The sequence below is a fragment of the Sphaeramia orbicularis genome, chromosome 21, assembly GCF_902148855.1.
Source record: "Sphaeramia orbicularis chromosome 21, fSphaOr1.1, whole genome shotgun sequence".
Taxonomy (NCBI): Eukaryota; Metazoa; Chordata; class Actinopteri; order Kurtiformes; family Apogonidae; genus Sphaeramia; species Sphaeramia orbicularis.
In genome coordinates this window covers 24,247,255-24,319,343 of record NC_043977.1, presented here as the reverse complement: position 1 = coordinate 24,319,343, position 72,089 = coordinate 24,247,255, and the positions used below count along the sequence as shown (strand labels likewise).

The window sequence follows — 72,089 nt, the reverse complement described above, 5'->3', positions numbered from 1 at the left end:
GATACACACAGGAGTTAATATTTGATTGCATAACCATTGCTTTTGATGACTTTTGATGGTCTAATAATTTTTTCCGCGACTGTATACTCTGTTATAACCATTGTAGCTTATTTTACTTTTACAATTATTCTCACAAGATTTTGATGAATGACGGGTACATTTATGATTATGACAACATCTAATAGCAAATACCTAGTGCATAGTCATAGCCATGCAGGAATAACTCTGTAGTGAATGCCTGCCACATTCACTCAGCGGTGTTAATCATTTTTACGCAGGGCAGCAGTATAAAATTGCTAAGGCAGAATTGCTTCAGCCTGGTCAGTGCAGGGAGCAGTTTGTCTAATCAGAGTGCAAATAAGGTTTGATCACTGTCCAGCGTAATCTGGCCCACAAGCAGCATTTACAGCACTAAATCAAGCGTTGTGGAAGCTGCAGGTGCTGCCTCACAGACAGGTCTCCCCCTGGGGGCCCTGTGCTGGGGAATAAACAGCAAATAAATGGCAGTGCTGGGAGAGCGATGAGCTGATTAACTCACTGCAGGGCAGTTTCTCATTATCCCCTTAACCCAGACGGAGACCTGCCCAATCTTGCACCCTGTCTCACTTACAGTAGGGCGCTGTCCTGCACCAGCCTGGCTGACATTGTCTGGGTTATACTAGCAGTGAGATAGAGCCTGTATAGATGATGTATAAAAGTGAGAATGTGGGTGTGTTGGTTTTTGTGTGTGTGTGTGCGTGTGTGTGTGTTCTGTGGTCCATCTCTAGGGAGACTGCTAATGTGTCAGCTCCATGGCTCATTTCTTTCAATTACAGTGGCTGGACTAGTCGAGCCCACCAGCAGTCCACTGACAGCTCCATATGGGTCCCATCACCGCTTATCACAGGCCACTCGTGGATAATTCATTTACCCTTCACTGAATATGACATATTAGCACCAACAAGCAGTAATATATTACACAATTCACACATTGTTAATAAGAGCAGGGTATCACAACAGTCATTTTAGATGTGACATATGCTCTTCAAAAAAAGATTCTTTATCTATATCAGAAAACAGCCTCCTATTATTTAGCACCGTAAAAAAAAAAAAGACTTAATAACAAAAGAATATCCAGAATTAAAAAAGTTAAATCTTAAAAAATAAAAGAAACTTTATTTAATTAAATTTATTTTTTAATTCACTTTTCATCAGTCTCTGAGGCTTTAGAGAAAAATGTGGATATTCTATTGTAAAATGTTGATTTAGCATGTCACCTGAAAATAAAGCATCCTCTGACATACTTTGAAATGAGCTGCACTGTTTTCTATTGTGCTTTCCCCCGTGGTTTCAAAGCGAATTAATTAACATGATACAGAAATAGGTAGAATGCAAATGTTGGAGCCCTCACTTTATGCCTGGGTATCCTTTTGTTCCCCTTTATTGTACCAAATTATTTAATTGGGTCTCTCTGATTGTGCACAGACACAGGAAGGAACACAGGCCTTTGTTAGTTTCCATACAAGCCACAATACGGTATCAAATTCAATTCCCATCAAAACGACAGGCTGCTGTAGAGCCCACAGCGGCCCCGGAGATTAATGAAGATCTGCATCAAGGCAAAGCGCTGGTCTGAGATGGGAGATTTCTCCCAAATAAAAGACCCCTTCACCAAGAACAAAGGGGGCCCTGAAAAGCAACGGGATGTTCTGAGAGGATGAAATAAATCGAAACAAAGACAAGAGTTTGGGATGGGGGGGCGGGATGCTCTGAAAAAAAAAAAACATTTTCTTTTCAATTGCGTTTACTTAATTCAGTCAACAAGTTGAAATGCTAAACTCAATGTGTGTGATGCAAGATAAAACAAGTGCTGACATTTAATTTTAATTAATTTACAATATGCATTAACAAATTTTTGTAATTCACTTAAAGTGTAAAGAGCGACAAATTAATATTTCAATGCTCAATCATTCCTGTAAAGTCAGAGCTTGTGTGTAAATGACTTTGAGCAGGTTTGAATACACGGTAGAAAAAAAGACACAGCCTTCAAGAATCAGACAAGTCATGGTTTACCTTCATTACCGTGTGTTCATCAAAGCATGAGGGACTAGTATTTGCAATCTGCCATGAAAGCGGTGACTGACAGGGTCTGAAGTGAATTAATACGCAGCCTTTCACTGTTTTGTTTTTTCACATAACAGTCATCTGTGGAGAGACACACTTCGACTGCATTCACAGTGTGTGAATGGATTTCTTCTCTTGACTTGCTTTGTATGACTGCAACAACTGGATGACTTGTTCTCGGAATTTAGCGTGTCGACAGGTGGGCTCTTTCAACTCAGTTTAGCACAACACTTGTTTTGTTTTTGCCTCATAGAATCCAGCCTGCAATTTGGACTCTCATTATCTTTTGAGTCAACCACCAACTCTGAAGCAACAGGCAACATCAAAACAGAATGAAGCGGGGGGTTTTTTGTGGTTTTTTTTTTACTCTAACGTAAATTAAGTTTGGATTTACAAACTTGATTTACCATTTTAGTATTTTGGCAAACAGGGGGACTTCGCTTGATTTAATTTATATTTATGAATGGTAATTGTAATAATAACATATATATTGACAATTTAGCATCACTTTTCCACATGACTCTAAAAACAGTCACGAGAAAAATACTATTCCAAGTTTTTGGTCAATGCCACCTAAACAGCGCACTCCACTCTTTCTCATTCTGCACATGGTGTGTCCCAGCCTGCCATATTTACTTCATTTCCCCCGATTCATAGATGCTGCTCGCTGGACCAGAACATTCCAGCTGCCACCTCAACATCTCATTATTTTTTTTGAAATATCAAGCTTGTATCTTCTTGATAAATAATTCGCAATAGTATAATGTATCAGACTAAAACATATTTTCAGGGGGGCATGGAGGTTAAAGTGCCAATCTCACCTTTTTAATTTTTTTTCGCCCTGAAGACAGAGATTTCCATATATAGAGTGACCATGGTTTGTGTTCAACATGAGCAATCGGGATGAAGCGCACAGCGACACATATTGCTGTCAGAGATTGGAAATGAGGCCTGCTAACCTGTAGGCAGCCTCCCCAGACCAATCAGCTTTACACATTGCCAATGCATTTGCCGCATCTAAAAAGAATTGTAGCTGTGAAGTTTTTATCGGAGTAGTTGACAAACATTACACTTTAATGCAGTTTTGTAGAAATGCATTCTTATCCCTCTTGGAAGGCATTTATCTACTTGAAACCTGCAAAATGGTTGCCACAGGGAAGGATTTCTTTTAATAGACTACAATAGGCTCAGTATGGGACACATTCTGATTTTTGTGATAGATAGGAGGCCCAGCCTTATATTCATGGGAAATTGTTTATCTTCAAGCAAGAGAAGTGAAAGGCCATTTTACAATAGCATTTCAACTTTCATCTGAAATGATTCTTTTCAGTCATACGAATTGTTATGTAGAATTTCAGACAGGTGCTTTTCATAAAAAATATCAATCTGCAAAAAAGATGTTACAAAGCATGAATACAAATGACGCTGAGAGGAAGAGAAAGGTATGTATATTTATATATTTTTATACAAGTGTGTGCGTGTGTATGTACAGTTTTATTGGAAATGCGGAAAACAAAAGGGAAAAAAAGCCCACTGTGGGAGGCAAATGTCCCACGGCGTCTGCTATTCAGACACAGATACATTGTGCTGTGGTGGTGTCTCTCAGGCCTTGGTGCAGCTAAGGGCTTTTTTCTTGTGGGGTCCTTGTGATGCTTGGGCAGGGCCTTTCCCTGGCCTGTCTCTGTAACAGAAGCCGGCAACCGGGCAACACAATGTAAGAGCAGGGCCTGAAGACGGGAGGGGTTGGGGGCCTTGTGCACTCTTAACGCCACTCTCAGGAAGCGGGCACAATAAATCAATAGACTGTCCCTCTCCAGTAGGGGCCAAATGTAAACAAATTGAAAGGGACGGAGAACAAAACAGATTGGTGACTGAAACAGACATACTCAATAGGGGTACTGCTACAGCTGAAATGCCTTTGTGACCATTTCCTTCCAGCTTTCACTATGATGTGTGCCACTCTCTGCAACATGACATGATGGTGAATTTAAGACTTATACTTAAAAAAAAACAAGTGCATTTAAAAAAAAAAAAAAAAAAAAAAGAACAACAAATCACTCACATTCCTCGCATTTAGCTTATATCAGTACGAGTTTCTGCTTCAAAATGATCACCGCAGATGTTTAATTTGTCGGTAAATGTCTTCTCCGCAACCTATACCGATGAGCCATAGAAACATCTTACACCGTATAACGTACAGTGCTCAAGGGCACGAGCAAAGAAGTCTGTGTATGTCAGAGCGGCATGCCACAAGTTAAATTAATGAATCTTTAAAAGGTTTAGGTTTTTTTAATGAGAGAATCTGTTGTAGCTTTTTATCAAACCTCTTCATATTTCACTGAGGTGGAATGGTGCACCACATTTGCAAGGCAGAACTAATGCTATATAAATCTCAAGTAATAAGCAGGCCCTGGGGACATCATCTAAATGAAGATTTTACACCAATTTAAACCTGCCTGCAATTTGATTCCTGCCTTAAGTGCATTTGTTTAACAGGTGCTGGAGATACAAGCGTTTCCCTCCAAAGTGTCGCTATGTCTTCTTTATTAATTTCTGGATTGCAAGTGGGCGGGGGAGTATGAGGAGAAAGGGGAGTTGACAAACACTAATCAAAGGTTCAGAGTGGGCTGATTTTACCATAGAACCAGTGTACTTTTGCTTCATTTGCAAACTAATGATTTTAAACCCCCACAATCTGTTTGAGGTCAGCTCCTGTGTATTTTGGATACGCTTGGCTATTAGCATCACTGAAAGCTTCAGATGTGTCAAGCCTGCTCCCCCTCCAGTGATAGTCACCTACTTTAATTTCCCTGCAGGCCTCAGAGGGGGATGAATTCAACTAAAATCACAAGCTGTTTTGTTGGCAATCCTTTGTGGCCTATAATGAATCTAATGAATATAAAGAGAGGAGAGGGGAGGGAGGGGGGGAAAGGGATGGAGGCGAATACATTTCAACCACGCTGTGTTGCTTTTACTTGACGATTTGTGACCCTCAACAATGGGACAATGGCGAGTGTTTTTGTACCCTTAATTTGCCTTTGTGTTTCAGCTTCATCTCTTTCACCGCCAAGCATTGAAAGTCGTCAGTTGGAGAATAACTGCTGACTCCACGGTCTGTCAGACAAAGGGGAGGTTTTAAGATGAATCCCTAACTATCAGGCAGCCAGAGGAGCAGAAAGGGAAAGGGACTCAAAGACAACAACAGGCGAGTCAAAGGTAGAATTAGCCAGGGCTCTCAAACAGGCCTGAGGCACTTCCTCTTTCGTCTAACACAACGCAAATAGCACTTCCACTCCTTAAAAGCTACTAAACATTTGTTTTTGCCCCCTGAGAGGTGTTTGGCACATAAATTAAAGCGACTCATCTGATAAGAGTAGAAGCGAGTGAAGGTAGAAACCCAGTGGAGCTGGGATGTTCTGATTTTAAGATGGTTTTATTGTCAACTCCGATACACTTTGAGGTAAACAACCAAGAGTGACTTTAACCAGTGTTTCAGTAACACTTTACATTAAGGTTCAAATATTCACCATTAACATTAGAGCAGCATATGACTTTCATCACAAGTTTCTTTTCAAATTTGTAAAACCCCAGTGATAGCCTACTATTGACTAATCCATTAGTCTTTCTGTGCGAACACAACTTCGAAGATGACTCCATCATAAACACAGTCCACTTGTGTACATAACAAACCTAAAAGTCACTCAGGCCTTTTCGTAAATTTTATCGCAAAGTGCATGTGGGAATGACGACAACCCAAAGTGGTTTCTCAAAGATTTGGCAAGAAAACAAGCCAGATCACTACAACATAAAATTATACAGTCCACCAGGGTTGTTTTTAAAGAATGAGTACAGTCAGTGGATGGAGGTAAAGGCGACATTTGGGTTCAGCACTCACCAAGAGACAGCGAAATTGCTGCTGCATGGAATTCCCATTCCCACAATGCACTTCACTACAAAATTTCCGAAAAGGCCTGAGTGACGTTTCAAATTTGTTATGTAAACAAGCAGACTGTGTTTATGATGGAGTCATCACTTGGGTTTTACAAATTGGAAAAAAAATTGTGATGAAAGTCATATGCTGCTTTAACATTACTTGATACATAGCATTTATTACTGTACACATAGCTTTAATATGCATATTTATGTTATTTTTGTACATACTTGTTTTATTTATACCCGCTGCCCTTTGAGCCATTGCACTGAAATCATTGCAATCAATGTACACTAAATCTGAATGACAGTCAGTCTATGTCTCTATAGTCACTTTTCCATTGGACATCTGCGCAAAACTTTACCGATATTTACTAAATGTTGAAAAAATAGAAGTGCATAATGTCGGTTTTTCCATTAAATCACAAATGCAATGATTTGTTTATTATTGCGAGATGACATGAGAAGTCAGTCTATAAACATGGCAACGAACATAAATATGGTGTTGATTTACAGATATATTCATTTTTATTTTTATATATTACCCCTCTATCTCGTACTAAATTAAAAAAATGATTGGGTTTCCTGGTGTGTCCACACATACCGTGACATGTTTCTTCTTCTACTTCACTTGTAACATATGTCAACATCCGTTTTTTTAATTCACCTAACTCTAGTTGCGAAAAAGGTCTTTCCATTGCAGTTTTGCATGATATACCATTTGCTCTATGCTCGAAAAACTACATCTTGTCAGCGCAAAAAACTTTTAATCGAAAAATTAGACTTTTGGCAAAATTGTCGTTTTTCCATTAGGTAAATTTTTATGCGCAAGTTATATTTGCTCAATTTGAGGGTCAATGGAAAAGCGACTTATGTCTATATCTAATAAGCTCATTAACATACATATTACTAGCATTATGGCTCTTTACTAGTAATTATAAATTGCTATTATGGCCTTATTTTACTTGATGAAATTCTAGTTTTACTGCTTAAAGAAGTCATTTTACACAAATTCATATGTTTTATTTAATACGAGCCGTACATATATGTTGATGGTGACTATGTGTATTATCAGTGTTATGTTATGTTAGCATATGAAACACACTCACAAATTAATTGACCACAACGGCACTGTGCCAAACCACACATTTATTTGTATGAACTTTTGCGTACTGTAGTGTTTTCTTGGTAGACGATAAAAAAAAAAGTTCTGTGTCACTGGTCCATGCCGGTATGCTCCCCAGTCCCCGTAATGATTTCTATTCATAAACATGCAGTGTGCTATCCTCCACCTGGCAGCTGCCTCTGTGCATATGAGATTACCATTATGCATCTTCCAGTCCCAAGGATAAACATCTCTCCACTTTTGAAGTTTGCAAGCATGAGGCATATTTTAGTGCCATACGACTTAAGCATCCCTTCAGGTATCACTTGCAATCTTTTCTCATTCTATATACATTGTTCAACTTTAATGGGTATCTAATTTGTGTTATCAGCTTACAGGGCAGTAAGTAATAATTTGCATGGCTGCCCTAAGCAAATATGCTTCCATAAGCATCCCATAGTATAGACACTAGAATGGATTAACCTCCATATTGGCTATGCCCCAGTGGTCAATGTTTTTTTTTTTTTTTTTTTTTTAAACATAAGAACAGATAGTTTCATTTAGTGGCAATCATGCTGTGTCCAGATTTAGGACAAAACCCCTCTAATTATGTTATATAAAAGGTATTGCATCTTGTGGTGACATCTGTGAACCCATATCTAACCATTTTAATTTTCATTCAGGCGCTTTACAAAAACATATTCACTCATTCTTGCGTCAGTACATTTTCTGCAGAAAATACAGTACATACTGCAATAAGTGGACTCTTATCATCTTAGTAATCCAGTTGGCCCCTACCCACACGCTTTACAATGCAACAGACTGAAAGGCAGACTAGAGAGGCAGTTTTTCTACAGTGAGCTTTACCAGTAACGGTGAATGTGCTGGTGTATAGAAGCGTTATTTTATTCCTGTCATATTCTTGCCTGATAACAAGCGGGGTGAAGGTCAGTATGATCTTACTTGTCAGCTGCTCACAGTAGAAGTTATCTGTGCTGATAATTTCAACAGGTTCAATGTTATACTTATTGAATTTGCTTGAGAGCACTTTCCACTTGAAAAGTCTCACCAGTCTCTCACTTAGATTATAACTTCCAGTATATCTGGTAGATTTTAAATGCGAGTCGCACTTCAACTTAAAATCTTAAATCAACGCCGTGTGAGAGTAAAGCGCCTCAGTCCAGGCCTGGAAGTTAATCAACATCTAAAATGAATTAACTGCTACATGTGAGCCGTGTTTACACTGGTACTACAGGGTATACGGGGATACATCTAGGGTAGCTTGATATTCTACTGGCTTGCATCAGGCATGTGTGTTACGCTTTTTAGCTTAGTAGACAGTTAATTGCCATGGTGGGTGGTTAGAGTGCTAGGAGCCTGATCTTAGGAATATGTCATATTTGTTAATCGGACATGCAGATGCAAATAACGTATGACAGACTGTGACCAACACTACCGGAACATAAATACTGTTAACTTCAGAAATGTTCTTGGCTCAGAAATAGTACTGCATAAAGGCTATAAAGACAACCCACTGTTTATCTATTTATTTATTTTGTTTAGCTATTTCTGTTCATGGGCCAATATGACAAAAGAAGTACGATAAAAAAAATCCTACTGGAATAGAAGCGTGCCAGATTATGCTTTGTTGTGGGTTGTGTGTACTACAATCCCACGCTAGTTGGGAATTGTTGGCCTGATTACATTAGCCGGTACTAAGGAATCATGTAAACTGAGTGAAATCTTAATGTCTACATGGGTACAGGAACACTTGGGTTGCACAACCTAATTCATATTCCTAGAAGGATTTGTAATTTGCAAAACATATCCGACATCTGACAGGAGGGCACAGCCTCTTTAAAACTGTGCTATTCAAACTTGCATACACTTTGAAAAGCCTGTCCATAAAGATTGATTAAAGTTGTAAAGATTTTGCATCAAAAGCGGCTCTGATTAAAGCTACACTGTGCTCCGCGGAGCTGCTACTCTTTTGCATCAGACCTGTAATCTCTCTCACACGGAGAAATTGTTGTTAATGCAGAAATAATATCAATGCAAACTATATTAATAACCATGGTGTGAGAAGTTGGAGCAATGTCACTTAATCAATGAAAACAAATCATGTACACCTCGCTAAGATTATCTGGAGGAGTGTGAATATTAATGTCTCAGTCTAAATCAATGTTAGGGTTGCATATATTGCCTCCTGTGTTTACTCATGGTTAAGACATTTCTTTCTTTTATATTTCCACTGCATCCCTGAGTGTGATCAATGAAATACTAAATAGAGATATGATACCAGCTATTATAGTAATTCAACAGCACTAACAAAACACTAGCGATTGTATTATTGTAAACTATAAAGATGGGATGTTCAAATTTCAATTAACTTTGGTTTGTGTTTGCTGATATTAATTAAGAGGGCTTGCGAAAGGACAAAAGAGACAGGTTTATTGTTTCAGATGATTCTCATGAAAGCAGCATTAGTATGTAGCGCAACACTACCTAATTAACTGACATGGGAGGCAAGACATTATACTGGAAACCTTTTGATTTGTGGGAGGTAATAGCACTGGGCAAGAAACAGATTCTTTTTTCATTATTTGATAAGAAGGCCTTTAATGAAAATATCAGCCAGGAGCAACACAAGTCAACATCACTTCTTTGCTGTAAAAAAAAAAAAAAAAAACCTTATGCTTCAAGGAGTATCGAAGCAGGCGATGAATTACCTCAAGACTACAGTTCATTAAATAAAATGTGAAACGCACCTTGTGGGCTAATGGAGGTCAGATGTATAAGAAGCAGCATGAGAGTAGAGAGATGTGGCAATCAAAGACAAAGCGACATCTAGTCATACTCATGATAGGTTAATGAAACGTCTGCGGCTAAGTGTTCCTGTCGTTAAGACTCGGCTCAGTCGCAGTGAAGCTTCTCCAGCACTCTCCTATAGTACAGAGTCAGCCATGTGACAGTGTTGTATCAGTGTCACTGAGAGCAATCATAACATTCCTTTCCTCAGAGTCCAGGGCTTGTTTTAAATTCCCTTGGCAGCAGAATGCTTTAGGGGGTCAAACACACCAAATCTCCGAACAATAATGGACCAACTATCAGTTACATCTCTCACCTGTAATCATTGGCCAGCATTAAAAGCATCTTTTTTTTCTGTTCTGCATACTTGACTGTGAACGCTTTTGAAATGAGTATAATGTAATCTGTGCCGCAGATATCTTCTGCTTTTGTGCATCTATCCAAGCAGTGAATGGTTAGGCCTATCAGTTACTCTCTGGAGGTGATGTATATGTTCTCTAGAACAATGCTACAAACAGATGAAGGCTATAATATGCTGTCCATTCCTGCTCTCTCATTTTTCAAGGTTATTTTGCTTTCTCTTGTAAAAACATTCTAGTGGGACACCTTTTTCTGCATGAGCACTACTTATTATTTCTTTTAAATAATATATAGATTGACATATTGGTGTAAAAAAATAGCAGTAATAGTAATAAAATGTGTGCTGTGTGAAGGCGAACAGAAGAAAAAAGTTGTATGGTTGTTCTGTGCAACAACAGAAACCTATATTAAAGTAAATGACAGGAGTCACAAGACTTAAAATTTCCATTTAGGAGACATATTTTGACATTATCTACAAGACGTAAAAGATGTGATTTCATTCTTTGACTGTGGTATGTGTCAGATTATCCACCTGGCTGTCTATCTGTATTGCATTTTTATTTTCACACTGACGGTTTGGAGAATAAAGACACAGGGCTTAAATACATTCTTCACCAGATGTGTAACAGATAATGCCAGTCTAATCTTTGAAAGCGAACAGCATCAACTCTACAGCGTATTTTCCTGAGAAAAAAAAAAGAGCAATTGTCACAGATTATGACAGATAATCAGCTTTAAAGGTAAAGTTTAACTTGCTTTCCCAAACTTTCTTTATCTGCTTTTCATTTAGGAACCGAAAATGTGCCACAGATGATTAAAAAGACATATACTACGCAGTAAAAAAAAACGACTAATTGTCAAGGAACATGAAATGGGCCATTTAGTATACTATGTCTTACTTCATCTGCAGCATTGTCTATAGGGAGTTAACTTTGAGACTGTTTGCTGGCTCAAAGGACAGGCATGCATCTGAAGCCACATAGGCAAGATAATGTATCCCAGGCTACAAAAGCAGGCAAATCACTCTGCATTAAGACTGGACACACAATAGACAACAATGCCTTGCAAAAACACTATTTAGAACTATTCACATGGCATTGAAGAGATGGGCGTCGACTCACTATTGCTGCAAAGCCGGCGTATTGTGCGGAGGTGAAAAGAAGTCTAATGAACAGGAAGCCTTATTTGAGAGAGCTGACAGTAACCATACAACAGCGGCATTGTGCGCTTGCCACCAACCCTGTGGGTCTCTACATTAGGAGAAATGATGAGAAAGTAACCCGAAAAGACACAGTCGGCCCTTGGACCCACGTAAATGCAACCAGACAATAATGGGGGACACAAGCTGTCCCCACCTTTACCCAAAGCTGCACGTTTACATGCACAGAACATCAACCGCTCTCATGGCCAAGGATAAAAGCCCCCTGGCCAGATGGAACTTTGAAGTACATTTGGGTTAGTTTACCACCAAAGACTGCAATTTTAGTGTAGCCTCGGTTAAAATATATGTCATACATTTTAAATTATATCAAACTCTGCCAGGAGAAGTTAGGAACTCTTGAATTTTGGTGCACAAGGCCTCCACCGCACTCACGCACACATTCACACTCGCATTATGCCCCTGCCTCAAGCTTCATCAATCTTCCACAAAGGGATGACATCACCAATAAGCATAGGCCTTTTTAGCTTCAAGCAACAAGCCTTATTTACTGATGAGATAAGCCCTATTCTATTGTTTAGCCCTACACTTTGCTGCTTTCTCTCGCAGCTGAGGAATCAAACGGCACTTTTCAAAGTTGACAGAGCATGCACAAGATTTAAAGCTAAACCATGCAGAGAGGTTTCCTATTTGTGGCCTTTTAGCCCGTTTAGTTCAAAGTAGATGGGATAGGTGAAATCAGAAAGCCGCCCGAGATCACTTGTTATTTCAAGTTTGCCATTACAGTAAATAAAAATGCCCTTTTCTTTTCTTTCTTTTTTTTTTTTTTAATTTTGCATAAACTTAGCAGTCTGTTGTGTTTATATTAGCTTTATATATTTGAAAAAAATATTAAATAAGTGCAGGTTGTTGCACTCATAAGTATTACTCAGACTCTAGTGAAACACACCACAGCCTGGAGAGTTTAGAAGCATAATCATCAATTACATGTGTGACCTATAATTATTGTTTGTAACAGTATTAGTCGGCCAGTGCATAAGGCCAATCCGGGGTAGTCACTAAACTGCTGAGCCACCATGATACAGAGCGGCTAATGTAACCTCACGTGTGGATGCAGGGAAAAAATAGTTCCTGTTGATACAAGGTCTAAAGAGTTATGAGTCCTCTAATAAGTTTGACACCAACATATGAGAGTTGTATGTTTTTCTTTACTTTCAAAAAGTCACAGGAAAACTAGTTGTAACTAGGTTGTTGCAACAAGGCAAATATACAACATCAACATCTTCCGAATTGAGAACCTATTTTTAACATGATAAAAAGCCATTTTCTATCACACTACATCCAGTGTCACCGCATGTAGCTTAAAAACGTGCCATTTGTTGTTTGTTTTTCTTAGTTCTACACAGAGTCACGTCAGGCCTTGGGAACTTGTCAGATATTCAGTTTGTAGTCACTTTAGAAAGGCTGAGCACAGAGTCTCTGGGGAATCGCTCCAGTCTCCCCATCTCCCCCACCCCATGTCACCAGCGAAGGAACAAAGCCGCCATAGTCAATTCTCCTAATTTCACTACAGCCTGTCGAAATCCTGTTCTCCTTTTCTCCTTCTCTTCAACAAGTACTTTATGCTGGGATCAGTCAGGTCTGAGTCGCCCACAAAAACCTGAGGCTCTCGCTTCATCGTCTTTCAGCACCGAGTTTGACACTCCCCAACTCCCTGCCATTCAGGCGCCTGCACCATGCAATTTGTTTCCATTTGTCAAACAGCAGTATCCATCACAAAAGAAAATGCTGGCACCACATAAAGTTTATGAAAAACATTGTCTCTTCAACCCAAAATGGCCTTGAGACAACTTATTTATAGACCCATAACAAAACATCCTTAAACAATTTACACCTTCAGTTGTAGATACTTGTTACATTATTCTCTTGTAAACTGACAATAGTACATCTTTGAATGGAACGTGTATCATATCCACAAATCAACGTATCACTACTCTCTTAAAGTGTGGATTGGCTAACTGCTACAGTTTGAATTCATCATTTTATTTGCTGCCTCCACATTGTGCTGACTCTTATTTCGTGTTTTATTTCTTTGGGATTAAACTTCATTGTGTTGACAGCCAGGTTTCTCAGACATTTATTTATTAAAGCTATATCAGCACTATGTTGACTGCATTGCTATTTGCACATCTATTCAGATATGTTTTAAAATGACGCTATTATGGGCAACGAAGGAAGGTATCTGGTTAATAATACTTATTGTGCAAACTTTGTTGTCACCATTCTTGTGTTGGCTGTTATCGAGGGGAGAGCAGAGAAGATATATGCTGACTCTGATGTAGATAGTGCCATGAGTATGCCTATTGTGGCTGCTGCTGTGTGGTGCAGTCCCTGATAGGGTTTAGAATGCTGTCAATGCTGTGTCAGGTGCATTAGCACCTCAGAGACCCATGATGCTCCAGCTGCTATGTGCCTATGTCTCCCCGGGCCCTGGCCGCCAGCCTGACACCCGACACAAAGTAATCACAGATCACAGCGTTTAATCACTGAAACAAGCACTCCAGAGGACCCCACTGTCAATATCCCACTCTCTCATTATCTGTTTGGATTGCACATCCACACTGTCAGATAAACAGAGTGGAAAATTAAGATTAAAAATATGGTAATTTCATTTCAGGCAGCAGGCTCCTCTCACTGGCCCATTATGCTATTGATTACCTCTGAATTCAATTTCTCTTTTCAATGTAAACTTTAATCTATTCGCAAGCCAACAATTCAACTCCCAAGGGGCTATTTGAGAGTAAGTAACCATTTAATATGACGCCGACTGAAGATTCACTGGCTTTAATGAATTGTGTAAATCACTCAGCTTTTAAAGGAGTGGATGTCTCGCAGTTCACGACCCAAATCTGGGTCTGGTTAAATACTGGCTTTTATACCGAGCTAAGTGTTTACTGACAGCCATCTCTGCATGTGTAATCGCCGACTCTGCTCCTCGTCTGTACGAAAGCAAATTAAGCAGCTCTTTTCTAATTGGGCCGGTGATGACACGATTTAATTTTAATTAGGACTTAACTGCCATTTTCCACGCTAAAACTGTAAAACGACTCAGGAAACGGTTACACCACTTTACCAGTGTAAGACTGAATTTAAAAAAAAAAAATCACTTTACTCAACACAATAATCACTAGGTTGTTTTCCTTAACCACTTACCAATTTGTAGCATTGTGGCAGGGCCAGTTGTAACCACTGATCTGAGACAAACACACCATTCAGACAACCGGATGAGCAACAGTGGGAGGAAATAGTTAGTGAGTCACTGCAACATGAGAAAACATAGAAAAATAAAGACAGTAGTAAAATATGTAAGCAAAACTGTTTTATTATATATAGCCGGGATTTAATTTCCTGCAACCACGACTAATAATGACAAAAAAAAAGTTCTCATTACCATTAATTACATCATTGTTGCTATATATAACTAAACCATATTCAAATTCACTAAAAATACTGCATTTAACAAAGCTGAGTAAGTGTTATAAAACATACACAATAATGTAAAAACCCAGTGCAAACAAACTTGCAGCTATTTATGAATTTAGCTATAAATAACTAAATTCCATACTGATCATCTTAGGGGTAAAAAAATATGTTAACACAAATATTCTACAACATATTCCCTGCTGTTAAGTGTGTATTGTTACTGTTTTATGATCTGTTTCATTTAAAGTTTACGGGTAACAGCTGAGGTAGATGTAAAACCACTATAGTCGAAGTGCAGGAAGACCATTCAATTAAAACAGTGCAATTACACAAAATCAATACTCGAATTAAGGCACAATAATTACTGAAAACATTGGTTTCTTCTCTTAGTTTCTCAATGTCTTGTCAAGTATATCCCATATAATGAAAGCATAATCTCAGTCCTACAAAACAATGTTTGCTTTAGAAGAATAATTTAAGTCACCAGTAATTTATTGCACCAATATATAGATGCATGCAATTGTCTCGCTTTTGAGCAGCGGTGTAGGAATGAAGCTATCCAACACAAAGACAGACGTGAAGGTGGTACAGTGGTATAAATAAATAGACATTCAGTAAATAAAGGTCAATAAAGGCACAACTTTTGTCTACGCAGCACAGCACATACTACTACTACTGCTGCTGCTACGCTAAGCCTGCTGGGACATTTTAATACACACTAGGACCTACAGTGAGTCTATCTGGCAAAGGATTTGGTCAGTGATGGCAAGTATCAGGGCCACAGCGACTCTCCAAAATGTCAAAGAGACGTCTCAAAGATGACACAGATGTCCTTGGCACAGCATTCACCTGTCAGCCGCTTTTTGTTCATGTAAACCTGAAAGCGCATCAGGGAAGCAGTGTCACAGAATACAAGCGCACAGTCCAATCTAAGCTACGATCTGCAAAGGTGTGATTTATGACAGATCCAGAGCCGGGTGAAGGGATTTGTCATCCGCTGAAGCATGCAAAAGTGGCTTATTCGGCCTCATAAACAACCGTGACATCTAAGGGAAAAATATATCAGAGATAATCACTGAAATTATTTGTAGACTTAATTTTCTCCTAAGCTGAGCAGTCTGACACGTTTTAAGAAACTGGCTTGGTAGATACCGGCGTGCTTGGTTAAAGTGTCTACAAAAGGCTTGATTTCTCCTTTTACAGAAGGCCCTGACAAACCAATAATTTCGACAACAGGAAGTTCATGAAAAAGAGGCAAAACAGGAGGAAAACAGGTTGGCCACAGCGTGAGATATACTGTCTACTCAGGGATTCTCTTTCAATGTGGACAAAGAAACTAGAGGTTGATATCAGATTATTGAATGTATTTAAACCTTGACTGACAACTATAGAAACTTGACACACAACATGTGGACCATCTCAGTATTTAATAAGTGGTGCTAGACAGTTATGGATGCTGCAGTAATCTGATCTAAGGAGAGCCCCCTACAATAAAGAAAGGAAAACGTAAGGGCTTGAACAATGTCACTACCAATCCACCAGTGTGCAGGGTAAGACGATGCCAAATAATACCACACTGTGCTGAGTCTTTGAAATCAGTATTTTACTCATTTCACTCCTCTGGCTGAGAAGATAGAGTTCCGCTGATAAATTTGTGCGAGGGACAGAGAGAAAATGAAATGATGCCTACTTTTTCTTATTTCACAAAGACCTGTTTGAAGTTGCAATATGGTATCTGTAGACCCAGACAGATGCACATAAAATGGAATTGAACAATGAATAGCCAACTCTTATCTGTTCAGTGTCTGAGGGGGAAATACATCACAAATGAATTTCACAGGGAAAAAATATGGACATTCTCTATTACAGTAATCCCCATAGAAAGTTTATCCCAAATCGCGATGAAGTTAAACCCAATATTTCAAAATAGATACAGTGCAAAGAAAGCTGCTTTTCTAGAATCATCTCTAAAATGATCTCAAAATTACATTATGAAAAGAAAGATTATATGGGGAGTTTTCATGATAACATCAGAGGATGTAAATCTACAAAGGGACAATTTCTCTCTTGAAATTAATGTTATGGTGTCACAACGCTCCAAGTATGCACTTTAAATTAAAATGGTAATCAAGTGTCTTTGCATTGTCAGGGCTATGCACATCCTCTGTTGCTTAAATGTATTATTTCGGAGGTGAGCAATGAAGTCTGGACTTAAAGGGAGAGTCTGGGATTAGGGTGCCACGGCTGAACTCTATTTAGTGACAGCCCTAATTTGGAATGAAGGTGGGTGTGGTTACCTGTTTGGCTGTGTGGAGCAGCGAGGTGGCCTCGGCTCTGCCTGTCTGTTGGACCATCTGGTAGAGGAGTCCGTCCTTGTTCTGCAGCAGAACATATGGCTCATCATACTCCTGGATCCTGCCGGCATCCAGAACCTGCAATCACACATACAATGCTGGGTGTGTGAGTGTCACCACCTGTATACTTTACTTTTGGGAAAACTAACATTTCAGCTGTTTCACTGCTGAGTGATGCATGCAGACAGTGCAGGATGAATGGGGAAACAGTAGTTCTCTGCACTGAGGAACCATCCATTTTACATGACTCATAGCGACAGCAAACACTGTTGGCTGTTTCTCCTCAACAGGACCACGGACAATGAATGTAGCCTGTTACTTCTGTGAAAGTCTAGTACGCTGACTCTGACAGACAGAAGATCAGTGATTGATCCATGTATTTATCCTGGCATTTCAGCAGCTCAGGGGTGGTCCTCAGTCAAATCCAACAATCACACCTTTAAGACACTCCAGTAAATTACCATCATTTGGATGTCATCATATGACATGTAAACCACACAAAGAAGAGTGTCAATTCAAGCAGTTTGAAAAAGACTACAATTATATTACAGACAAATTTTAACAAGAGTGATCTCCTTACAGCTGTAACAAGTAGTCTGTCGTAAGTAAAGCCCAGTTTAGAAAGCGAGGCCTCTGCAATTGCTGTCATAATCGATGGGTAAAAAGCAGGATACCAAAAAAGAAAGTTTGTTTTTGGAAAATAATCTGCATCTAAATATGCCACATTTTAAGATTTTGGATGAGGAAATTCAGGTGGGACCCAATTTAGAAGTCCTGGAGTGCGTAACAATCCTGGGGCATTTAACACAAGTGTAGGTGTGAAACAGTTCCTGCTGTTTGATATTTGGCTTTTTTCAACGATGCTCTCAGTGTCCCACCAGCCGCTAGGTCATGCCCTGCCCTCCATAGACACTTAACAAATGCTGCCACAAATGGCACTAATTGGCACCTCTGCAGGCAGTAGCAGGAAAGGGCCAAAGATCAAGTGGCACAAGCACAGGCTCAATGAAAGAGGGTGCTGTGAGGGTGAAATCAGCCCAGCTGTTGCAAAATAGGGCAAGTGAATTAAAACTCTGTAAAGATTGTGTAGCAGGCCCTTGACAAAGAAAGGAAACTGTGGCAGCTCAGGTACAGTTAGGAGTTAAACAGTAAGGCATTTGACTATCTGTCGAAGAATAGCACACTTTTAAAGTACTGACTGGAGTGCTGGACAATGGAAATTTACTGTGTCCTTCCTTACCAGTATTCTGTCACAGTCAATGATAGTGTTGAGCCTGTGAGCAATAGTGAGGACTGTACACTCTTGAAACTTGTCCCGGATCGTCTGCTGGATGAGGCTGTCAGTTCTAAAGGAAAAGGGAACACAACACCTTAGCATAAAAATGCTCTCTTCCTATAGACCCTTGGGCAGGGATTTTACTCAACACAGAACAATGGCTCATCAGCGACATGGTATGTGCAGTACGAGGCACAAAAGATATCAGAGGTCTGGAAGTTTACTGAGACAGGTTCAGTTCCACAACGGCTTTGTTCACAAGTTAATCTATGGTGGTATAAATGTTATGTCAGTCATATTATTTTTCAGTCATTTTTACAGTAATTGTAAGGATGTTTGATTCAATTCGCCAGTGAATTGCATGAGCTTTTTGGTTTATTTTTTATGATTTATTCTGTAGAAGCAATTTCTGTTCTGAATACGACAACAGAGAAATTTAACACTGCAGTCTTGGATAAAACTCAAAATACCCATCTAGTGTGTCTGTAAACAAAGCGCATCGGCCACGGACTACCCCAACGCTGCTCCAAAACGTTAACTTTTTTGTCTACATCCGTCAAAAAAGTATTGGCAGTCACACTCTTTTGTCCCAGGAGTTATTATTGTTCTTTGTTCCAAAGGTTTGTATCAAAATGGGAAAATAATGCTGCACTCTGCCAAATTCTCACAAATATTTGTTGATTGTTTGATTTAGTTTAATTATGTGATTACTTTTTATTGTCATATAAAATGTCTGATGTTTGTGTGCATGATTGTACCTAAGACTGAAACCCTGTGGTGAAAATATTCTAAATACAGCGTAGGCTTAAAGTGATATTGATATTTTAAGTGGACTAGTTTACCTATTTTGCTACACAATGCCTCTGTGACATTTGTCCCATGTTCCTCTAAATCCATGATCTACTGCAGGTAGATGACTGATCATGGAGAAGTGCCTCATACAACCCCTCTTCAACCCCTCTCTTCTTCATCCTAAACTAAACTATCCCTGCTGCCTCTTTATTGCTGCCTCTCTTACGTAGATTATTAATGTCAGTCTGTTGTGGGTTAAGTAAAGGTGAAATTAAAGAATAAACAGTGAAACACTTTCATTGCTCCCTAACCTTGGGTCCACATTAGCTGTGGCCTCATCAATGATGAGGATGCGATTTTTGCGAAGGATAGCCCTTGCCAGACACACCAGCTGCCTCTGACCCACGCTGAAGTTCGAACCTGACTCTGTCAGCACCGTCTCCAGTTTATTAGGCATGTCCTCCACCGCGGCCTTCATCTGCACCTGCAGAGACGGAGAGCAGAGCCCCAACCCTTCATTACTCCTGCATAAAGGCTTCCTGTGGGGATGTCTTTAAAGAGCCATCCAAACACACCCATTAACCGCCTGGCACAATGCAGGGCCAGGTCTTCTGATGACCTTGGCCAGTGCTCTCTTGTGGCCAGCCTCTAGCTTTAATCCAGGCCACCAAACCCATTCAGAGGCAGGACTAGGAGCTGAAGCCCTTCACTGTGGGGGGAGCCTTCATCCTGGTTGGCCTGACTGCCCAAACACATCTCCCCCAGCACTTTCAATGGTTCCCAGTTACAAGCCGCACATTTAGCTGGGCCCCATGGCCCTAATGGGATTTCCCCCCATGACTTGTGGCGAGCAGGGAGGCTGAATGGCAGCATTGTACAGGGGGACAGAGGGATCCCCCCTGGGCCGGCGAGGGGGAATCATTCAGAGCCACGCTGGAGTACCTCTTGGAGTGCATTCCACAGGTCCTCATCTGTGTGCTGCCTGAAAGGGTCCAGATTCTTCCTCATGGTGCCCGTGAAGAGAACTGGGTCCTGTGGATAGATGGATATAGAAAGAGAAGGCCGTGGCCAGTTAAGATAATGACAAGGGGAAGATGTATGAAAGGGTTAAGACAGGCTTTATAGAACGCCGGTAGGCTATGTGTGAGGGGAAGATGTTCACAAAAGGCTTGCTACACTATGGAGCTAAATTCAATGAACCAGCCAACTATTCTTCAGTAAGTTGATCTTTTTACTTGGAAAAGTAGAGCTTGTGCACTGGTAGAGGATAACTGTGCTTGGTTGACTGAATATATAATCTCCAAATGTATTCATTCAAAGGCATAAACATTTGTCAAAAAAGGTTATCAGATCAGTGGACTGCCCTCATGAAAGGACGCCTTCAGATCTTAAAACAGCAAGGATGTCCGACATATGTATTTATAGTGAGCCACACACCTGTATCATGGTTTGGCTGCACAGCGATCTTTAAGAGAGTAAATAAAGCTCTTTATTACAGTGCTGAAGGAAGAGCCCATAAGTCCACAGGTGCTGTTTCAACGTGCCACTCTGTTTGCGGTAAATTTGATAAACAGGATCAAGTGGGCATCTCCTTGTGTCATTTCAGATATTCATTCATATATGCTGTTCTAGTGTTGAGGTGATTTACTGAGCACCTAGAGGACTCTCTAAGGTAGCTATAAATAAATATACTGTCTGCACTTTATGGTACAGTGCTGCTCTATGATAAGGTTTTCACGTGGCATTATTTCCACACAGTTTTATGAGTGAATAAATGCACCTGCAATTTCCTTTAAACCATTGATTCATGACACTCAAAGGGTTGTAATGACCAACTGAGTAATCCTCAATGAGATGTGAATGATATCAGAAGTAAAACATAACAACCAGCCATAACTTAAATTGACTTGCACTTACTGTTCTTTAATTGCGTTCAAGGCGATACGATAAATCGAGCATACTTGAGATATGAATTCAACCTCAAATGCAGTTAGTATATGTTCACCTGGCAACTGTTAGATTAAAGCAGCAGCAAGAGGAAAGTACACAATGGTCTAAATGGATGAATCTCTTTCATTAATCTAATATGTGAAAGTGAGTCATGACCCACACCTTGATCTCTGCAGTTCTAGAGGTATTTTTTTTTATGTGTCAGCATCACAGTGAAAGAAAAATACAGTATATACAAGCACACAAAGCACAACGATCTATACAATGTACAGAAGCACACACCATGAACATAAAATCATGTCTCAACACCCTTTTGCAAGTCAGGAGACATAGGACTAACTGCACAATTTCCATCCGATTTAAAAAAAAAAAAAAAAAAAAAAAAGATAGTTTTCAGGACTTCATCCCTGCTACCTATGCCTTAGAAAATGTTCCACCTCTTTACTTCCAATGAGCTTTTCCCTCTGTCACCAAAATACTGCCTTGTCATTAAGCCAGCTGAAGTCCCAATTCAAACCAGTTTTGTGACACACTTTAATTGAGGATTCAGTGTTAGGACGGAAAAACTGCTTTCAAGCACAGCTTTCCATAGACCGATTATGTGCTCCACCAATTCTAAGCCCTCTGTTTGCCACAGAATTCATTTTTTACTACTTCATTCCTGTGAATTCAATAGAATCAGAAATGGATCCTTTTTTAATGCCATATGCTAATAAAAACTTATCATAATCAAATCAGTGGGGGGCAAATAATGAAACTCCTCACCAGCAGTGTATAGTATAAATATCAGACTCTCAAAATTCCATGTGAAATGGTAAAGCAACTAGCAAGTTCTATCAAGATTTTTTTTCCATGTGAAAGGCTGACTGAATATCAATTTATCTCTGACGTCTAGTTAGAGAATAAAACGGTTTTCAGATGGATTTGTGTAAATCCAAGGCTCCTCTCTCTGTATAAGTTTGTAAATCTAAGAGTGTGACACAGAGAAACTCTTCTCATCTGAATGCCGCTAAGAGTTCATATCATAAAAATGCCATCCGGTGTGTTAAAGAAGGGCGTGCAGTAAAAGTTTTGACTCATAACCTGCCACTATGTTCACGTCTCTCCCTCTAGGAAAGACAGAAAAAGTCAACAAAATCACATCAAACACACATCACATCCATCTCAAACTAGTTTGGACGAGGAAGTAAAACTTTATCAGAAGTAGTATGCCAGAAACCTATCAAATCCAGCATTAATGAAATTGTTTTTGGGCATCTTGGCTGCACCCAAATGTTTGTGACTTGGGCTAAGTGACGGTGTACATGGGGACTCTGACTGTGAGGATGGGGGAGACTTTTTCTAAGCAGCTTTCCCATGTTTGGGGGGTAGAGGGCTAATCCTCTGTCAGGGATGGGGAACTGCTCTCTTCACAGCACAGGCCGTGGGAGTCTTCTCCCCTCCCTCCACTCTGCTGACACTCACCCGCAGGCTGGCATTTTCTTAATGCCGTATCAGTTTCAACAAGCGGAAATAAAGTTAAACTGTCTCAAGGCATCCGTTTGTCTCACTTTCAGAAATCCCCTGAGTGACGACTGTAATTCTCCTCACTCGTTTTAGCTTTTAAAAAGCCAGGCGTATAAAAGGGGCCAAAGCATGGAGGTTGGTGTTATGAGTGACATTTTTGTCATGTCTCAGTCATGTAGAATGACAGAAATACAGAAGCTTTCAAACCTAAAGTCCAGCGATTTAAGAATACAAAAACAATGTAAACTAAACCAACTGCATCTGAAAACGACATTTATTGATATATTTTTACATCAATGTTGTAACTATATTAACATCTTAAAGAAGTTCATATTTTAAGTGTTATGTTTTTTTTTTTTTTTTGTAATTTACCATTGGGTTAGTGCAGGGGTGTCCAAACTTTTTTTCAAGAGGGCCAGATCTGATAATGTGGAGATTGCCAGGGGCCAGTGGTCCCTTCGGATGTTTTTTAAACAGTAAAAATTACATATAAAAACGCTGTTCTACAACAATTTAATTTTCATTGTCACAATATCATTTTTTTAAATGGCAATGTAACTAAATCTAGGCCACTCAGGTCTGAACAAATTAAAAAAAAAAAAAAAAAAAAAAAAATCTGCCTTCCTTTTACATCTGGAGTCAGATAACATAGAACAAACTGTGTGGAGTATCTTAAACTTCCAAGTTGGTAAAAATCTTAACCCCACATTCATTTTAAACATTACTTATATGAGTAATCATTACTCATATATTACTCAGTAATGCAAAGTCTGTTAACATTTAAGATGAAAACATATGACTCTTACTCTTGTCTTTCACAAAATCATTCAGAAAGTAATATTTTGTGTCACATCTACAAGTACACAACACCAGCAGTTAGAGGCAACTAACCTGGCAAATTGGTAGCTTGCCTTGGTGGCGAATTCATCGAACTCCAGGTTCACATGAAGAGTCACTGTTGAGTTTAAAGCAGCTTGAATTTGCTTCACTCCCTGCTAGCTTGTCGTATGTGTTAGCATGTTTTGTCTGCTCGTGTCTCTTTACATTGAATTCCTTAAACAAGGCAACAGTCTCTTGAAAAATTAGGCAAACACAATCGCCTTGATTTTCAGTGAAAAAAAATTATAAGTCCCATCTCTCCTGGAAGCGGCGGCCCTCACTGTCAACTTTGTTTTTTTATTTACAGGTGCCGTGGTTAGAAATTAGCGAAAAGGGTTCACGGCGAGGTCACAGAGCCAGATAGAGTTAGAGTGGTGCTGCCACCATGAGGTGAAAGGAGAAACTGCATTTTGAACCTTTTATGATTCATGTACTCGGTTCAACAGTCCAAGCGGGCCATAAATAATACATTCTAAAACCCAAGCTGTGGGCCGTATAAAATCTGACCGCGGGCCGTGATTGGCCCCCGGACATGCCGGACTTTGGACATGCCTGGGTTAGTGTATGCAGATCTATGAGTCAGTACCTGTGGAATTATAGACATTTTCTGGCGAAGGGTGTGTAGGCCGATATCGGAAGTCAGAACACCGTCAATTAAGATCCTCCCCTCAGGTTCTGCCAGCCGGAACAAAGCAGAGATCAGGGAGCTTTTACCAGCACCGGTCCGGCCAACGATACCAACCTACAATGGTAGAGAAAAGATCTTGGTTTACACCTGTGTAAAAACATGGAAAAGAAAAACATATGATCATGCCTCTACAGACCATCAGCCATACTGGTGCTGCTTTGTGTTGAAGCACCACTTCACTGAAGGCCCATGTCATAATGTTAACGACAATGGAGTGGTCTCATAGAATAGAATCAATGAAAAATAATAATAATAACACATTGTGTATGTATTAATCCCATCACATCCACAGCCAATAAATGTAACTTTGTTTAGACTGCAGGTTATGACAGCAGCGTTATTTGCACAATAAAGAACTTTCTGTTCCTCACTGCAAACATATACATTCATTCATTCATTCATTCATTATCCTCCACTTTATCTGGGGCCAGGTCACGGATGCATGCATATACAGTCACGGAAAAAATTATTAGACCATCAAAAGTCATCAGAAACAATGATTATCCAATCGAGTACTAACTCCTGTGTGTATCATGTGACTAAAACAGACAGAAAAGAAAACATGGAATGCCTAAATGCACTGTTTTTGTCAGTACAATGCCATTGCTATTGATGTAAGAACTGAAGAGATTTTGGTCATGATCAAGAAAACGCAGAAAATGTCTAGATATCAGCTCTGAAATGAGCTATGAGCTATTTTTGTTGTTATCATTATATTTGTCCAAACAAATATACCTTTAGTTGTACCAGGCATTAAAATGAACAAGAAATTGAAAAAAACAAGGGTGGTCTAATATTTTTTTCCGCAACTGTAAACAAAAACCCCACTTTATTTGTCATTCTTACAAAGACACACACCTAAATCGCGTATTTTATTAATAATAATTCCTAATGTTCTTGGATTCTGATCTGTTATGGCATCACTAGGGAGCAAATGACGCACACATCACTTCCTCTGGGTAGCAATAAACCCATCATAATTGACCACTAACTCAGAGTGAGCCATCCAGTGACCTGAAACAGCTGCTTAAGAAAAGCAGTCTACTACACAAGGGACAGTGGAATGTGTTTCTAAACCTGTTCCTCACAGGATGTTTCACAGAAGAAAATCATCTTTTTTTCCATCTTTTGTTTTTACTCCAATCCCTTCATATCATGACAAGACAATGTCAATAGCACAAAAACTCCAGCAGGCGAATATGGCAGGACTTCAGTTCAGTTCAATTCACATTTATTTACAAATCACTTAAAATACGTATGCAACTTGTATCCATAATTTACAGCAAGATATGATTTTGTAAAAAGAGTAACCCCAGAAGCTATCCATAGCTTATAAACAGGGGTCCAAGACATTAAGCAAACAGTACAATTGATTATGAAGACAATCCCTATTTCTACCTAAGCTAAAACCTAACCCTTGCTCTAAAACAACCTAAGGTAATTCCATAAATACCGACAGTATAGAATTTAGACAGTATCAACACATCAGGCACATGAGGCAAAAATACAACGACACAGGCTTAAATTGAACAGATTTCAAAAGTAGTTTTTGTTATAATTGCTTTTTAAATACGGACAAGGAAGCAGACTCTCAATCTCATTCCAAATCTGCGGACCTTTAACTGTCGCACTAAGACTTGAGCATTTCAGTTTCTATTTCTTTCCCCTTATATGATGTTTCCCTCTTGTGTCATGTATGTGAGTTAAACAATTATTAGCCAATCAGTATTAAGTATTTATATGATTATGATATCCAATAAAATAGATTATTTTAACTAATACTGTAGTTTGGATTGAGCTGACTTTCACCGCTGCCTGTTTATAGTCACTACACTGAGAGATTATCTAGTGCTGCTGAATTGGAACTCCTGATGGAAACTTCATTCCTAAAGATTTTTCCTCCATGTATAATCACCTAAAAAGAAGAACTGTCCTGTTTTTGTTACCTTAGAATGAGTTATTACCTCCGCCAAGGAGGTGATGTTTTTGTCGGCGTTGGTTTGTCTGTTTGTCTGTGTGCAAGATAACTCAAAAAGTTATGGACGGATTCGGATGAAAATTTCAGGAAATGTTGATAGTGGCACAAGGAACAAATTATTACATTTTGGTGGTGATTGGGGGTGGGGGTGGGTGGGTGGGGCCGCTGATCTGCCTTGGCGGAGGTCTGCGCTCTATGGGCGCTTTTCTAGAAAAGATAGCGCAGACTTCCGCCACGGCAGATCAGTGCCCCACACACACACACACACACACACACACACACACACACACACACACACACACACACACATCCCCAATCACCACCAAAATTTAATCATTTGTTCCTTGTGCCAGTATCAACATTTCCTGAAATTTTCATCCAAATCCGGGGCACTGATCAGCCTTGGCGGAGGTCTGCGCTCTCCGAATGCTTTTCTAGTTTCTAAATGGGATCCCTTCAAGTTCTTCTATTAAATCTTTTTCCTATTTTATACTGCTTCTACATTGTGGCTCATCAGTCTACCTATCACTACTTGATTAATGAAGAAAGACAATGAAATCTGGCTAATGAGGTTCATTTTGTTTTCTGTTAATGTAATTATACGTTTCTTTTTTCTTTTGTTCAGACAAGGTATAGTTTTTAGCAGGTAACATCTAAAAACTATACCTTGTCTGAACAAAAGAAAAAAGAAAAGCATAATGACTATGAAATCTGTTTAGTCTATTTAATCTGCAGAAGCGTCGCATTAAAAGGGCAACCCTCAAAAATCTGAAAAATAAATCATTACGCTTCCAGTGTATCCTCAGACTAATGAAATGTATGAAAAACCTTGCACCAATGAACTTTTTCTTGCAGTCTGACCAGCAGGATGCGTTCTGTGGTCCTTCAGATGGCTGAGCTTTTCTATGACCACGTACTATATGTGACTATCCTGAATGAAATGAAAGGATCTCGTACTGTAGGTGGTAGGTGAAGGTTTCATGTGAAAGGGGTGTCAGGGGAACTGACAGGATACACAAAGCCTTTCACCCACATGGCACGCCGCAGAGATCCCTCCCATGTGCTGTCAGAGCCAAGGCCTCTACACTTATCAACCCATCCATTGTGAAATCAGCCGCCCTGGCCAACCATAGCCATGCAAAATACACCCCCTGCATTAAACACAATTTCAATCATCCTCAACCATCTCCCTCTGCCTTCCTCTCCCTCTCACCTCTCCCCTTTCCCTCGGCCTCTCCTCTTTCTTATAGTGAATAAACAGTTGTCACCGCTAGGTAGCTCAAAATGCAAATAGGGAACAAATGGATCCACTTGAACAGTCTTAATTACATGATATGTATTCCATGAATCACAAATGGTATAGTCCTAAAGATTCAGCTGCACAATATGGTGTCCTTTTAATAATTGATTTGAAAATAATGCCACATAAAAAGAACCACATCACGCTCCCTACACTCGCTGCATATCAAGTCAGGGGCTTCGCACATGAATACACAGGCACAGGTGAGAATAAAGACAAGAACCTTCTCTCTGGATGTGAAGACAACAGTCAGGTTCTTTAGGATCAGGGGTTCACTGGCACTGTAGGAGAAGTTAACTCTGTCGAAGGTGATGGAGCCTGTCGTGGGCCAGTCATGTGGAGGCTGGTTACTTGTTTCCCAGGGTGCTTCACTCTCCAGCTCTGCGTACTCAACTACTCTCTCCACTGATGTCATCTGTAAACAGTGTGAGGAAGGTCACTTATGAAATGAAGTAAGTTATAGTTTAATATTGACCCTGTTAAAAATGAAAGACATAATACTTCTAATAAAATAACACAACATTTGATCTTTGTCATTTATCATTTGATGTACAGCAATAATTAAACAACTAACAATGTTTTAAACGGAAGGATGAAACGTTCAAAAAATACATCCACTATAATGTCACTGCCCTTTACTGATTTCAGTATAATACATCAAATTTCTAGAGTCTGAATGTGTTCTTATTTGATAACATGTCCTTGGTGTGGTCCGCTGTTAAATTATGAGCAGAAGCTTTATAATTTAAAAATCTAACCCCTTTGTTATCAACAATAGTGTGGTTAGTAGCCTCTATAAAAGCAGTTACATATTTTCCACATATATTTTCACATGTCAGTAACTGAAATTGATGATATTTACATGTACAATGGTGGGAAAAAAAAGTTTTTGGACGCCCCATGCATTTGTGATATAAAGCATGTAAGAATCATTGTTAAGTCACTGAACCCTGCACATGCTCTGTTCCATCAAGGTCAAAACTGGACGTTTCAGCAAACAGTGAAACACATCTGGGGCATGGCATGTTGAAACTGTCAAGAATTTCATTTTGTTATTTTTTCTTGTTAACAATAAACTGTCTGTCTGATACACCCACACCTTTTGAAACAAAAAAAAAAAAAAACATTTTTCTGCAAATATTTCATGATAATATTTATAATAGTGTAAAATTTTATGGGTGTCTGAAAACTTTTTTACACCACTTTATAGTCGCAGAAAAAATTATTAGACCACCCCTTGTTTTTTTCAATTTCTTATTCATTTTAATGCCTGGTACAACTAAAAGTACATTTGTTAGGACAAATATAATGATAACAACAAAAATAGCTCACAGTAGTTTAATTTCAGAGCTGATATCTAGACATTTTCCATGGTTTTCTTGATAATAACCAAAATCACTTAGTTCTTACATCAATAGTTATGGCATTGTACTGACAAAAACAGTGCTTTTAGGCATTCCATGTTTTCTTTTCTGTCACATGATACACACAGGAGTTAGTACTTGATTGCATAACCATTGTTTTTGATGACTTTGGATGGTCTAATAATTTTTTCCACCACTGTATTTTGTCATTTCATTACATAACGCTGTTGCTTGAGTACTGTAGTCACTCTACAACACTGTTGGTAACATGAAACATACACAGGAATGTAATACTTGTTTAGAATGCTGCTCCTCTGAACACTTGAACAACGTAATGTTGTTTGAGCAGTAACCATGACGCTGTCCTACTGGTATTTCAAACAGAATGGTCATTTAACCAGTGGTCTTGATTATTAAGACTTTTGAAGGCAGTCAGCGGCATTATACATCTTTCTGTTTATTCTGTCTCAGTTTAAATGTTTGCTCTCACCATATTTTCGATCTCTGCACTTTGTCGGACACCCCATTGAAACATGCCAGTGAGTGTCACAGCATAGGACAGAGCCAGACCTACTGCACCGGGATCCAGTCCTGTAATATCAGCAAGACATAATAGGACACAGACATTCACACAATACATAAATACATACACATGCATAGTCTGTTTCCTTACAGTTGTGGTCAAATGGTCAAAAAATACCACCTGTCTTCTTTTCCTTCTCCTTCTTTCCTTTCCTGAGATCGTTTCCTTGATCTCAATGTAAAATCAAGGAAAAATGGTAGAAAAACAGCATTTTAAGATATTCAACCAAATATGTTCTTACTGTGTTGTTTCACGCAGACAAATAAAATATGACATCATTAGCAATTAAATTATACAGGAAATGAATGTATGCAACGGAAGCATAATTTGCTACAAACCCACCAGAATACATATGATCATTCAGAAGTTTATGTGTTGCAAATACCATCAGGGTAAATATATATGGATAATGTTATGACCCATAAATATAGCCTGGTTGTAAAAGAAGTTTTTTATCATACTAAGTCTGGTTGAATAATGGTTCAATGAAAAACAAATAAATACTTTTCAGGTAGCATTTGTCTTACTTTAATTTGCCGACAGAAGAGATGATTCAGTTTGGCCTTAACCCATAAAGACCCAAACATCCACCGTCGACTGATCTAAACTGTTTAATACCTGTTGATCCATTAATCCTATCAATCCATGTAAATAATTGGCATAAAATACAGTTTGTCATCTTTTTTTTAATGGTCATAAGATATGACCTATTTGGATATTCAGAGGCTTCATAGTTACCGTGGAAACAAATCTTCTACAGCACTGATTCACCAGTAAAACCCATGGAGTTTGACCAATGACAGTGGATGGAGACACTAGGTTTATGTTCAGTTAATGATAGATTTTGTTGAAAAAGTCACTTTTTCTTCAGTTTTCTCTGTTTTTGATTAAATAACCCTCGACTTTAATCTGAGCTTTTACGAATATCTACATGACCAGTAGATTAAATATAGTAAAATACCTGATTTTCATTGAAAAAACACAAAGTAAAGGAGATAATATTACAATAAATGGTGTGAATCACTTAAGAAAGGTTAAATATAGAGAAAAACTCATTTGGGAACTGCAACAAAAGTAGCACTAGGTCTTTATGGGTTAAACTGTAGTGAAGTGTGTCAGTGCAACAAAACTTTGGAACAACTAATGAAACTGTGGAAAATCGTGCAGCAATCACAACTTCACCTCAATCTTGATGTAGCAATAGCATAGAGCTGTTTGTTCACCTTTCTGTTTAATGTATTGTATAAAGTTCACACTTCACCATATTAGTAAGTTGTGGCAAGTCATGGAGATGGAAAAATGTGCCTCCTGACATGTTCATTGTTTGTTTTCGTGACTAGTCGAGTGATTGGATGTTGCCATCACAATTGTGAAACCAGGAATTGTGGAATGGCATTATCTCTGTTCATTTCGTCAAGGACAGTCCAGTGTATTCTATATTAAAGGAGATAAGAAAAGAAGCATTGAAGCAGCTTTCCTTAGCAATTAGAGACTTTGACCATCTCTTATCATGGGTTCCACTTAGAAACTTCCAGGTCATTTCACTCAGTTAGGCTCCTTACTAAGCAAATAAGACCATTTAACCACAACTCACAAACCACAAATTTGTCACTAGGGGTTTTATATTCTGTACAATACATGACACCGACACCCTCCTTCCTTTAATCCTTAGTGCAGAACCCCCCCCCCAAAAAAAACATTGCTAATAGGTAAATAAATGGAAGAAACCTCCTAGAAGAGCTTCCAGGGTGGACACAGCGCAGTAGGTGTTGTGTGTACAGAAATTTACACATATATTATATATATATCAATGAATATGCAGAACATAATCCAAGAGTTGATAAGCAGATTCCAGGAACTGCCAGTACTTGGAAGCTGCCACAGCTTAATATTGTGCTACATGTATGCAGATAGCATAAAAAGCCTTTACATTACCATCCCTGAGGTAAATGCAGCCAAAAGCAGTAATGGTGACAAAAACTGAACAAATTCCATCAAGACGCACAGCAAACCAGCGAGAAGTAGCCAGGAATAAAAACCAGGCCTCTGTGAATAAAAAAAAACACAAACACCGCATATAGTATTAACTACAACCTATAAGTTGCTGGAACAAATATATCTGAAAGGTATTGAGCAGGCAGTTCATATGTGTGATTATGCTTTTTAAATGAAATGAAACTGAAATTCTGTTTACCTGAGTGAAGATCTTGGTATTCATCAAACATTTGCTGAAAACCCTGCTGTACTTTAAAGGCACGGATGGTGGTCAGGCCTTGTAGAGACGAAGACAGATGGGAGAAGACAGGACTACGAGCTACACAGGCAGACAACAAATACACAAAGATCTGTGAAATTAGACAACCCTCAAAATGCATTTAGTACTTCCTCTAAACTAAGCACAAGGTTTTAGAATGCTTTTGCTTTGATGTGTGTAATTTAATCCAATTGATCGTGTTTTGCTTTCCATTAATATAAAGTCTAATTGTGTCAAAGTGTTTAAACCATACGATGTGAAATAAAAACGTCATTCTCATCCAGGAAGTCAAATTCATATAATTACTATGTTATGATACAAATATTAATTATACTCTGGCACTGATGCCAATCAGTTTTGGTTCACGAAAAGGCTGCAGTTGAGTTGTCTTTTGTTTCTATTTATTAGACATACAAAACTGAAGACAAAACCTAAATGTTTCCTGTGGGCTTTTTAATAGAACTTTTGTTCTATAAGATGATGGAACCTGTTGGCCAATGTGCATTTGGGCTCACTGCCCAGAATAAAATAAATGAACTAAGGCCTGCAGTGACCTAGTCATTCCCTCTTGGCTTTTTTCCTTTTGTATGTGATGGCATGAACTCCCGTCTCTTGAGGAAACTGCGTGTGGCCAAGCCATAGGCCACCGCCACCTTTAGCCTTTATGCTAATGACCATGGATTTTTTTCAATGGTCTATTAGCATTCCTGTGGTTGGCTTTTGTCTTAGACAACAAATGGACATGCCCACCCTCCCTTCAAAAAAGAAAAAAAAATTACTGGTAGACTCTAGGCGCTTGATGTCCCTGGAGGTCTGGAGGAAGTAGCGTCGCAGAAACAGGAAAACAACAAGCAGGGGAGCAATGGGAATCAGGATCCAGGGGATGATGATGGCAGCCACTGCAATTACCCCAAGGACTTGGAGAAAAACCTGGGTCAGAAGGAAAGATGATAGACAATATAAACCACGCAGCTAAACAGTCAAAAGCTCCCCTGGTGCTGTGCTGCTGTGCTGGGCTACCATTGGAGCAGTGAGGCCTATTTCTTAAGGGTGAACGAGAGAAAACCTTTCAGTTGTATTTGTGTGAGACCATCACCGCCACACAGTAAGGTAACAGCAGGTTATGGGACTGAGGTTATGTGACTCACAGTGTGAAAGGAAAACGATCACAGCACTAATTCTCACTTAGTAGCAGGTGAGAATTTACCACTTGGCCACTGCAGCTCATATCCCCGGCTCCCTTGGGCTTTCCCTTCAACACTTCTGGCCTGTAAGCCTCCCTGGCAGAGCAGCCAGCCAACAGGCATGGCCACAGTGACTGGCAGAGGGCTCTGGGAACCACACTGTGGGTGTCTGATACATCACACTCAAACCACACAGCCCTCAACAACACAGTGACTCATCACCCGTGTTAATGGCTATGTGACACATCTCGACCAGGATACCAGAGCTGCCTAAACAGGATTGTAAGCAATGAGTCTGATGGCACCGAGCACCCACATTTTCACTGTGTTTAGAAAATGAGAAAAAAGGAAACTGATAATGTCATGTTACGATTTGAAAAAAAAGAGAGGAAAAGTCACACAACACCATCTATCATTACAATTAAATACGATAATAATTGAAAATGTAAAAGACTCCTTGACATCTTCAACTGGCCTCTTAATAAAATAAATAAGAGTAAGATCATTTCCTCTTAACTGAAAGCTATACCGTGTTACATTTTTCATATTCGATTGATAGATGATAAAAATGAAACCTCACACCCTGAAATTAGACACATCCTAAGAGATGAATCCTAAAACCGAGAGATTAGGATCATACTGTTACCTTCAGTGGTCTCAGACTAGCCCAGAGAGATGTAAATTTAATTTAGCACCTTAATTACGGATGTTATCAGCCACTTAGGCGCACATTTAAGCATGATCACTTTCAGTGTAGTTTTGTGATGAAAAGCCACTCAATTCCATTTGCAGTTCAGATAAGAGGGTATTACTAGTCTAACCATTGCTGTAGTGGAGCCCACACAATCAAACAGTGAGTGGAAGCTACTGAGCACAACTGATCCCAAGAATTTCACAGTACATAAGTTTCAATCTTGGCCTTGATGGAAGGCTACCAGACTGCAAAGTGAGATGGTGGCACACAAGCCATTACTGCATGTTATCCAACCTTCCCTTGAGAGCTTCAAATATTAACTGAACAAATGCCTTATCATATATGCTCCTTTCCTTTCGCTCTTGTGCTGTTCATTAGTGACGCCGACGTTGCTCGATCATTGGCTGGATGGTTAATTGTCTAATTGGCCACATTTCATTCAGGGCCAGCTTATCTGACAGTGGGGTCATCTAAGGGGACAGAAGAGGAACAGGAACCATTAGATAGGAGTCCTGCCTCCTCCTGCTCCCTAGGGCCAGCTGTCGCCAGGACCCTGTTTGATGTGATCCATTTGCGTGGTCTGGCGCTTATCGTGTCAGCATCGGGAACACCGTGACCCCCACCCACACTACACACAGATGACTCCGATAAGTAATCCTACAAGCACACACCTCACCCCTCAGACCACGTCCATATCTGCTATGGAACCACACAGGAACAGAAAACTCCCAAAGCCACATCCCGCTGCACATAAAAGTGGATAAAAGGATGAAAGGTTTTGTATACAAACAGTTTAAATAAAGAATTACCACTAATTGCTCTTTAGCAAGAAAAGAAAGCTACCGCACGCATGTGATTCAGTCACTCAAGCAAATGGGTGCACTGCTGTGTCCAAAGACCATTCAGATCTCTGCTGACCCTAATTGCTTTATTTTCTAAATGATTCTATCAGCTCTTTGATGTCCAAGTAAATGTAGAAAATTGAAGTTAATTGCAATATTTGTGTTGAGCAATGATAGCAACTGTTGTTCCGCAGCACAAAATAAACACTTCCCTTTAATTAAACATCCCTCCGGACACAAGGAATCAGTATGCTTTTTACAACTCCTTTTTCATCCTCCCTTTATTTACTGACAGCGTGCAATATTTCCCCCTGGGAAAACAGTGCAAACAAATGGGAAATGAAGGGAAAGCATGGTAAAGAAAATTCCTCCACAGAAAGTCCTCTGTCATCGCTGGAATTTTTTTTACTCTACACTTTCCATGACAGACCAACACAATAAGCTGCAAGGGTCAGTGGTACTGAAACAAAACAGGGCTGTTCCACTTGGTCCCTGGAACAATAGAAGTGACCCAATCCTTTCTACTCTGTCTTTGGGCTTTATTTTAGCATTAAATGCCCAGATGCTGTGGCCTTTCTTTGGGAGAAATGACTGTAGACACCTCCTTCACATTTTCCCTTTCTGGGGCATTTTCACTTCATAAAGCTGCAGTCAATGTGTTTTGTGTGTGGTGAGGAGGGTCTGACACATACTGTGGTGGTCTCAGTCGCTGTCTACATTGGTGGCTCAAGTAGTCCAAGGATTAGGCCTTTGTGTGTTGTGAAAAGGTAAAAGAAGTCACTTATTTGGGCTCAGTCAAGCTGCTGATTTCCAACCCCATTTTGGAAATAAGAGAAAGGCTTTGAAATGTGTTCTCTCTCACTCCCTCTCTCTGCTATAAATCACTTGTGTCTGGCAAATTCATTCATTCGGTCATTGCTTTCACTCGCTTTCTTTAAAACAATACAAAAACGTTCTCAAACATGCAAGAAAACAACCACTCGCGGATATAAAAGTCGTTCGCAGAAGGTTCACGACTCCTTATTTCCGTCATACTGACATGTGGTAAGATTTGAAGATTTGAGAGACACTTTGTTATGTAAGTTCTCAGACTTAGACTCCATGGCCTGGGCTGAACATCTGAGTCAGAGCAGCTAAGGATCTGGACCACAGCATCTCCAAAGACCACACATACACACACTGGAAGCTTTTGCTGGCTGATGATCACCATTAAATGACCACGTGTGGTTTTGCTGAGTGGCTACTTAGAGCCATAGGTACACACACATATACACACAATAGTGTACTTTTGGGGTTCTTTTATTGCACACTAATACACCACATTCACAAGTGAAACCATGCAGGATAGTTCACCTTCCTCTCATCTTTCTCTGTACGTTGTATTTTTCACCTCATGCTAGGAAGACAATAGTACTGTCATAAAACAATGCTGAATGGGGATTTATGGAACAGCCTATATGTTTCCACACAAGACCATGTCCTGTGTTTCTCAGGCTAACCTGTGTAATGCCTGGAGCCAGTGCATTCTTCACTTCTTCTGTCACTAGCGTGGTAAAGAACCAGAGAAAGCCGGTGAAATCCCATCCTACAGCACTCACGGTTACGTCAGCAGTTCTCATATCCCACAAAGCCACTAAAGAGGCCTAACACACAATGTGCCACAATATAGAGTCACACAACGATCCACCCGCCAGTGTTTCTAAACAATAGCCATCTTTACTCTCTGTTTGTGTGTGTCTTTGGTGCTTCTGTGCTGAGTTTGTGTCTGCCGTAATATTAAACATACAAACACACTCCCACTCACACACACTATTTTGTCTTTCTCTGGATGATTGTCAGATTTATTGCTGTAATTTATGATTTACGAGCCATTGTTTGCGCATGTTTATAAGTCATTAATACTGGTGAGACTAGATGAGCTCCTGCTTAAAGTAAACTAACCATCAGCTGGTGTCATAGCATAAACATGCTGACAAACTGAATTGGCGAAGATCAGTAAGAAGACTTGTGAATGCAACTAGAGAGACCCCACAGTTAGTAGTGTGACTTGGTCAAGAGCCTTCACACAAAATCCTCCCCTGAAAAAGCCTTGTTTTCACCCCTTATTGTCTTGGCCTCTTCTTTTGCCCCCTCTGTGAAAATAGAGGCAACCCAGGATTTAAAGGTCAAGTCCACACAAAGGCTGACAGTCCCCAATGCCTGAGGTGTTTTTAATTGACATTTCTGTCTTTGTCCCCTGACCATAAAGAGGAAAGAGAATGAGTCTTTTTTTCCAATATACTAAATTACTACTAAATGAGACCTGTGAAAAAAAATAGGCTCTGGGGTGTAACCAGGTTCCCCCAGCTGGAGGGAATCCCCTTGTTAAGCAGCTGTGGGGGCAGCGCTGAGGGGCTGTGAAGTGCTTACTCCACCATAAAGGGGGAGGCTCTGGTGCAAATCCCTGCACAGAAGCGGCCTCTCCCCATAGAGAGAGATAAACCAGTTAGGGCATTGTTTATGAAGTTTCATTTTATTCCACCCTGACAACCATTTAAACAATGACTATGGGGAAATGTCCCTCCACGAATGAGCAACAATAGTCAGGATCAGTAGCTTTTCTGCACAGCTAATACTTTGATAAAAAGAGTGAAAATGGTCCTTCCTGAAAGCATTAAAGACTAGTCTATGAAAGACACCTGCAAACAAGAGGAGAAAGCAGCACAAACCAAAAGTGCTTTATCCAGAGGGTGCCACATTTGTCAACTATCACAATCACCCCAAACTTTTCTTCTATGGCAGAGAAAGTGTGGTCATTATATACAGTTTACATGTAAATCAAGAAATGTTGTTCTCTTTAAATTACAAAGGTAATCCCTAATATGTTTTTAACATGTTAGCTGTGAAGTGCAGTAAGTACCTTTGTGCAGTACAAGTGTGTTTTCAGTCATGACCTAGTCTACTTTCACTGCTTTTAGTTAGACCTATGGGCCTTCTACAAAGTTATTATTTTACTCCAGCCATTATTCACCTTATTATCAAAATGAGGGGAACTATAGCAGACAAAAAGCTTTTGTGCGTATGATCTTTTGTGCTTTCAGCATTTAAGATGGCTTTTGTCTAGTGTGAGATGGGTATCTGCCACAAACATCACTCAGGCATTGTGGAGGGGGGATTCATTTTCAGCGCGCCTTTGTTCTATTCTTTGGCCCTAACCAAGGAGCCACGCCTGCTCCTCTACCTCGAATTGTGCAGCGAACATTCCCTTCTTTGTGGTGCTAGGTGCATGAGCTGGCTCATCACCGCAGGCTTTCGTGGGAGATGGCTGTCACGGTGGCAGGGTGGCATTTGGTAACCTAACCTGGTTATGCATCAGGGTGGCCCTTGGCTACCAGGTCTAGATGACTGTAGAGCAGTAGTTGTATTGCACTGAGAGGGGCAAGTCCAGCTCTGAATCTGTTCCGACTGACCTGTCCCCTTCCCCCTCTACCACACCTCCAGCTCCACTCCTGCAAACACATCGTACGCCTGCTGCTCTCACTTCTTCTCTTTGCCACTCAACACATCATCCTTGTCAACCCCTCCCCGCCTCCCCACTGTTTTCTTCAACATCGGACCCATCACCCTGTGTCCCTTATTTCCTCTTTGGTACTGTTCTCTCTCCCAATCACTTGCTTAGACTCCTTATACATTCTCTGAAGATGCCGCTTCTGTTGTGTCACACTGAAGGAGCCACGCCCTCAGCCTATGTGCACACTTTTATTAAATCTGTGCAGGCGCTGGGCCGCGCTGGCGGGTAATCCTACAGTAATTGTTTCCAGATTAGGGGACCCGGACCACAAAGCAGGTTTAGCCAGGCATGAAATGGCCTCCCCATGCTGCAGCGCCAGCGACCAAACCTGCCGAGGTGAGACTCACCTGGATAAAGTCCACAAACGTCCATGGGAGCAGAGAGTCCAGGTAACCAATGTCCTTTGAAAACCTGTTGAGGATTCTTCCTGGGAAACAACACAAAAGAAATGATTACACGATGTTGTGTTTATGACTGAATCACACAACCGACAGAAGAGTTGTATTAAATTGTTTATTTAAATTTGGTCGGACAGAACTAACAAAATAAAATCAGGTGGAAAAGAGTGTGAAGTACATGCATAGGGGACACAGAACAAAGATCTTTATGAATGCAGTGTTTGATTAGAATTAAAGAACAAATCAAAGTCAAATACGTATGTGCTTCATCCATTAGCTGCCACCCATAGAAAACATCACATTGTTTGTTTTAATTTCCTTCAGTCTCTTTGGACTATTGTGCAACTGTTACTAAAGTCTCCTTCAATTTAACAGAACAGAGCGTATACACTGAGCGTGATGTCAGATGGAAAACAGAGGCCTATCTAGATTAAACAATGAATCATTATTTGTCTTGCATTTCATAAAGACTGCCCTACTCTTGGCTGAATATGTGAGGCAACCTTTTGTTTGAAAACAAAAGGGCAACAGAAGCTGCGTACCTGCCTTTATGTTCTGAATGGCAGTGTCAGTGACGTTAATTGAGTTGCCTCCAATCTGCTCAGGTGTTCATTATTTTGGCTGGTGCTCTGCAGGTGCTGTAGCAGCCCTTTATTGTTACTCCTTCAGTAACATTGCTCCCCTATTCCTTTCCCAAAGCACATAAGATTACACTCCAGCTGCTTTCACACACTGTTTACAGCAGGGTCAGTGATAACCAATCCCCACACTACACTACCTTAAAGGCAGGGAAGACAGAAAGGCTTTCTCTATCTTTGTCCCTGAAGGAAGCCCTAAAACTCTGAAAGGTAGACAAAAACTACCTGAGCAGTGCCAGCATTTCCACTGGGCTCAGGTTAAAAAAAAAACAAGCTGCGGATATGCCATGGGTAGTCTACGTATTTCACTATTAAAGTCCCTCTAAACTGGTATCATAATGTTTCATACAGTATTTAAGTAGCAGATTGTCTCTTACTGTGACACGTCACTACGCAAACAATAATATCTATGAAAGGAAAATGTAAATAAAGCACAACACACACTTAGGGCTCAACCCCTGATAAAGTGAAACTAATCATCCGGGCACACACATGAGTTTATCTAGGCTCACAGAATGGGCCATAATGCAGGGTGGGTCTTGGTAAGAAACCTGTAGAGGGATTGGCGGTGTCGCACATTGGCAGAATGTGTTGGTATGGCACTCTGAAGGCGTGGTGGAGCCAGGGCACTACTGACCTAAAAGTTGCCTCCCGGCCTCCCAGTCAGTCCTAAGGAGGTGGGCCCTGTAATCACCTCTCTCCACGGCCGTAAGCAGCTTACAGCTTTATCCAAAATGCCACTCCCGCCTAAAAACATGCATGCAGACGAGGCCGGGCTCCCCATAACAGCCATTGCATAAACCCAGCCAGAGCATTATTCCCCGCAACAACCCAGCAATGCTCCAAATCAGTACTGATTCAAAGTCAAGTGGCGTAAGCATGTTGTACACTTGGAGGCAGACTAATCTTATTCACAGTGAGTGCCCCTTTAGCATACAGACATCCTGAGGGGAGGGTTCAAGCAAAGGGGTAGAACTGCTACTATACTATGGTAGAATTTCCCTGCTTAAGTCTAGGAAAAGGGGGGAGTACTTGTCAAACTGTGTCTGAGAAAGATCCAATAATATTTTATGTAATTTTACTGTCTAAGCCATAGATGACCCAAATTCATGCATATCATACAAACAATGCCAATAAAAAGGGATAGGTTTCTCCTGGTTACATCATACCATGGTTAGAGGGTGTTAGAGCAGAGAACATCAGTCAGCTATCAGCTGTTTGACAAGCGGCTCAATTGACAGAGTTTCAGAGGGGATGAAGTAAAGACCCTTCTCCATCCTGCACAGACTATAGAGAGGATACATTACAGTGATGCAGTTACACAAAGACATTCACTGCATGGAAATGCCTATGAGGTAAGATCAGCATGGGACAATGGCTTCAATCACTATGGGTGGTTGTCAACAATATCACCTATTGTGTAAAGAGGGGTATAGACATTTCAGGATATCAGCAGCATTAGTATCAAACAATTTCTCATGGTTTAAGACTCCAGGGGTGATTTGCACCACTTTCTTAGGCTCAGGAAATATCAAGCCCTCCCAACTAAGGTGGCCCCTTAGGTGGAGATATTAGGTGAGCAAGGCCCCCAATCACACTTAAAGAAGTAGAACAGTGGGGTTCGGCTAGAGCAGGGCGTGTGGCAAATCGCTGTTCCCTGTAAACATCAAGATAAGGGGACAACTCAGAGCCGCTCCATGTGTGGGCCCCAGTGCAGTTGGAGGGGCCTTTCAGTGAGGCAAGTGCGATAATGAAGGAATACTGAGGAGGGGGCTGCCAAGGCTGGAGGTGGCACAGCTCACCTGCACTTCCATGAAGGGCCCAGGGGCCTGGGGCAGCCTCCCACCGCCGGCGCCTTGCTGCCAATACTAATACATTCTAAATCCATTCTCTTCGCTCACACCGCCAGGCTCCTGCAATCTCCTCTCCTTCCCTTTCATGCAATTAAATAGTGGAAGTGCCGAGCGAGGGGGAGCCCTATCAGCCATACTGCACACACACACACGGCTCCATCTCCACATTCAATTTACACACTTCGATATCATCATCCTCTCTGCAGTACTTCTTCCACTTCGCTCTTAACACTCTTGCATCCCAGACCTGAAATACAGACATTAAAAACATTGCCTCTGTAGACACAATTAGAATCTCACATCACTGACTACAGAAGATCTAATGTTCCCTGCGTCAACAGCAACTGAGTGACACCCAGAGCTGAGACGGCCCACTATCCCGATGTGAAAGAAGAGCATGTGTGTGTATGTGTATGTGTGTGTGTGTGTGTGTGTGTTGACTGAAACTCCACTCGTTGACTGTGCTGATGAGCTGAAGCCCTGGCCTGCAGTCTCTGAGGGGATTAGCCCACTCAATGACACTAAATTACAGGGATCAACATCAGCTCAACACATACACCGCTGTCTGTGCTGCTCCAACTGGATCACATTTAGATGAACAGCTGTAACAAGACTTATTGCTAAAATCGCGCAACATAAATGTACTTTTATTCATAAAATAGAGAAAATAGGAGGTGGCTTTTTTTTTTTTTTTAATCAAAATAATCTCAAAGTTATCATATACTATTGTTACAAAATAAAGGTTTAATCACACAGAGCCCCCAACTTGCAAATCTCAACACAGCACAAAAGATAACATAGACACAGATACAAATGGCGCTGAGGCATTCAGTGGCTGATACAGAAGAGCTACAATGACTCTCCATCAATCATAATTCACCACTGCTGTACTCTATTGTTACAAGCCACATTCATAGAATAACAAATAAGACCTTTGTGCAGCGACGCCTGAAATGGTAACCTTTAACTCTGAGGACAGCTATCAAACACAGGGCCTGTTCAGCAGCAGCACACCTATCACTTACACATGTAAACAGTTGTCAAACCCTTAACAACACATAAGGCACCCAGGTACAAATGCAATACTTAAACTTATGACAAGGCTATAGTGGCAGCGGGAGCACCTAGAGAAGTGACAGTGATTGTAAAGTGGGGGGGGGGGGGGGGAAGAAAGTACAAGAGAAAAATCAAGAAGAGTTGACAAGCGGAGTCTTTGTTCTATTCTTTACAGAGCAGGAGGAAAAACATTGTAAATTAGAAGGACTTATTTTTGTATACAGTAGATAATAAAATGTCAAGCTCATGTTTAATCTACTGTTAAGTGAACAAAAGACAAAGAAACACACTCTCTGGGACAGTTGTCTATAAATCCAGTCAAACACACGGTGTTATTTGTCAAACCTGGAGGCTAACCTGTAATGACTGGACCGGTCATACAATAGTTACTGATAGCAGCACAACAGCAATCTGATAACAATGTCTGTTAAGCCTCTCCTTTGCTGCGCTATTAAACAGATTATTACATTATTCAAAATGTTTGTTCTCATCCTGTGTGTAGATTACCAAGCAAGGCACACCCAGATAAGATGTAAGGTAGTCCACTATGCAACACAAGAGCAGCAGCAAAAACAAAAGCCAAAGATTAAGACCTGTGGTGTTTGCTCCTAACACAGCTTTGTAAAGGAAAGCTCTGCCGCTACACCCACTCCTAATGCCAGTAGAAACCACAAGCTCCTGAACACCCTCAAATCATATTTAGACTTGTGTTACCAGCTTATTATGACTCATTATACAGATACTAGTTTCCTTCTTGTTAAGAATTCCCACCCGAGCTGATTGTGTTGTACATGCATGTCACTATGAAGAGATTAGGCTGAGTAATTATCTGCTGACAGGTGAACAATGCTCCAGAAAAATTAAAGTTATCAAAGTGGGCCACTTGACAGTTGACTTTGGATGTGAATGATAGATGACAGTGACATTACTTGGCCTAATTAAAAGAGATTTATAATTAATAGACAAGACAAAGATGAAATTATAAGAGTAAAACATTTTGAAAATACTCTAAAATGATCTGGAGTTTTTAATTATGTGTTATTTCCGTGTACTTCAAACGGTGGTGCACTTAAAGCTAAAGAAAAGCCAGAAAACCCTCCCTGGGTAAAGGCTGACTGACTTGAAGTGTTTGCTCACTTTTAATATCATGTCCATCTGCCCACTCCATTGACCCAACAGCTACAACCTACAAAACTAATGAAACAATCGAAGATTTCTGATACAGTGCACAAGACAAATATGTCTGTATTTGCACAGCTCTGTAGTCCAAACACAACGCTGTCCAAGATCTAGTGCAAACAGTATTTATTCAACGTAATTGTTTGCTTTTTTGTCCTGGCTGACAATAAAAAAAGATAGCATTCTCTCAAATACATTACGGCTTAATATTAAGTCATGTCACAAGGTTTTGGACTGAGTTGGTCTGTGGGTTACACAAATTGTGCTTGACAGCAGCAGTTATAATAATTCCATTTGTAGGCTGATGTTAAATCTCAGAGATTGAAAAAACAGACACAAAAATATGACTATTTGCAGTTTGGTATTAGCAATAAGAGACGTGGGATTAATAATTATCAGTTAATAAATGTGATGCATTCACAAATTACCAAATTAACATTTCTATTATTATTATTATTATTATTGTCATTATTATTATTATTTTTATTATTTATTATTATTATTATTGAGTTAAAAGCCAAGATTATGGATATTTGTAAGACGATCCATGCATGACAAAGTCAGTAACAGTCTGCTCTCTAGTGGTGAGATGTTAGAATGTTAGAACAATCATTTCTACAGCAAGTAGAGCCCAGCGGATGTTGACATTAATGAATCATCTCATCATTCCTGTCATGCATAACCTTTACTATCCTGCAGATGAGGAGCCCATTCACAATCACATATGAGTTTATTATTTAAATGTGCCGTTTTTAATAGGAGTTTAATTTGGAGGTGAGGTACTTACCAATCGGATTAATATCGAAAAAGTGAACTGGGGTCCGCAGGATGGCATGAAACATGCTGTTGTGCAGGGTCTGCGCTGAGCTCACCAGGACATTAAAGAAGAGTAAGCTGCGTAGGAAGCCAAACACAACTGAAGTGGCTGTTAAACCTGACAAAAACAGAGAAAAAAACATCATAACAAAACAGTGCTATCCTTGTGCCTAATTGAAGGTCAACGATGAATCTGAGATACAATTATTAACATAATGTATGACAAAAACTGATATATTCAATTTTGTTTTTATTTCAGTAATGGCTTTTTTGTCCATTTTTGTTTGTTTGTTTTCATTGTGAGTCTATCACTGTGAATACAAAGCCTGAAAGGGTGAAGAGGCAGGAGTCAAAGAGAGACAATCAGAGTAATCCAATAGTAGAAAACAAGAAAGGCACTGCTATCTCCCTGTACAGCTGAGGCCCAGGTACACATACACTGGGCCTTGAAGGCCTTGGGCCACAGCCAAAGAAGTGTGGATCTGTTCAATGAATGGCTGGCGTATTCAGAGCCTTAACAGTACACAAAAAGCAATGTGTGTTCAGTGAGCTTCACCTGCGTAAACACCTAGGTACAGGTCAAGGTCCAGCTGCCGAGGGAAGCTGCCATTGAGGTGCTCTGTCACATTGATGTGCTTCTGTTCAGAGGCCCTGTGAGTCAGTCACAAAAGAACCAAAAATCCACAAGGACAAATAAACACAACAAAGAAAGAAAGATACAACGTGAAGGCACTATACAAAACTCATTCCTTCTTTTCTGAAACACAAGGTCACTTACAACAAGAGACAAATAATGCCAAGAAAAACTGTTCAGTTCAATCGTCTTCTATTAAATCATCAACCATTTCCAGTCGGAGTAAATATGTCAGTTTACGTTTCACAACCATTTTCCCAGGCAATAATGTTTTTCACAGCGCATAAAAGAAACAAAATCTTACCAGTAAGCAAGCCACCAGTCCTGGAGAATAAACGTAATCTAAACAAACAAAAAAACACAATAAATTAATCTCACTTTACCATCTTAAATACAGCACCACAAATAAAGTACTTACCACAAATGAACTACTCACTGCTTACAAATTACTCCATTTAACTGGAGATAAATTATATTTTGTAATATTTTAAAGTGACAGGAAACCCACAACGAAATTTATTGAAGAAATTAACTCACATGTGCAAGTGCATTGAGTAAAATGAGGATGAAGAGGACCAAGAAGTTAGCGCCTGCTCTGAAATATTTCACATACATACGCAGGCTGATGTTTCCTTCTGAGCGGTTTTCCTCCATTGGTTGCACTACCTATAGATAGACACTAGTGTCAATGCCAGTGATCCAGCAACACTTGAGATTAGGCTGTCATGTGCAGAAGAGAAAAGATGAGTACATTCTGCCCTCTAGTGGCCAGAAGGACACTCAACAAGGCTTTTTCTCACAGTAAGATTAACCATTTCTAAATCTCAAGGATCCTCCCTTCCGTCTGAGTCACTTCCTTTAAAGACCAGGCAAGAGTCCTTCATTCTGCTCAGTTTTCTCATGAATGAAACCATCTAATCAGAGCAGAAATGATCGAGACCTCTAATTAATGAATCAGTGGCGACAGTAGAATGTCTTAACATTTACTTAATATATCCAATAATAAAAGTGATGCATCATTTATGTGCTGCAACATGACACAAACTACAAATAAATTTATCCCAAAGGTCTTTTTTCACTGTATGACCTACCGTTATATAGTATATAGTGTATATATAGTACAGTGGTTCCCAACCTTTTTTGGCTCATGACCCCATTTTAACATCATACATTTCTGGCGACCCCAGACATTCAAAATTGAGAAATTGTTTTGCTAAAATTAATTTGTTTTTGATCATGTAATAGTTTGCTATACTGTACTATGTTACTACATTTAGGCTATATAATGTATATTATTATGGATTTGAAAGATAAATATTACCACAGTGCTTCAGTTTCAACTTCAGTTCATCATGCATTTTATGTATTGTGATTGTCTCTCTCAAGTCACCATATATTTTTCTATTAGTAATTTTTTTTAATTTTTATCAATTACCAGAAATTTCAAGCAACCCCATTTGAATTCCAGGCGACCCCATGTGGGGTCCCAACCCCAAGGTTGAAAAACACTGATGTAGTATATTTAGCAGTCCTGTTCCCTCTATTTATCATAAAACAATTATGATTTTATTTATTCTGTGCTTTTTTTCAATATTCCTATCTTCTTATGATTTTATTATACACTCTTGCTCATAAAACAGGAATATTTTTCCTTTCAGATACATTCCTTATTTTATTCCTATTTCTACACATCAGTAATGACTTTGAGCAAGTACAGTGATTACATACTGAGTCCCAGTTACACTTTATCTACCGAGAATAAATCACATTGTCACAATAATTTTATAAGAGGTTAAAATAAAGTATTTTCTCACAGCTTTATGTATGTAATGTATGTTATGTATGTAAATACATTTTGAAGTGATGAAGTAATTGGGAATTTTTCTTATTTAAGTATCTGGGAGCAGCCATGGCCTGGATGGCTGGAGAGTCGGCTGGAGAGTCAGCTTGTGACCGAACGGTTGCCAGTTCAATTCTCTGGACTGGTGGAGGGTTGTTGGCTGATGTGCCCTTGAGCAAGGCATTCAAACCCCACCTCCCATTTGCTCCCCGGGCACCTGATATGGCGAGCCCACTGCTCCTAGCATGCAGTTTGTGTGATGGGTTAAAGGTAGCCGACAAATTTATGTGTGTGAACCAATACTGACTGATTCTGTTCTATTTATATTTTTGCTGTTTTCCATTCACAGGAATTTTTCAGACTCTCACAGAGGATTGTGGGTATTATAACAGCACTGAGGATGTATCCTTGACATGTCTCCAAAAGAAGAGCTCGGTCCATGGAAGGATTCTTGAACATTGGAATGGGCTAATTCTGATGCCGTAGCTGTATGTGAATGAATGCTTTACTGATCTTTCCTTGTAACTGAGAAACAGTCAGATTTTTGTCATTTAATGTTTTAAAGGTACCCACCAGAGCTAGCGGCTCTGTTCCCTCCATTAAAGAGTGTCGTGAGGAGGAGAGGGAGGACATGGAGGACATGGAGTTGTCTGACACAGTGTGGGAACAGCGAGAGACCATCCCAGAAATGGGGGTCATGAGCTGCCTCTCCTCCTCGTGGTTCTCCTCTTCCTTCAATAAAGAGGTGAAGTCCAGACCAGAGCTCTGCAGTTCAGTATAAGTCCCCCGTACCACCATGTGACCCTGCAAAAGAGATGAACAACAGAAGGAGAAGAAAACTGATATAAACATTCATAGGCATTGTAGTATCTTTGAGTCACAAAATAATGACAAAGATGCACCAATGCCGACAGTAGCAGAAACAATGATTAGACCATCAAAAGTCATCAAAAACAATGGTTATGTAATCAAGTACTAACTCCTGTGTGTATCATGTGACTAAAACAGACAGAAAAGAAAACATGGAATGTCTAAAAGCACTGTTTTTGTCAGTATAATGCCATAGATATTGATATAAGAACTGAAGTGATTTTGGTTATTATCAAGAAAACAATGGAAAATGTCTAGATATCAGCTCTGAAATTAAACTGTTATGAGCTATTTTTGTTATCATTATATTTGTTCAAACAAATGTACCTTTAGTTGTACCAGGCATTAAAATGAACAAGAAATTGAAGAAAACAAGGGTGGACTAAAATTTTTTTTCCACCAGTAAGGGACACATGAAACTACACTGTAGTCCATAAAAAAAATTTTTTTAAAGGTCCAGTGTGTACAATTTAAGGGGAAATCATGCAAAACAGGAACTATTGTGTTTGTTACCTTAAAATCAGGCATTTATATCTACATCCAGCATGGGTCATGATGTACCTTCATACTTATACAGTAGCTCACAATGGACTCCCTCTTAATATGTTTTTTTTTTTATTTTTTTATTTTAGAGGTGACATCCAGAGTTAAGGATCATTACTGTCACCTATTGTTGAGTATGGATCACACAAATGTGTTACTTTTGTGGTTTTTGTGACCACCCCAGGGGAAGGTGGGGGGTATTCATTTGGTCGCCATATTAAACTACACCAAAAGATGCTGCTAAGTATTACACACTAAACTTTTCAATCTGTCAAAGGTCAAAGGAAGATCCCTAAACACAAATTCCTGTTACATGTGATCTTAATCATACACTGGTATTGTTATAGTGGCTTTATAGGCAATATTTTGAGTCCCTTCCTCCTAATTTGAAGACTTTACTTATGGCTGATAACTTAATGTGTATACATAAATATAAGTAATTATGTAGTGTAATAAGATATATAATTAACAAGCCACAGCAGCATGAAATAACACAAAGAAATGAAAACAGCTTAGAGGCAAAGAATATAACATTGTTTTTCCAGGAGTTAGAGCCTGTGAATCTTCCCATAAAGGTAAGAAATATCAAGTATCTGTTATGTACAGGCATGTACAGACTAAACATCAGGTAGTAAGACTTTAACAATAAGGAGCTACAATGTCCCAGCCATGGTCATAGTTCATTTACTGGTTGACATGACACTGCATGTGCTATGGACCAATAGAAGAACAAGACGCAAGGAATTTTTTATTCCTTTTTTTTTTTTTTTTGCTGTGGAAATGGGTCACTACTGGAATTCAAATGTAAACTGCCCTTGTAAACTGACTCCTCAACAGAAAAGTGCTCCAATGTTCAAAAATGACATGAAATTAACATAAAAGTGCCATTAATGACTATTGTGTGTCAAAAATATACATTGTATTAGTTATAAGTGAATTACAAAGCGTCTAAAACATCATTAATACAAATATTGATTGGTTGTCTTGTCTTATGTCTGTTTTGTCCCACTGTCTTGTCTCTTCCTGTCCCTGTACACTTTTGTCTATATGAGCCCTCCCTCTTTGTATATGTATACAAGCAAGGAATGGATGAACATGTGAATATAAAGTTTGAGACTGTTACTTAAACACAAGCTGTAATTAGAAATAAAGTTGTCCTCCGAAGAGGGGTGGTGGTGGCAGATTTAAAAAAGTAAAATAAAAAAAATAATAGAGGGTATGCATATACGTCACTGCCCCCCCAGGCCACACCCCTCTAAGTCAGACTGAGTGGCAAAAACCAACCTGCTCAACATGATGGAGTACAGTAGTAAACACAGCGAGACCGGGATAATGTGAAATATGAAATTAAATTAAGGACAATTGGACTCGACATAGATCCGTACGAGCTACCAAAGAACAAGTGGTCCATGAACATTGACATGAGGACAAAAATCACGTATCCTGACATCCAGGGTGTAGGGGATCATCGCTATTTTTACCTGAAACAAATATACATGGTTTCATCATCACTAATGACCAGGTGCTAAAACTAGGCACAGAACCAACTGATCTTAACTGCATTTACAGTAGACCATGTACTGATCCCAGTGAATATATTCATGATCTACTGGTACTGAGGAGATTTACGTCTAGTTCAGATCAAGTACTTTATACAACACAGATACTTCTGCTGTGGACCAGCAGGGACTTTATTCTTGTAATATTATGGCTTTATTGTCGGAATATGACTTTAATCTCATAAACAAATGACATTTTAGCAAAATTATGAGTTGTTTTTTTTTTTATAACTACGACTTTATTCTCATAACATTGTGATTCTTTTTGTATTCGACTTTATCATAAAATTACAGGTTTTATATCGATATTTTATGACTTTATTCTCGTAGTGACAAGCGTTTTTATTTTCTTATGTGGCCCTGATACGCTGTCGTAGCTTTATTCTCCAGTTCCCCCGTATTTGAAAAACTGGGTTAGCCTCAGTTTAAGTTAGTTTACTGATCATGTAGGAGCACAAGGTTCAGAATCACAAAATGAAGACAAAAACCAGGAAAGATCTGATCATGAAACCAAGAGTTTTACTTAGAAGGAACGTTAGCCAAAACAATACGTCATTTAAGGTATGATTTTACCCAAAAATACAGCATAAATGAATGTTACCTGACACGAAATGGGATCCACAAATCTAGGTTTGGTTTCCTGGATCTATCTACGTCTCTTTTCTTTGTCTTTCGGTGTCTGTAAAACGATAGCTACAACTGCTTTTCAAACCAGTTCATACAATTAATCACACAACAGCTCTTCCCCATTTTTATTGAATATTGTTCTTAAGTTTAGACAGTATTGAAGCCAACGCTGCTACTCATCTCCCTCTTTCTGCTACTCAGTGGGCGGAACCGCGGTGATGTCCGCTAGCAGTGATGTCGAGTGCATATCCTCTATACAAATATTTGAAGTTCACACAAACATCATAAAGAGTAATGGGTTATGTTGTATGTAATCTATTGCCATAAGATTACACTCACCTCTTTTAAGACAATAATTTCATCTGCAGCTTTCAGATACTGCAGTTGGTGAGTAACCAGGATTCGAGGCTTCTTCCTCAAAAGTCCACAAATGCACCTGAGTAAAACAAAATACAAAACAACAGAATATAATGCAAATAAACTAAGAACTTTGTGGATATCTTGGTGGAAAAGAGTCAGAAGGAGATAAGTGACTTACTCTTCAAAAAGGTGTCTGCCCACCTCAGCGTCCACAGCACTAAGTGGGTCATCCAGCAAGTAGATATCTGCATCCTGATACACTGCTCTAAAAATGGTGCAGATATGGAGATTACAATACCTGAAACTGAAACCGAGGGGTAAAAGGGTGTGTGTGTGTGTGTGCATACCTGGCTAGGCTGACCCTGGCCTTCTGTCCTCCGCTTAGGTTGGTTCCTCTGTCCCCAACCATCGCCAAGTCACCGCCCGGCATTAGGTCCATGTCCTAAACAAGGCCCAATGCACACATTTATAATGGACTCACTCCAAGGTATATGTAGTAAAACATTACTGTTAATAACTGGAACAGAGTGTATGAAGACCCTACAGTGTGTAGTGGGGAATGAAATCATCCGAGTGATTCTCACTCTCTTGAGGGCGCAGGCTCTCAGAACTCTATCATACTTCGGGATGTTGAGTTTTTTGCCAAAAAGGATGTTGCTTCGAATCGTACCAGGTAATATCCAGGGCTGCTGAGAGGTATAGGTTAGATCTCCTTTGACCTTGATCATACCACTGTCTGGGCTCAACTCTCCAAGGATGGCACTGAGGAGCGAGGACTGACATGCACAGAACAAAAATTATATTTATATATATATGGAGTCCTTTTTGCATAAGTGAAATGTATGACACTGGGAATATGAAACCATTTAGCATGAAGTCTACTGTTCACCAAAAAAAGAAACTTTCATTCCAGTATATCAGGGGTTCGAAAGTGGGGTACGCATACCCCCGGGGTACTTGGAAAAATACATTAAATAAGTCATCATGTACCGAATACAAAATAAATAATGAGAATTAATGCTGAAATATAAATAAATAATAATAAATACATTCATATAATAGTTTTATTATCAACCATCTTGTTTAAGCTTTGGTAACAGTTTAAGAACATGTCTATTTTATATCATTGAAAATGAGTTTATTTGAGTGGCTAAGTAATTATTTTTTGTTGATGAAAGGTTAATTTATTAATTAATGACCAATTTATTTAATTTTCTTAGTAATGAAGGAGAGCACTTTTCAGTTTATATTTTGCACACAAAATTTACTTCACAAAATGTGCTATTTTTTACATATTACAGTTAAATATACAGTATGTTGTTTGTTTACAAAGTTTTCAAAATATAAACAGACAGCTTTGGCACAGGAACAAATTTTACCTACTTTTTTTCAATCAAAAATGCTGAAGTGAGAGTTGGGGGTACTTGCCTAAAAAAGTACATTTCAGGGGGTACTCCACTGTAAAAAGTTTGAGAACCACTGAAGTATATGTACAACAACAGGTATACTATTTTTATTAGAGGCCTTTAATTACCTCCGCCAAGGAGGTTATGTTTGTGCCAGGGTTTGTTTGTTTGTTTGTTTGTCTGTCCGTTAGTGTGCAACATAACTCAAAAAGTTATGGACAGATTTGGATGAAATTTTCAGGGTTTGTTGGAAATGGGATAAGGAAGAAATTATTAAATTTTGGTGGTGATCGGGGGTGGGGGGACCCACGGGGGGGGCCACTGATCAGCCTTGGCGGAGGTCTGCGCTCTCCGAGTGCTTCTAGTTGTTTTTAATTTTACCTAGTACATATCTTTTATTATTTGTATATATCCTTATATGTTGTACATATTTCCTATCTGTAGTATAGAGTTAGCTCTTTGCATGTTTTTGGTAGTATTTACCAGTATTTTATTAGTATTTGGATATTTAACATTTTATCTTTGTAGTTTTTGTATATTGACAATATTTTTCAGTATTTTGTGTGATTTTTTTTATAGTCTTTTTGCACTTTAAGTGTTTGCTGCTAAAACAGAAATGGAGCTGATAAACAGATTTTCTTTGTTCCTGTAACAGTGACAGTAAAGATCAATTCTAATTGGTCAGGTGTGTTTCATATATGACAGATTAGACTATGTTATAACATGTCATAGGTTCTAGGCCTAACCTTTCCAGCTCCAACAGGTCCAATAACTGCCAGGAGCTGCTCCGATTTCACAGTGAATGATATATTGTGCAAAGTTGGAGCCTCGAGCATCTGTGTGAAAAAGAGAGAAGAGATTAATTCAAATTAAAATTCTTCATGTTAAAAAGATATAAGTCAATAAATTAGAGGTTTTTCCTAAAGGGCTTCAGAATATATGACACTCAATATCCTCCATTCCGTCCTGGAGGGGTCTGAAGATCATAGTATGTGACATAAACTGTATATACAATTATATACACACAAGTAATCTGACCTTATCCCAGTAGCATGTTAAATCCTGAATCTTCACCATGCAGTCACTTTTTTCCACCACAGGAAGACCAAGAAAATTGGGAGAAACTTCATCAAGCAGGAGAAACTTCTACAAAGAATCACATTCAGGATGTAGAGATTTTAGACTTACATTAACACCAAACTGGTAATATGTACAGTATGGACTCTGTAGAGTACTTACTTGAATTCTTCGAATGCTGATTAAAGACTCAGACACTTTTTCTATAGCAAAAGGAAAGAAAAGTGTGATGGTGAGCCTGACTGCCCCATAAAGGGAAACAGCCATAAACACTTTGCTTGCAGACAGCCGGTTCCCTGTCAGGACGTAGACACAGACGGTGATGAAGATTATTATCTTGCTGGCCACAAAGAAAGACGCCATGTTCAGGCCGCGCAAGTAAGAACTTTTCATGATCTTGGAGATCTCCATTCTGTAAAAAAGAAATTAATAAAAGACAGTACAGCAAAAATGAGTACATAAAAAGACATTGTAAGTAAATGTTGTTTCACATTTTTTAGTTAGCACAATAAATGCAGAAAAATATCGACATTGACATTGAACCATAAAGACCCAGTGGTACTTTAGTGACAGTTCCCAAATTATTTTTCTCTATATTTAATCTTCCTTAAGTGATTTAGCGACATTTATTGTAATCGTATCCTCTTCAGTTTGAGTTTTTTTCATATAAATCATGTATCTTCCTATTTTTAAGTCACTGATCATGTAGATGCTCATAAAACTTCAGAGCAAATTCAAAGGCTGTGATATGAGAAACAGAGAAAACTGAAGAAAAAGTGACTTTTTTTAGTCAAATATATCAACTGAACATAAACCAAGTGATTCCATCCAGTCATTTATCCAGGGTTTCTGCTGGTATCAGCAAATCTAATTTAATGTTTTTTAATGCCCTTTTTAATGCCACTTTAAACAAATTCAATGCCCACATCCAACTGCAGTTACAGTTTTATTTATAGTTTTAAATATGCATGACGGTTTACCTTCGAAAGGCTTTAACCAGGTTCTGAATAGTTCCTCCTCCAACCACTTCTGCTGAGACTTGCATTTTCCCATTTTTACAAATATTCCCTCCGCTCTTTCACCACAGCATGAGCACACTCACAGCATGTTGCATTCCAAGCATCCGGTGTTGTGACATTGTGTATTGGCCACAAACAATAGTCAATTAAAGTGTTCCGCCTGTCAATCATCACATTATACTACCAATCAAAATGATCAATGTTTATATAATCAAAATAAATTGTGAATAACAATGCTTTTTTTCATCAAGTGTATTTAATTTTTTAATGCCTCTGGACATAGAATTTAATGCTTTTTAATGCCATTTAAGGCCTTAATTTTCACAAAATCTATTTAATGACTTCTAATGCTTTTTAATGACCCAGTTATCCAACTCCATGGGTTTTACTGTTGAATCGATGTTGTAGAAGATGATGGTGTTTCCACGGTAACGACGGAGCCTCTAAACATCCAAATGGGTCATATGTGATGACTATGAAAACATGACAAACTACATTTTACACCAATTATTTACATGCATTGATAGGATTAGTGGATCAACAGGTATTAAACAGTTTAGATCCGTAGATACTTTTGGTCGCCAGTAGCTGTTTGGGTCTTTATGGGTTAAATATGGTTAGGCATGGGTTAACCCTCAAAGGCCTAAAAACCTGCTGGCAATTATACACCGCTAATATTTGTACCACTAATACCATCAGTACATTGAAATAATTCAGGTAAAAGGCAGCATCTCTGCTTTTCAACAGTATCAGATGTATCTTATTTTGACATTCAAAAGCTCCATTGTGAACATTGAAAAGTGTAATTTTCTGCAACATTGATTCACAAGTAAAGTTCATGTAGTTTGAAAAATGGCAGTGGTTGTTTTTTTATGTTCAGTTAATGATATATTATGTTGAAGAAGCCACTTTTGCTTTAGTTTTCTCTGTTTTGACATAATATCCGTTGACTTTACATGGAGCTTTTGTGAACTTTCACATTGACACTAAATTAAATCTATGAAAATATCTGATTTCCATTGAAAAACACAAAATGTAGAGGATAACATTCCAATAAATGGTGATAAAGCATTTAAGAAAGGTTAAAAGTACAGAATTACTCACTTGAAAGTCATCGTAGAAATAGTTCTAGGTCTTTAAGGGTTAAGGAACACCAGTAGAGATTGTTTACTTGACACAAAAGACCATCTATTGTACCTTCTGACCTCATCCACCAGTGCACCAAAAGGCTTCTCCCAGCCATACATCTTTATAACACGGATCCCTGTGATGATTTCATTCATTGTGCGTATTCTGTCATCAGTTAAGATTGCTGTTTCAGCCCTAAAAGAGACAAAAAATGCAGCATTGACTCCAGTGAAATCTAGGGCAGGAGAAGTGTAACCTATTTAACAAAACACAGAGTAGAAACCTGAAACGTGAGAAGAAGCGACCAAACATGGTCTGTACTGGCATCAGGATGAAAAAGAAAGCCATCCCTGCAAGGCATGATGGGCCGATCGCATACAGTAACAATACTATGACAGTTCCTGCTTGCAGTGGTCCAATCCACAAAAAGTGCAAATATAGTGTTACCTGTAAGAAAATGACAAGCAAAATTATCTTCACTAAATTAGTCATTTTCATTAACAATATAGATTTGAGGATAAGAAGACACCGCATGTGGCAGCACAGATAAACACCTCATCAAATTTGTTGACATCATTGGATAAGAGGTTCACAATTTGTCCTGTGGTTGTTTTGGCCAAAGCTGTGCTGTTAAGACAGAGAGCCTTTGAAAAGCAAAGGTGTCAAACTCAGTTAAACCGACAGGAAAAGTACATCAACACGCTAACAGTAAACATACAGTACATACCACAAGATATTTTGACACATTGACACGTAAATGTTCGGACTGACCTTTCGATAGATCATATGGCACATGGCTACGCGAATCTTCATGCCGGCTCGTTGGACGTGGTAGAAGTAAAGATGGTGAAGGACTGCCAGGCCAATGGTTGACATGGAAATACCTCCTGCATAAGTGTAGGCCTCATAGGGTGCAGCGGTGTTGGTCGGATCACAGCTCTCAAAGTATTCAATTAGCTTTCCAAGTAGAAGTGGCTGGATAATTTTGATAACTTCCTGTTAAAAGAAAAACAAAAAAAATAGAAACCAGATATTAGACTGTACCAAACAAAAACCCAAACTGTATTCTTTGTATAAGTGGTGTTGCACTGTGTGATTTTGCACTGTACCTCCACAAATATGTATAGTCCAATGAGCAAGTATGATCTCCAATAGCACTTAACTAGAGCTTTGCTAAGGTTAGGTGGACGCAGTCCTTTAGCTGCCTGTTGAAGCTCTTTGTTCCAGTACCTTAAAAAAAATTCAGAGGCACAAGTGGAAATGAAAAGTTAGCGGATAGCACTGTCGCTTCAAAGCAAGAAGGTCCAGGGTTCGATTCTAGAGGTGTAAGAAAATATCGGTTCTGCAATATATTGCGAGATTTCATTTCGCAACACTGTATCGATTTTAAAAAGTATTGTATCGTTATTTCTAGGTATTTATTCAAATGCAGATATTGTGGAGGTTCATTTTACTTTTTTTTTGTTTTTCTTTTTTGTTTATATTTTATTCATTATTATTTAACACTTTTATTAAATAATGGTAGTTCCTTTGTTGAGAATGCACAAAAATAATGTTATGATGTTAGTTATGAACAAATAAAATATTTGAACAGGATCTTAAACTGTAATGTCTGTAAAACATAATTTAAGTTTTAACAGGAAAATTTTGTGATATAACATTAGATCCTGTTGTAATCAAATAAAAATGTGTTTAGTTTTTGTGCATATTTCTGGTGAAATTCCATTCTTCCTGGAAATAATCTTTTAAAAAAGAAGCAAAACCAATTCGCCCATAGGTAGCCCATAGGTAGCTGGGATAGGCTCCAGCACCCCCCCGCAACCCTAGTGAGGATAAAGCAGGTTCAGAAATGAATGAATGACTGAAAAATGGAAAGTTGTAGTTAGCTCCTGCCACTACTCTCAGTGTAATCCATTCATTAAATTTCTATAACGGGTAAATCCTCTGGATATCGGAGCGTGTCCTAGGACATGTTGCCACATCATTGCAGGCAAACAACCATCCGCTCTCACATTTGCACCTATGGGTGATTAAAGGGGTCATATTTTGCTAAACCCACTTTTATTAGTCTTTGGTACATTTATTTGTGTATTTGGACCTTAATAGTTCAAAAAGTTTGAATTTGAACCCCCCCAGGTGCTGCAAAGCTATCTTTATATTCATTCTGGCAAAAATCAAGTGGATTTTTACAACCTGTTTTAATTTCTGCTGAAAGTGTTACATTTTATAACCAGTTATGTCACAACATTTGCATATATAAGGTCAAGACTTCTGAGGAACATTTCTCCAAGTATGACATAATTGTTTGTCAGCAGCAGCAGTTGTAGTCCATACTGAAAGTATGTCCAAACTTCAAGCTGATTACCTTAAATGTTCAGTTGTTGGTTGTATTAACGAACAAAAGTGGCTGAATGGGACAGAAAGCACGGTCAATAACGTGGAGGCGGTGGGGTGTAAAGCGGCTCATTTGCATTTAAAGGGCCAGCGCTCAAAATGACCTTTCTGGTGTTATTACTCAGAAATAGGGTTGAAGATGGACCTGTGGAGTTGAATTAATGAAGAATCCAGACCCAAGCAGAGCATTTACAGTTTATGTAGACCACAGGGAAATGTTTTAAAATGCATAATTCTATTTAAAAAAGCAAAATATCACTCCTTTAAGTGACCAGGTAGCCTATTAAGGTGCATGTCTTTGGACTGTAAGTATGTGGAGAGAACCCATGCAGACAAGGGGAGAATATGCAATAACTCCATATAGAAGGGCCTTAGACGGTTATAATGTAAATTTAAATGGCTTAGTACAATAACACTTGTACTAAATCACAAGAACAATACAAGACTCAATTTGTTTTGAGCATTTGCAGTCACTCAATATTTGGCCTCCTGTCTTAGCTCTCCTTTGAGTAGGTTTAACTCTTTAACAGTGCCATTATCCTGTCTGTAAACCTTCATTTTTAAATAACACAGAGCAATAGAATAGTGTCAACAATATATAAAAAAAAGGCAATCCAAGCTTTTAAATTAAGCAGCTCTGAAAAGTCAACCCTCTGAGTCGGAGTAGTGGGACCACTGTGGAGGAGGGTTTCAGGAGCACTATCTATATATAGCACAGGTGGGCTCACCTCCAACCATAATGCCTCGCTCCTATTTAAGACATGACCAGGCACAAAGATATCATGTTCCAGGGGTGGAGGGGATATTCAAGAGCAACTTGTTTACTACTGCAAATCACAGATTTATCTGGTTTTGTCTGGTCCAGTTTTTGCCCAATCCTTCCATTTATTACTATTATTATTGTTATTATTATTATTATTATTATTATTATTATTATTATTATTAGAGGTCGACTGATATAGGGTTTTCTAAAGCAAATGCCGATTTTTAAAATTTGGTCAGCATATGGCCAATATCTACAGCTGATTTTTGAGGCCAATATTTAAGGCCTATTTTTTTTTTTTTTTTTTTTTACCATTAAATACTATTAAACACTCAGATTAAGATTTTTTTATGCCACATTATAAATTAAATTATTATTACATTTACATAGTACTCTTTTAACATTTATTGAACTCCAAGTGGCTGATATTGAAAAAAAAAAAAATCAATATATCGGCCCAATATATTGGTCTACCTCTAATTATTATTATTCAGGACCATTAATGGTGATGGAGACACCTTTACGTAGCACGATACTATCTGACAGTCCATATTTGTCATTCAGTGCCCAAAACACCTCATAGTAAGAGTTTTATCAGATGAGGAACTTGCAGATGCTTGGGAAACAAGAGAAAAAGAGGTGCTACAATATTACAGTAAAAGACTGAGTCCAGCTTTCTTGAAAGAAGGTGGGCTTCATCTTTACTCTTAAAAAAAAAAAACTTTAATTAGTATTAAATTACTTAAAGTAAATAACTAGAAAGCATCATTCAATGTCCTACCACTGTAGCTCCTCCCCGAGCCTGTCAGATGCATCCTCTGGTAAAACTTTGTACATGTCATCTTCTTCCAGTTTCTTCTTATATCCAACTTTGAAGAGGGGATTCAGCCAACTGAAGATTAAAGTACACAAATATAAAGAAGTGAAATATTAAATATGTCAGCTCTTTTTATTTACTGTGAAAACATGAAAACTGATGATATTTCAGCAGTACTCTGCATTTATCTGAAAATACTGAATGTTGCATGTAACATTCTCAAAAACAGAAAAAAAAAATCATGAAATATTGCAAATGTCAAATGTGTTTTATGTTGATAAAACCAAACCACTATCTGTGATTAAAAAAAAAAAAAAAAAAGACTTAAGTATTGTCTTAGTTTGCACTGGGGTTGAAGTCAAAGCACCATCTGTACCAGGTAGATACAGTGTGTAAATACCAGTGACTCTGTGAACAGTATTTTTATTTATCTTCCCACTTTACACACCTCTGATTTAAGTCTAAAATAATACACTTAGTCCTGAGTGGTCCCAGTCAGTTGGTGGTAATGGGGGCTTCCTGCTGTTGCATTCAGGGACAGAGTGCCTGAAGTGGCCACCAACTGTCAAAGTGGAGGGTTCACCATTCAATTCATGTCAAACACGACTGTCAGAGCCAGGGCCGGTTTTCTTACCAGAAGAAAATCTTGGAGAGAAGATTAGCTGTAGCCGACGGATTATCCTTCCCCTCCTTCCGCAGAGGTTCCATGCCCCCTCCGGTAAATACAGGCTGGAGACTTTCACTGCAGACTGAGGCACAGGGGGGTCGAGAAAGAAACAGGCAACACTCACATAAGAGCTGATGCAAAGTGCAATGTTGTTCTCTACCGTGCACCTACCGGCATCTAGGGCAGGATTACTACCAGAGCCGGTCAGCTGGCCCGGACGTCAGGTGAGCGGGAGCTGCGTGACCCCGCCCACCACCTGCGGATTGGCTGACTGAGCTCTGCATCATTCACAAAAAACGGCATCCTTCAAAGGAACGACTAAAATAAAAATAAAAATAAAAATAAAAATAAAAATAAAAATAAAAATAAAAATAAAAATAAAAATAAAAATAAAAAATTAAATTAAAATTAAAACAAAAATTAAAATTAAAACTAAAAACAAAAATAAAATAAAAACAAAAATGAAAATGAAAATAAAAATTAAAATAAAAATTAAAATTAAAAACAAAAATGAAAATGAAAATAAAAATAAAAACTGTGTTCGAAACTATTAAAAAAAAAAAAAGCTGTTGTCACTATTTTTAGGATCTTTTCATAACCATTTATGAAAAAATAAAATAAAAAATAAGAATAAATAAATAAAATAATTAGTTTAAAACTATTTTTAAAAAAGCTGTTGTCACTATTTTTAGGATCATTTCATAACCATTTACTTCCTGACATTTGCATGGCTCGGTAGATTTACACAGTGCAAATCCATCTATAAATTACAAATAAATGTGTGTGTTTTCTCAAAAAATAAAAAATAAAAAATAAAGAAAAGGGAAGGGAAGACCAAATGAAAACAAAAAAACATAGCTTAAATTTGTGCTTACAAATTATGTGTCTTCCAATTTAACCAACACCATTGAAATTACAGATACGAATCTATTTAAACATTTTGACCACACAAATTCTAAAACATCATCAGTCTTTTTATTTTATTATTTCATAGGCATACGTTTCTGAAAAAAGTTCCAAAAATTTAAAGTTTTCATGCATGGGCGACACGGTGGTGCAGTGGTTAGCACTCGTGCCTCACAGCAAGAAGGTCCTGGGTTCGATTCCAACACCAGTCGACAGGGGGTGGGACCTTTCTGTGTGGAGTTTACATGTTCTCCCCGTGTCTGCGTGGGTTCTCTCCGGGTACTCCGGCTTCCTCCCACCATCCAAAGACATGCTCTAATAGGTTAACTGGTTAATCTAAATTGCCCATAGGTGTGAATGTGAGAGTGATTGTTTGTCTCTATATGTTCAGCCCTGCAATGAACTGGCGACTTGTCCAGGGTGTACCCCGCCTTCGCCCCTATGTAGCTGGGATAGGCTCCAAGCGACCCCCGTGACCCTAGTGAGGATAAAGCCGGTTCAGAAAATGAATGAATGAATTCAAAATATATTTTAACTCACTCTCCCTTATGAACTCAAAAAAAGCAAGAAAATGTATTTGGATATAACAAGAATTCTTTAAAATGGAGAGATTATGCCCCCTTTCGATACTTATGCTCTCTTTTTTATTATATTTCACATATTGCTTATTGTATGTTGCCTGTAATGCGTGGTTGTATTGTTGATCCCTTATATTACTCACCCCTCACACCTTTACTAAATACGCTAAGGTAGCATTAGCGCCTCTCAAAGGTGTTTGCATTGTATCTTATCTGGAATATCAATTCTGATTATCAGTTCCAGAGAGCAGATAGTGGTGCACCTGTCATTAACTTTGTTACATATTCACCTGCTTTTACACTTTTACATGTCCACCCAACTGCAACTGTGTCCAACAGTACTCCCAGTGAGGGACGTCTCTACTGGATTCTCATCAACTACCTGGAGCTGTTAGCAGTTTTCCTACCTCTGAAGCTGTTTAACAGTTCTTACATAGACCCATGTCCCAGGCCTGTCTAGGAGGGGCTCTTGAGAGGGCTCTTGTGGTCCCATCCATTGGATATGACTCAAACATGGAATCATTTCAATCATCTTTTCCTCTTTTAAAAATACCCACTGCCCCTGTCCCTTTCTATTTCAGGCCACAATACGCCTCTGGTAGTGGATGTACTACCAGAGCCATGGCCAAGCAGGCTCTTGCACACTTTTTCCCCGGTGTAAATTATACTGCCTGTTCTGGAGACAGTGTGTCCTGATCGTGGTCCCCCCTCAGCGGGCGGCAAAGTCAGGGTAGGCTGAGATAATCAGTCTGCTGGCAGCAAAGCCTTGGCAGCTTCCTCTCTCAAGCGGGAGAAGTGGTGATTCATCCAGGCCCAGAACTATGTGTGCCTACTTGTTGTCCAATGTCATTGCACTTTGTCTGCCTCCCAACAATTCCAAGTGTTAGGGTACCATCCACTAGAGGCCCATATGCCAAGAAATAGAGGGCATTTTGTCAGGACTGAAACATTCCCCCATTTCACTGCTTTGTTGTGGATATAAAGCATCCATTAGGAAATTCCAGAATAGGAGTGGGTCCTTGATTTGACAAAAATAAGTAAATGCTTTCACCCAGCATCTCCTCGTAGGATTTAGATTTGGTGCATGGTACAATTTAACTCCTTGGGTCTAAAGATTATTATGATATGTTTATTATGGTTTTAAATGTCTTCAGTGCAAGGTACTTCTTGCTTTGTCCTCCACAAATCAGGTGGGTAATCTCCATGGTCTGTGCATCCCTCTTTTATCCTGTTCACTTCAGATGGATCCAAGGTTACATCGCACCTGAATTTTCCTGAATCCTAAATATTTGCATATTCCCAATCAAGCCTGGAGCTTTACCAGTTGATATTCCAGCCACTGTGTCCCATGCATGTGCTCAGAGTATGTGTTAGTGTTTCCAGTTGTTTTTTTGTATAAACACTGACTCTTTCCTTGAATATTAATCACCAGATCCCTGGCTTCGACAACAGAGGCTCAGCATGGCAGTGGCTTTGTTACCTCCACCAAGGAGGTTATGTTTTTGATCAATGAGTGCTTTTCTAGAAAAGAGAGTGCAGATCTCCGCCAAGGCAGATCAGTGCCCCCCCACCCCCCCAATCACCACCAAAATTTAATCATTTGTTCCTTGAAAAATAATAACTCAAACTATGAATTATGAAAGAGCTGCAGCATCTGAAACTGACCACAAAGAACATTTGAAAGATAAACAGTACCACAGTGCTTCAGTTTCAGCTTCACAGTTTGACATGTCTTCTATGGATTGGGATCGTCTTTCTCAACTCATCATATATTTTTTATTAGTAGGTTTTTTTTTGTTTGTTTGGGTTTTTTTTTTTTACCAATTACTAGAAATTTCAGGTGACCCCATTTGAATTCCAGGTGACCCCACGTGGGGTCCCAACCCCAAGGTTGAAAAACACTGGGTTAAGGCATCAGTATTCACTGGGATAGAGGGATGATCTATGGTCACAACATTTTATGTATCCATCTGTCACCACAGTCAGATCCATTTAATAGCATTTCTTCACCAATCCCAGCTGTTCAACTACAGCAGTGGAAAAAAAAAAAGGTTTTGGATACCTCATGCATTTGTTACATATCACATTAAATTGCACAGTAGGAATGATGGTATTCTATACATAAATAACAAACAAAGGATACTATCACTGACCAATTACAAGTATTCAACCAAATAATGTAATATCCATACATGCTTTTACATTGTACCATCTTCCTTACATAACATAAATTAGAGTTAAAACATTCAGTTACTTGAACTTGACAGAAAATAATGTGAATATTTTGTTGTCTTCCATGCTTTAGTTCAATAAACACTTAAGATTCACAGCGCATTATTTGCCAGTTTTTAACTTAATTTCCCTTTAAGCTGATTAGGTACTAACTGTGCAATGTAAGCCTCCATTTCCGTAAACATGTTGCCTTTCTATTGTAGATTAAAACTGACAATTTGTTATTCTCAGTGGGTGAGAAGAGTGACTAATCATAAAAAACACCATACATGTTAACATAGTTGGCCAAGTCTGCAATCATTAGCCACTCTGCAGCTAAGTCTGTGCCGAAATACATGAACCAGTGACTGGACTTTGACACAGTGTTTTCTGTTTTTGGGATTACTGATTACTGCTTTATTATTTTTATGTTAATATCATACCTTATTTGCAGACCAAAATGTGGACACACCAAAGGAGAATATCAGCTACTGCCTGTCATAATGTAATGAGTAACTGCAAAGCCACATCCTTTACTATTTCATTTTCAGCCGCTGTGGTCCACCCCTCACCACTAGAGACTCAGATGTCTTCTCTGTAAATCATCTCTGGGAAACACATGTCTGCAGTGTAATTTACTTGCCTGAGGGGATTTTATTTCTTCCAAATCTGCTAAAAAAACTGTATATAAATCTCAAGCCATCAAATGTCAGGCTTGCAGATTCTAGCGTTTCTCAGCGGCCTGGCAGGGCTCGGCGCCACTATTGCGGCCACGGTGTCCAATGAATGGAGGGCCACCAGCCGGGCATCCTCAGTCATCACAGCGACCTGGGTTCTCCAGGGTCTGTGGAACAATTGTGCTGGAAATGCCATTGGAGCCGTGCACTGCAGACCACACCATACTATTCTTAATCTGGAAGGTAAGATTGAAGGACGAGTATTTCACAACTTTTTTATATAAATTCATTCCTCATTCTGCTCTATTACAACTTTAAATGCAAAGTAATTCAAACTATTGTGTGTCTGTCATGTTTCAAGTGAAAACTAAATCCAGGATATATTTGAGCATGTGTCTTTACAGGTAAAAACAAGGGATCTTTGAACAGTGAAACTCACTACTTGCACTTATTTTTATTTATTTATTTATTTTTGTTTCTTGTAGTCTGAATTTCTATTGAAGATAATAACAAACTAAAGTATTACTGAAGACCTAATTGTTATATGATCTTTTTTTTCATTATTATTATTATTATTATTATTATTTATTTGTTTTTTTAATAGAACTCTTTCCTTTGGGTTCATTATTAAGTGTTTCCCCCATGTAGAAGATACATTATTGTGCAAAAAACATACATTGCTTGCTGCTTTGTTTCCGATATTTGATAAAAACAAATCAGTAGTAACAAAAAAAAACGTTTTCTAATTGTAATATAAATACATTTATATTCCAGATTATGATAGACTGTTTTTGTGTGTTTTCTTTGTGATAAATGTGTAATCATTTGTTGGAAATACCTCACAAAATGTGAGTGTGATCAAGAAGACATCACTGTAAACAAAGTACAGCAAACAACAAACTATTGTACATTTTTACTTTCTGAAATATAGATCATGAAATGTCAGAAGTAAAATATTTTTACCTCTTCTTGTGAAATGATTGTGACAATGTGATTTATTTTTAATAAATAAAACATAACTGGGACTCCGTATGTAATCATTGTAGTTGGTCAAAGGTCATTACGGATGTGTAGAAATAAGAATATAGAGAGGAATGTGTCTGAAAACAATTATTCCAACTTTATAGGCATGCATGTGAATAATACATATTTTTCGAACATTACTGTTTATATGACTCTCAAAATCAAATGCAGTTATGAAACAAATGCTTATGTGTACTCGTCAGTTTTGCCGACTCATGCTTTTATTTTAATTTCCTTTTTTTTCATTTGGATAAAATCTCTTAAACTTAACATGTAAACTTAGCAATTAAAGAAATCCCATTAGATTATTGTCTTGTAACTATGCTGATTTATGTTGTGTTATTGTGCTACAATAATTTTGCAAAACAACAGCGTCATTGGGTGTTGACTCTGTTTTGTTGGGTTATTTTGACATGTAGCTCCATCTGATGGTCATGGTTGTGTGATGACAGAGGTTTTATTCATATTATGTACAGCCACCAGGTGGGGCTCTAAGTTAACTTACTAAAATATAGTTGGATGATGTTTGTGTTTTACTGACAACCTAAAAAAATCTATTGTATTTATGTAATCTTGTTAACAAATAACAATCCTAATAACTTTTTTGTAAACTGAGCCACAGAACATTTGCTTTCATTTGTTGACATGTCACAGGGAGTGACACGATGTTAATAAGTTATCATATCTGTGCTATTTTTAGAACTTTGAGGAAGTGGAAGCGCTTTTGTTGTCTATTAATCATGTGGTGATGGTGCAAACTGACAGTTAGAGGGTGACACATTCACTGTACTCTCTTAAATGTCTGTAATGTGTCTGTGGGGTTTCAAGCCTGTTTTTTTTTTTTTTTTTTCAGGAACCAGTGCAGGACATGACTTAGTGTTAAAACTAAACTTTTTTACTAACTTTTTTTTGTTTTTTACAAAGAGTGGATGCCCCAACACTTTCTGAGGACCAAAATGTGCTCTAAAGGCAGCAATTCTAAGTGAAGAATCAAATTGAGGTATTTTTAGATTTTTAGGCTAATTAATCGACAGAACTTTTAACACCCTGCAGTCAACATTTAACTGGATGCAGCAGAAATGGGAGATATCCCCTTATGGAATGAAAAGTTATGTCAGAACAGAAAAGAGCTGGATTGTTAAAATGACAACATTTTAAGATTTTTGCCACAATATTAGCTAAAACCTTGGAGCTTAATTTGTGTGAAATTATAGCAAAAGCATTCATGATATACAGACCATAGAATGCAATATCATAAAGTACATGGAGTTTTTTTTTACAAGCAAAACAACAAGACAGCAGATGTCTGTGTTTACAGATGACATCCTGGTTTACGTGACACATCCTCCTCCAGCCTTGTTTCTAACACTTTCAGAGTTTGGTTTATTATCAGGTCTCAAATTCTCATATAAATTACAATATATTAGAATTAAGTCATATTAGAATAAACTCATAAAGTCTCCCCACTTGAGATAAGATAAGATAAGATAAGATAAGATAAGATAAGATAAGATAAGATAAAGACAAGATAAAATAAGATAAGATAAATAAAATAAGTTAAGATAAGATAAGACAAGACAAGATAAAAATAAAATAAGTTAAGATAAAATAAGTTAAGATAAGATAAGATGAGATAAGATGAGATAAGATAAGATAAGATAAGACAAGATAAGATAAGACAAGATAAGATAAGACAAAATAAGATAAGACAAGACAAGATAAGATAAAGACAAGATAAAATAAGATAAGACAAGACAAGAGAAGATAAATAAAATAAGTTAAGATAAGTTAAGATAAGACAAGACAAGATAAAAATAAGTTAAGATAAAATAAGTTAAGATAAGATAAGATAAGATAAGTTTTAATCCCACCATGGGGATACAACAGTTGACGTCAGCAAACATAAAAACTTAACCTTTAAAGACATAACCAGTCAAACTCTATTGCCGAGGTAGACAGTATAACATATCTTAGGTTAATGTTGTGAACTTTTACCACCACTGTCATCACTACTGACGTCATCAGGTCACTTCCAGTCCCCAGCATCTTTCCTGGTGAGTCACAGTGACGTGTCATGGGTGAGGGGAGGAAGACACTATAATAGACCATTGGCCACTTGTTGGTGTTTAAGGACAAACTCCTCCCTTCAGAATATAACACATTAACTATCAATCACTGCCTATCCATTGAGCTACCACTGCAGAGTCTAGCTGCCCTAAGTCAACAAGACTTACAAGTCAAGGAGCTTTTGATATTTTTAGGTCCCTCACTGTTCATTTGTAGACAGTGTAGTTTAGCGTAGGCTTCTCTGCTGTATAAGCAGCATGTTTCAGGAGATTTCAGGCTTTATTTTGGCTACTTCGGGGTGGGTGCTGGTATCTTCAACCTTGCCAACGGACTACTGGAAAGTGTCTTCTCTTGATGGAACAGTGATCACCACAGCCACCTTCTGGTCCAATCTGTGGAAGACATGTGTCACTGATTCAACAGGAGTCAGCAACTGCAAAGATTTTCCCTCGATGCTGGCGTTGGATGGTCCGCTCTTCTTTCCCCTCTAGTTTGAACTTTGGTTTTCAGCTTTTTAATGGCACATGTTTCTTTAACTCTTACAAATGTTGGTTAATCATGTTGACTATATTTGTATCTGTGTTATCTATTAGGTTTAACACATACAGTAAAGTTTCAAGGGACTGCTGAAAAAAGCTTTGTGCTATTTTATTTCTAATTGATTTAGCCTCACTGACTTATTGAGTCTCGTTAATCTTTAACCTTGTTCTTTACTTTTCAAAAATTATTTTAAAAAGCATCAAGATTCCCATTGATAGTCGGAATTAATATCTCTATCTCAATCTAAAAGTGTAATATAAGTTCCCTAAGAATGACTCATTTACCTCCAAAGAGGTCAATGTTTAGCTTCCGTTCTTGGAGCTTGAAGGCTATAAAGGAGATTTAGTGAGAACCTCAGGCGGTTTCTGCCACAGCTGACTAGTTTCAGGGGTTAACTTCAAGGTAATATTTCTCTCAAAACCACCCCTGAATGGCAGGTCTCAGATTTTGACAGCTGCTGCCTTGACACAGAGAACCCAAAAAAAAAAAAAAAAGATTTGTGTCACTTTTACAGAAATTCGTAAATTCGCAGGAGTGAAGCCCAGTCCATTGACTTTGACTTGGACTCTTTTTTTTTATTCCCACAGCTTACATCCAGGCTTGCAGAGGACTGATGATTGCTGCTGTGTGTCTGGGTTTTTTCGGTACTATATTTGCCCTTGTTGGAATGAAGTGCACCAAAATAGGTGGAAGTGACAAAAACAAAGCAAGGATCGCTTGTTTTGCTGGTGTGAATTTTCTTCTCAGTGGTAAGTAAAGTGGAAGTATTAAACATGTGTGACTCTCCGTGGTCTTTCTATTCTATCTAACATGAGTGTGTTTTTCCGTCTAAGGTTTCTGCTCACTTTCAGCGTGTTCACTTTATGCACATCGGATCACATCAGAATTTTTTGACCCGATGTTTGTTGCACAAAAGTAAGTAATGTGACAACCTGTAGAGTAAGATTTCTGTTTTGTTATTTTAGAAGCGAAGACAAAATTGCTATAAAAATGTCTCTTTCTCCTCAGGTATGAGCTGGGAGCTGCTCTGTTTATTGGGTGGGCAGGTTCTGTCCTTTGCATTCTGGGAGGTATTATGCTCTGCTTCTCCATCGCAGGTTCCTTCACTAAAAGGTTTGCACAAGAAACACATACTATGTATTTAAGACAGGTTAATGTACTGTGCCAGATCTGTAAAGATGAATCTCAATCTGTTTTTTTTTCCTCTCTGCAGCCACAGTCAGTCGAACTACATTTACAAAGGTGCTGCCTCACATTCTCATATCTCCTCCTATCCAAGAGGGCAGGCAAAGTCTGTGAACCAGCCTCCTCCAGACTACAGCAACTCCTCTCGGATGCAGCACTTTGATAAGAATGCATATGTATGAACGATGTGAATATAAAAAAATCTGAGTGAACAACCACTGTTCAGTCTACAAAGATGTACAGTATAATAAAGTGTCAAACATAGAACATGCTGTACTAAAGCTGATAAGTGCTGACACTGATTCACCGCACACCAGGTGTTAAGTTAAAATACTATATTTATTATTATTATAGCTGTGCTGCACACTTTACTTCTTTTGATATGACAGATAAATACATATATGTATCAGAAAACATTTACAGCCATGCATTCAGATGATGGATTTTTCTGTGTTAAATGGGTTTATGCATGTAATACGTAAAACTAAATCAAAAGCACTTTAGTAAAAATGTGCTTTTTACATAGATTTTTTTGCACCATTTTCTATTATTATAACTTTATCAAGTAATAACTTGTGTAACATTTTGTAGGACCTTTGCTTTGTTGGTTGAAACTTTAACTGTATGTAACCTGCGCACGTTGTCAATCTGTAATGATGACATTTAAAACTATGTCAAACACAGATTTTTTTTGTTTTCCAGGACATAACCATTAACTATGATTTTGTAATAAACAAACCTGAAGAGGTTTCAAAGGAGTCTGCATCTTATCCTTGTTCTCAGTAGTGAAACACATCCTGAAAGCACATTTATCAAAGAAAAAAAGTATATATATATATATATGTTTCAGACAGTAAGAAGTAGTTGCAGTAAAGTCTTTTTTTGTGTCTTTTCCTTTTGGCAGCAGATGACATGTGATACTTCAGCAGGTCAGAAGAGGGCAGCATGTTGTAGCTGATTATATTTTCCTTCAGGGGCATTTCTTCAATAGAACATTATCTAAAAAATGCCATTGCATTCTGTAATTATTATCCTCACCCCATTCACAGAATTACTACTGGGTAATCCGTCTGTCTGTGTGTCTGTTAGCAGCTTTAAAATAAAAATGACAGTATTTCCACATATTATTTCTCATCAAAACAGTTTAAAGGATTTTTTTTAACATTCAATTAATAAACACATTTCCTGCCCAAACTCTGAAACATGCTTCCAGTTCCTAGGAGTTTGTTAAAAGGGTCAAACAGTTGACTTATAGCATGTATTTTTGTTTTTTTTGTTGTTTTTTTTTTTTAATATATGATCTAAAGGATAAAGGTCTGTAGTCTCTGATTGTCTTGTTAACCATGTCGCAGCGATAAACCAGGGGGATTTGTTACTTATTTATTGTGCCTGTGTAAGATGTGGAACATAAAATTTCTCATGAAGAAAATAGAGGCTACGGGTACTAAAATAAAATGCTAGTTACTCATCTTGTTGTTCTTCACTTGTTGCAAGGAGACAAACTTCCATGTCACTTAATGCAGAGAAGACACAAAGAGTGAGCTGATGAAAAGCTCAATCCAAGTATTTAGTCTTGATTTTGTTGATGGGATAGCTGTGTGTACTCTCAGCGGTACGGTGGAGGACAAGGAGGCTCCTCCATTCATCATCAAGGCCTCGTACTGGTTCAACTTGTGGAAAGACTGTTTCACTGCTTCTACAATAATAACACAGTGTGAAGAACATGCAGCATTCTGGAGAGTCCAGCATAAATCTTCTTAGTTTGTGTTTTTTCATCCAGCAATGCTTTGATATTTTGTTTTTTAGTTTTAGTCTTAAGGGAGAGATAAAATCTTACATTTCAATACATTAATAATTTGTTTCTAAAATTGTACGCATTCTATTAGTACAAAGACATTTAAAAATGTCCAAATAGTAATAACTGATGGTATTATTTAATACTCAAATGTTTTGTTACACTTTCATTAAGTATCTCCCACATGTACGTAGACTATGTACTCTATCACTATATACAATTTTTTCAGAAAAAGTAAAAACTCACATTCAAATCATTCGTTTGACCTGATTTATATTCTCCATTACATTAATTGTGGCAAATTTATGATATCTACAATATATATAATGAAATAAGTTTGTGATAAAGTTCTATAGAAGCCAAGATAAAAGAAGACCTAAGACACTGGTGTTAAAGTGTTAACACATTCACACTCAGATGACATGATATATAATCATTCCAAGTCATGATTTAACCAGGTACCAAATGTTTCTAACCTTTTGAACATTTTTAGATGTCAATATTGTCAGCTAAGCCAAATGATGCCTTAAAGACAGCGAACACAAGTCAATATAGACACAGGAGGCAAGATTTTTACTTATATATATTATAAAAGCCAGGTGGCCTCTGTGTGCGTGTGTGTGTGTGTTTCTGGAATCACACAAAATCCATAAAGAGCTGACTGCTGCAGTTTGGTATACTCATGTATTTGTGGTCAAGGAAGACAGTAGCAAAAACGGGAAGTTGATAAGACCAATATAATGGGAGATATTAGTAATTTTGGAATACAATAGCTGTTCAATCACGTTATGACAAGAACGCATTGGTTGTAACTGCTGGACAAATGCGGTACAGCATGCACAAATACACAACAACATAAAAACTACCACATCTAGAACCTGTGGATCCTCACAGGTCAATGCACTAGTCATTTTCTAGCCCTTAAAGTGCCAACAACCAAAAGAATCTACTAATCTGAAATGTTTAACTTTTAAACCATTGATCCAAATGACATACAGTCGTGGAAAAAATTATTAGACCACCCCTTGTTTTCTTCAGTTTCTTGTTTATTTTCATGCCTGGTACAACTAAAGGTGCATTTGTTTGGACAAATATAATGATAACAACAAAAATAGCGCATAAGAGTTTAGTTTCAGAGCTGATATCTATCCATTTTCCATAGTTTTCTTGATAATAACCAAAATCCCTTCAGTTTATACATCAATATCTATGACATTGTACTGACAAAAACAGTGCTTTTAGGCATTCCATGTTTTCTTTTCTGTCTGTTTTAGTTACATGATACACGCAGGAGTAAGTACTTGATTGCATAACCATTGTT

General features: G+C 38.6%; 2 protein-coding genes across 5 annotated transcripts; one reads left to right on the top strand and one right to left on the bottom strand.

Annotated features, from left to right (window-relative positions):
- Window positions 1-14,831: 14,831 nt before the first annotated feature.
- LOC115412371 (multidrug resistance-associated protein 4-like) lies at window positions 14,832-60,026 on the bottom strand. 4 transcript variants are annotated; one of them, XM_030124858.1, is made up of 32 exons: window positions 59,958-60,026; window positions 59,754-59,861; window positions 59,084-59,194; window positions 56,255-56,375; window positions 55,917-56,141; window positions 55,700-55,789; window positions 55,429-55,592; window positions 55,215-55,340; window positions 53,161-53,410; window positions 52,960-53,067; window positions 52,668-52,757; window positions 51,100-51,291; window positions 50,863-50,957; window positions 50,694-50,780; window positions 50,495-50,591; window positions 47,130-47,360; window positions 45,254-45,382; window positions 45,021-45,058; window positions 44,639-44,733; window positions 44,054-44,200; window positions 38,490-38,569; window positions 32,652-32,802; window positions 31,813-31,932; window positions 31,554-31,664; window positions 29,526-29,626; window positions 27,895-28,086; window positions 24,292-24,447; window positions 20,313-20,402; window positions 19,682-19,854; window positions 18,543-18,648; window positions 17,246-17,380; window positions 14,832-15,825 (listed from the first exon to the last, which is right to left on the bottom strand). In XM_030124858.1, exons 2-32 carry the CDS (start codon window positions 59,825-59,827, stop codon window positions 15,748-15,750), a joined length of 3,963 nt encoding a protein of 1,320 aa, XP_029980718.1. In that variant the 5' UTR covers window positions 59,828-59,861; window positions 59,958-60,026; the 3' UTR covers window positions 14,832-15,747. The 4 variants fall into 4 exon arrangements, with proteins under 4 accessions (XP_029980718.1, XP_029980717.1, XP_029980716.1 ...); XM_030124857.1 differs by having other exon boundaries at window positions 59,754-59,868; window positions 59,958-60,025; XM_030124856.1 differs by lacking the exon at window positions 59,958-60,026 and having other exon boundaries at window positions 59,754-59,948.
- Window positions 60,027-64,187: 4,161 nt separating this feature from the next.
- On the top strand, window positions 64,188-69,155 carry LOC115412575 (claudin-10-like). The gene is made up of 5 exons (XM_030125150.1): window positions 64,188-64,401; window positions 68,376-68,537; window positions 68,622-68,703; window positions 68,797-68,901; window positions 69,002-69,155. Exons 1-5 carry the CDS (start codon window positions 64,188-64,190, stop codon window positions 69,153-69,155), a joined length of 717 nt encoding a protein of 238 aa, XP_029981010.1.
- The last annotated feature ends 2,934 nt before the right edge of the window (window positions 69,156-72,089 follow it).

What these genes read in the sequence shown, in the direction of transcription:
- LOC115412371 (XM_030124858.1), bottom strand. Translation starts at nt 59,827, where the DNA reads ATGGAACCTCTGCGGAAGGAGGGGAAGGATAATCCGTCGGCTACAGCT. An exon ending in TCAGCATTCGAAGAATTCAA is followed by an intron (nt 53,068 to 53,160) that starts GTAAGTACTCTA and finishes GATTCTTTGTAG; the next exon opens with AAGTTTCTCCTGCTTGATGA. An exon ending in TACTCAATGCACTTGCACAT is followed by an intron (nt 45,059 to 45,253) that starts GTGAGTTAATTT and finishes TTGTTTGTTTAG; the next exon opens with ATTACGTTTATTCTCCAGGA.
- LOC115412575 (XM_030125150.1), top strand. Translation starts at nt 64,188, where the DNA reads ATGTCAGGCTTGCAGATTCTAGCGTTTCTCAGCGGCCTGGCAGGGCTC. An exon ending in TACTATTCTTAATCTGGAAG is followed by an intron (nt 64,402 to 68,375) that starts GTAAGATTGAAG and finishes TTATTCCCACAG; the next exon opens with CTTACATCCAGGCTTGCAGA. An exon ending in TGTGAATTTTCTTCTCAGTG is followed by an intron (nt 68,538 to 68,621) that starts GTAAGTAAAGTG and finishes TTTCCGTCTAAG; the next exon opens with GTTTCTGCTCACTTTCAGCG.